The 72089-nt window shown below is 41.0% G+C and overlaps 1 protein-coding gene across 1 annotated transcript; it reads left to right on the top strand.

The window, feature by feature from the left end:
* Positions 1-59330: 59330 nt before the first annotated feature.
* On the top strand, positions 59331-62164 carry FZD8 (frizzled class receptor 8). The gene has a single exon (XM_089668719.1). It carries the CDS (start codon positions 59498-59500, stop codon positions 61250-61252), a length of 1755 nt encoding a protein of 584 aa, XP_089524845.1. The 5' UTR covers positions 59331-59497; the 3' UTR covers positions 61253-62164.
* The last annotated feature ends 9925 nt before the right edge of the window (positions 62165-72089 follow it).

Here is a 72089-nt window from a genome sequence, read left to right as displayed (position 1 = left end):
AACCCTATTTAGTTAGGGTTTACATCCACTCGGTTCACACTGCTGCGATCCCAAAGTTGTGTGACTCACTTGTGACTTCCTTGCGACTTGCTTGTGACTTTTGAGATTTAACATCGCAGTTTAGGGCACTCAAGTCGCACCAGAGTCACAGAAAAGTACAGCAGGAACCTGTTTTCTTTGTCCCTGTGACTTAATTTGCATTGATTAAGACGACCCCCATTGAAATTAATGTGTTTTTACTTGTCATGCAACTTTATTTACTAAAACTGGAGAGTGAACAATCTGGATCTGGCATAGAAACCAATCAGCTTCCAGTTTTTTTTTCAAAGCTTAATTGAACAAGCTGAAGTTGGACAGCTGCACCGGTTTCTGAGTGCTTCAGTTTTAGTTACTCTTCCCCTCAAGTTGCATGATAAGTCGCAGCAGTGTTAGGGACAATTTTATGTAAAACTTCTTATTTTTGAGTGTACAGAGAATACAGACAGTTTAGAACTTTTCAGGTTTTTTTCTGTCTGTCTCCATTGGGAAGATTTCCTCTCACTTTCTATGTCAGTAAAAGGGTGTTGCAGGGAGAGGAATGATAGGAAATCTCTCCAATGGGGAAAGAAGCAGCAATGAAAGTACCTTTTTGTTAGTATAGGGCAGAAGTGTTAGAACGTTTGGACTATTTTTATTGTTTTCTGTGTATATTGTTCCCTGGTGACCCATGTTACGCTCATTTCTTGTTTTGGTATCAGAGGTCTTATATTGCTGTGGCTTACGACACATAGGGGGAGAGTTACCAAAACTGATGCACTCAGAATGTCTCCTATTTAAATTGCAGTCTCTGTAGTATAAAATTGCACAGAGATAGGACCTGCCCTGCATTGTCCCTAGAACAGATGCAGGATAGTTACTTTATCTAATAATAAACATGATCATATAATAAATAGAATGTCAGGTTTCAATATCAATAAATCTATCATGCGTAGTCTAGAATGATCAAATTATAATAGCAAGCAACCTCTAATGCAAGAAAACATCCCAAGGTAATGGTAAATATAGCCTGCAAGCCTATAAAATCTGTAATCAGATAATACAATCCTCTTTATACTTAGAAATATCTAACACAGATATTATATCTGTGACATCAATTATATGCACACCTCTTACATATGTGAGTTGTTCGGGAGAGAAATGAGCAAATATATTATTCGGAGTACAGAATGGTGTGGCTACATTGATCTACAGTATGGTCACAGAATGAAGTGGATATATTGATCTATGGTCACAGAATGAAGTGGATATATTGATCTATGGGCACAGAATGAAGTGGATATATTGTATTATATCTATGGTCACAGAATGCTGTGATTGCTGGGATCCATGGTCATGTTATGGTCAGGATGTGTTTATCTATGGTCATGGAATTGTGGAGATGCTGTGATCTATGGTCAAAGAACAGTGTGAATTAATTGATCTATGGTCAAGTGTGGATGCAATGATATATGGTGACAAACTGGTGAGAAAGCAGTGATCAATGATGACAGGATGGTGGGAATGCATTTTTCTATGGTCACAGAATGGTGTGGATGCATTGATCTATGGTCATGGAATAGTGTGGATGCATTGATCTATGGTCAAGTGTGGATGCAGTGATATATGGTGACAAACTGGTGAGAAAGCAGTGATCAATGATGACAGGATGGTGTGAATGCAGTTTTTTATGGTCATGGAATGGTGTGGATGTAGCGATCTGTGGTCACAGAATGGTGTGGATGCATTGATTTATGGTCATGGAATGGTATGGATGTAGTGATCTGTGGTCACAGAATGACATGGATGCATTGATCTGTGGTCACAGAATTGTGTGGATGCATTGATTTATGATCATGGAATGGTGTGTATACATTGATCTATGGTCACAGATTGGTGTGGATGCATTGATCTATGGTAACAGAATGATGTAGATGCATTGATACATGGTCACAGAATGATGTGGATGCATTGATCTATGGTCACGGAATGATGTGGATGCATTGATCTATGGTCACAGAATGATGTGGATGTATTGCTCTATGGTCACGGAATGATGTGGATGCCTTGATCTATGGTCACAGAATGATTTAGATTCATTGATCTATGGTCACAGAATGATGTTGATGCATTAATCTATAGTCACAGAATGATGTGGATGCATTGATCTATGGTCACAGAATGATGTAGATGTATTGCTCTATGGTCACAGAATGATGTGGATATATTGCTCTATGGTCACAGAATGATGTGGATGTATTGATCTATGGTCATGGAATGGTGTCGATGTATTGCTCTATGGTCATGGAATGATGTGGATGCCTTGATCTATGGTCACAGAATGATGTGGATGCATTGATCTATGGTCATGGAATGGTGTCGATGTATTGCTCTATGGTCATGGAATGATGTGGATGCCTTGATCTATGGTTACAGAATGATGTGGATGCATTGATCTATGGTCATGGAATGATGTGGATGCATTGATTTATGGTCATGGAATGGTGTCGATGTAGCGATCTGTGGTCACAAAATGGTGTGAATGCACTAAGACAGCCTTATAATTGACAGTAAGTAATGATTAAAGTACTGAACCTGGATCACATTCATGAATTACCTAAGAAATTAAATTCATGGGAATATAAAAGAAAATTCAACAAATGCAGTTATGTAATAATTTGCAAAGAAACAAAATGTGTTTTTAAAACAACAAGTGTACCACTTAAATTTATCTTGCTATCAGCCTCCAAAAATTGCCTACAGACATAAAATAGAAACGCAATAACGGCAATCAGACACTGCTGACAAGATGAGGGCAGAGTGAGCAGAGTGATGACTTTATTAGTGAGCTACTGCTTTGTTCACTGGCCAATCAGCACACCAGGGGTGTGTTCTTGACCAAGCTATGTTGTCCTTGCATTGGAAACTGGGGATCTAGTTGTAGGGTGCCTGGATCCCGAAACTGGATAACCAGAATTCCAAATTATTTGACAGGTAAAACAGTTCCACTTTACAATACATATTTCACCTGCTCATTCAACTACTTCCATGAAGTTCAACATTAAATAGAAATAGGATCTCTGGAAGGTGCTGGTGATTGGTAACCTTCATTGCAAGGCACTACTGAATCTCATATCCAGCCATAAAGTTAGGTACCTTGCTTCTCTGAAAGATAATTATTGATTTTTTTCCTAATTGGAGTACTCACCAACCCCCCCTCCCCGCACATTCTCACTTTAGCTTCCATATGTCACCCGGAATATTTTCTAAAGAATGTAGCAGTGATAGGTTCTAATGTCATGTAATGTATATCTTCAAATGAGCAGAAAGATGGCTATCCAAACTTTGGTTCATCTGTTCCCTCCACTACTGTTCAAAGTTCCAGAACTTCAGACATCTGTTGCCAAATCTCAAAGGAGAATCTTGTACTTTTTAATTTACTAAGATGTTATATTCTAGTAACAGCAAGCCCAGGCTTCATATCATAAGTGATACCATAACCAGGAAGCCGCTTTCTTTTCCTTCCACTAATTGTTCTTCTCCGGTTTCTACTATTTCACCTCTGTTTACAATAAGATTAATCCTCAGTGCTTCGCTCATGGATATTCCCAGATGGTCGTTTGCCTTTTTGTGTCATCATAAAGAAACTTCAACTGTTTTTTTTTTGTTTATATAAATTTCCCTTTAATATCGTATTAAACAAAACAGTTTCCACATCCCAAATAAGAAAGACTAATTTGTTCCTAAAAAATAAAACTGCCTAATAATATTAATAATCTGGGGATCCCAAATGCTGCAAGAATGTGTTCCTTGTTCCTGCACAGTGCTTGAGCACATTCCTGTAGCAACCTCAGCTTCTCCAGGATAGTGCAAAGTGCGACGTCTCCCTCGCCTAAGAAGTCTGAATATTTTCTGCTATTTATGTATCTTATCCCAAAAGCAAAAATGTAATATATTGCAGGCTTCACATGTGCTGGCTGCATTTAGTTTTCTTTTTATAAGACCTTTTATTTATTTATTTTCACCTGGTGAGTTTACCAGTAACACATTTCCATTCCTAGAATAAAAACGTTCAGTCAGCATACTGCATCAGGACAACAGAAACAGTATAGGACTACAAGACTCTGTTTCTCTCTTTTTCTCCATAACAAAGAGGGACATGGCTCTGTAGTCTACAAAGAAAGCTAAGAACAATGTAACTGATAGCAATCAGCACAGAGAGCACAGGAAGTTATCAGCTCATAAAATTTCAGGTAAATTCAACAGCTATTTATTTATTTATTTATTTGCATTTATCAGATAGAAAAAATACTTTAAACTGTATATTTAACAAACCAAATGAGAGAAGTTTGTTATCAGGGTTTAAATACTTTTCATTGTATTTTTTTTTCAGGTTAGATTTGTATTTCTATTTCGGTGGGTAAAAATCTAAGAAATTGAAGGCCCTGGACTGGTGATCTGGCCAGTAAATCAATTGTTTTTCAACAGAACAAGCTGTCCTGCAAATGTAGCAGTTAGGAGGTTGAAGCAAATCATTTACCACTGACAGGGGTGTTTGCAATGGTCAGCTTTTATTTATGTACTTAAAACCTTCATCCCCCCCAAAAAAACTGTTTGCTGTAACCACTTATAAAGTGTTAGCTGGAGTTTGGCTTCAATTTGTTACTGTTTTTAAAGTGATACTAAAGTCTTGTTTTTTTCTTAAAAATAACAAACATGCTATACTTACCTGCTGTGTGCAGTGGTTTTGCATAGAGCAGCCCGGATCCTCCTCTTCTCGGGTCCCCACTGGTGCTCCTGGCCCCTCCCTCCTGTTGGGTGTCCCCATAGCAAACATTCACACACAGAGCCATGGCTCGGCCCTGCCCCCTCCGTCTCCTGATTGGCTCACTGGTTGTGATTGACAGCAGTGGGAGCCAATCAGGAGTGAGAGTCCCGAGAACCAAGGCTCTCGTGGACAACACTGGATCAAGAGGGGGCTCAGGTATGTTAGGGGGAGCTGGGGGGGGGGGGAGCTGCAACTCACAGAAGGTCTTTTACCTTCATGCATAGAATGAGACTTTAGAACCACTTTCAATCTACTAGTATATATAACACTCCCACCCACCTAGACTGACAATGCTGCTGTCAAAAGGTGCCCCTGTGCTCATTTCTCCAGATCACAGGGAAAACAGAGGGGAAAAAAAGCCTAAAAAAGAAAACTAATGCAGACACCACATCTAAGGACTGACAAGCTGCAATATATGAAAATTTTGTTTTTGGATTTAATACTGCTTTAAAGTGGTATTTAATCCAATAAATTAGTATATTACAGCTTACCAAAACTAAATGTAGTGGCTGCATTCGTTTTCTTTTTTAGCCCCCCCCCCCCCCTTATTTTCACCAGGTGATCATGTCAGTAACACACTTCCTGTCTTAAGGTGTTTCCACTCAGGATGGAGGAGCAATGGAGACACTTTTGAAGAGCACCATTGTCAATCTGGGGAGAGGTTAGTGTTAGATGCACCTGACTAACAAACTAAATCTGAACTCCAGCTAACACTTTTTAAAGTATAACAAAATGCAAAACCTTTTTTTTGTTTAGAACAGAATGCAGAAGGATTAGAACACCTGATGGGTTTTTTTTTCTGCTGTGACCCCATTAGGGAGATTCACCCTATTTATCTTATTTACCATTATCACCGAAGGTAATAGTGAAAAGAAAATGCCAACTGAAGAGACACTCATTCTGGTCACAACCAGGTATCACTTCATTTTGAAGGTATTTCTTCTCAATTCTTGTGTTGGTTAGGGTACAGGAAGTTAAGGAAATTCTATTCAATGGGACCCACATGACAAACAACCCTCCCTTACTCCCAGCTAGAAAAGCTAAGGTACCAGTACCAGTACTTATCATGTTCCAGAAGATTTAAACAAATTCTTGCATCACCAGCCACTGCGCCCAATGCGTGGCTCAAGCTTATAATTTTGAACAGTAGCATGTAAGAGGAACTCCGTGTACACTTATATTGGAATATTTCCATTGCAATTCATTGAACAGCTGATTAAGACCAGTTCCGCTCTTATCAGTGAGAGAGTTGTGCAAACCCAGTCAGAAAGATGAGGAACAGACAAATACATGCTTATTTTAGTTTATTCCAACATTTTAGTGTCCAGTATTAAAATTTAATGCAAATGTCTTGACCTAATGGACTAAAATGATTGTTGTAAAAACAAATTCTTCCTCCTAAACCAGGAACAGTAAATAGGCTAAGTCTGTCTCAGTCATGGGAATGTGGCCAATGAAGCATTAAAATACTTAGCTGGGCTTGTGTCATTAGATAAGACATTTCATGGCACTTGCCTATTCATTTTCTACTTGATTATACGTGACCCACAAAAGGTAATTCTGCTGAACACGAGACAATAAGCCTGACTGACATCTTCTCAATACCTTGTGACCTTATACTAATGGTGACCTTGTGTTTCAGGACTACAACCACACCTGAAATTCCATTCACTTGGCTGAAAAAGATGGATGTGTAGTTCTGCTACTCCGAGGCCTCAAGGACTGATTGACCTTGTAACTAAATAATTTAGATACCTGTCATTTCAAAGCCATTGTTTCTAATTTTTAGGGACTCTTTAATGACTGGCATAGTACCACTGGATTGGCGTAAGGCCAGTGTGGTGCCAATATTTAAAAAGGGGTCAAAATCTTTACCAAGCAATTATAGACCTGTTAGTTTAACTTCTATAGTTGGGAAGATACTGGAGAGTTTAATAAAAGACCACATAGATGAGTTCTTGCTGGAAAAAAATATTTTAAGTAACAGACAGCAAGGATTTATGAAAGACAGAAGTTGTCAAACAAATCTGATTTCTTTTTATGAGGAGGTGAGCAAAACCTTGAAAAGAGGGGTGGTGGTGGACGTGGTATACTTGGACAGAGGGGTGGCGGTGGACGTGGTATACTTGGATTTTTCAAAAGCATTTGACACAGTTCCCCACACATGGCTAATGTGTAAGGTAAAGTCTACGGGCTTGGAAAAATCTGTATGTAAATAGATAGAAAACTGGCTAAAAGATCGTATTCAGAGAGTAGTGGTTAATGTACCCCAAGGTTCAGTGTTGGGACCCTTACTTTTTAATATATTTATAAACAATATATGGCCTGGGATTAAAAATCCCATTTCAGTCTTTGCAGAGGACACCAAGCTGTGCAGTGGAATAACGTCCTTACAGGATGTCTTTACTTTACAAGCTGACCTCAATGCACTGTTTAATTGGGCAACTATGTGGCAAATAAGGTTTAATGTTGATAAATGTAAGGTTATGCATTTGGGGGCTAAGAATATGCATGCATCATACATACTAGGGGGCAGTACAACTGGGGGAATCAATGGTGGAGAAGGATCTGGGAGTTCTGGTACATCACAAACAATAATGGCATGCAATGCCAAGCTGCAGTTTCTAAAGCGAGCAAAATCCTCTCTTGTATTAAAAGAGGTATAGACTCCAGAGAGAGAGATATCATTTTATTCCTGTACAAATAATTAGTTACACCTCATCTGGAATATGCAGTTCAGTTTTGGGCACCAATTCACAAAGAGAACATTGGGGAACTGGAGAAAGTACAGAGAAGGGCAACCAAACTGATAAGGGGCATGGAGGAGGTCAGCTATGAGGAAAGATTAGAGGAACTGAATTTATTCCCTCTTGAGAAGAGGAGATTAAGGGGGATATGATCTCCATGTATAAATACATCAGTCCTTCCTATAGTGAACTAGATGTAGAGTTATTCACCCTGAGGTCATCTCAGAGGACAAAGGGGCACTCTTTACATCTGGAGGAAAATAAATTTAATCTCCAAACACAAAAAGGTTTCTTCACAGTAAGAGCTGTGAAAATGTAGAATAGACTCCCTCAAGAGTTGGTTCTGGCCAGCTCAGTGGATTGCTTTAAAAAAGGCCTGGATTCTTTCTTAGATACACAGAATATAACTGGATACTAACATTTATAGGTAAAGTTGATCCAGGGAATATCCAATAGCCGCTCTGGGGATCAGGAAGGATTTTTTTTCCCTGCAGGAGCAAATTGGATAATGCTTTGCTGGGTTATTTTGCCTTCCTCTGGATCAACTGTGGGCATAGGATTATAACGTTTATTTATTTATTTTTAATGGTTGAACTGGATGGACTTTTGTCTTTTTTCTGCCAGACTAACTGTAACTATGTAAAAAAAATTTCCATTACATGCCAGGAATACACAGGAATACTAATGAATGCTATTGTGTATTACATTACATATAATTACATTTATAATATATGCAACTAGTTAAAGAATGTATCTTGAAAGCAGGCACTTGTGGCTGCACTCATGGTAAAAGTCAGGGGCTGATGCAATGCGTTTGTGCAGACAGGTAACATGCTGTTAGGTACAGAGAGCACAGGGATAACACCATCATAGTGTTAGAGCTTGTGGGTAGGTGTAGCATTGTGCAACAGCAGTAATGACACAGAAGGGATGATTTACTAAAACTGGAGAGCAGTGGTGTCGCTATTTGAGTGCGGGGGTGCGGACCACACCCGGGTGACACCCGCCAGAGGGGTGACACCAGGACAATACTGGGGGTGGGAGAAGGACAAGGTGAGAGTGTGAGTGGGGGGGGGGAGTGACACCATGTTTTAACGCACTAGGTGACACCTAGGGACGCCATTGCTGGAGAGTGTAAATCTAATGCAACTGTGCATGGTAGCCAATCAGCTTCTAACTTCAGCTTGTTCAGTTAAGCTTTGACAAAAAAAAAGAAAACTGGAAGCTGATTGGTTTCTATGCAGAGGTGCACCATATTTTTCACTCTCCAGTTTTAGTAAATCAACCCCATTGCCTGGTTGCAGATATCACAAACTTATATTGCAGAGAATTTCCAATTACAAACAACCCTGACGGGGGAGCACCGTTCAGGATAAACACTCAAAGTTCTGTTCAATATGGAGAAGCAGCAGGTAAAGATGCACCGACAGTATCTGTCTTAAAAAGTCCAGTCCCAATGGGGAGGCTTCTGGGCAGGATTGCCTGTCCCTAGCCTATCTCTAATTATCAGAAACCTTTCTTTGCCGCTAATAACGTTCCCTGACAGACATGTGCTCTTTCCCTACACTGACCACTTTGCAAATGTGCACCAAAACCCAATGGCAGGGACTAATAAAGGCTCTGCTGACCCAAAATGGCCACCAGGAGGTCACCTGGCAGCATAGCCAATCAGAACGCTCCCTTCAGGGCAGGAAACCATAGAGAACCATTGTTTTTTCCTGACTTTGTTCAATTGCAGTGGAGAAGGCAGACTGCACGTGTCTACAAGCTTCTTTATTGCCAATCAGCAGGCTGGAGGTATTTCATTCTTGATCAAGTCATCCAGTGATTTGATCTCAGAGCAAGGATAGGTTGCTGTCATTTACTGCACTTTGCATAGGAACTATGCTTTGTGTACTGATCTATTGAATAGTGTGAGCTCTAGTCTTCAGAGAATCATTAATGCTGCATAAGGACAAATCAGGAGACAATATCATGTCTATGATTAGGTTGCCATTTGTCCCTATTTCCCAGGGACAGTCCCCACTATGGGGACTCTGTTCACCTGGCCTGACAATTACTGGTCACCGCCATCAACTACTGAGCACAGAGCCTGAGGAGAAGGAACTACATTTGCTACATACTGGCATGGCCTTATGCACTGTATGACATTTTCTGACCCCCGTGCCATTACTTCTGAACCCAAAACTCTGCCATACTTAATCTAACCCCTGAGCTCTACATTACCTAATTCTGACCCTGGAACTCTGCATTACTTATTTTGACTCCTCATCTCTGCATCACTTACCAAGTCCTGGAGTCTACATCACTTAATCCTGACTTCTAAATGTTGTATTACTTAAAGTGGTAGTAAACCACTGCTGAAAAAAAATAAACTGGTCCCCCCACAAGGTAAAGTCATAATGTACTAGTATGCACCGCATAGTAGCACATACTAGCACATTATGACAGACTTACCTGTGAAAGGATTACTCCAGTGGTACCCTGTCACCGATGACAGGGAATCCATCTTCACTCAGTCTTCTTCCAGGGTTCACTGGCTTTGGCTGCTTGATTAGCCGAGACGCAATTATGTCAATCCCGCATATGCTCCGGAGTCACTGTTTTCGGCACAGAGCTCTGAAGGAACAGCACGGGTACGCCGTTCCTTCAGAACGCATGAGCTGGTGACATCATCGGAGGCTACACAGGTAAATATTTCCTAAATGGTGCACGTTTAGGTGATATTTATGGTACCTACAGGTAAACTTTATTATAGGCTTACCTGTAGGTACAAAGTAAAAAAGGGAGTTTACGCTCACTTTAATATTGAACCCTGAATGCTACTTTACTTACTGTTGACCCCTGAACTTTGCATCATTAAATTCTGACCCATTAACTCTGTAATACCCACTCTTGACCCATGAACTCTGTAACATTTACAGTATTCCTGACCGTTCAACTCTCCATTACCTAATCCTGACCCCTGAACTCTGCCTTACCAAATCCTGACCCCCTGAACTCTGCATCAGTTACTCCTGACCCCTGAACCCTGCATTACTTAATTCTGACCCCATGAACTCTGCATCACTTACTCTTGACCCTAGAACTCTGCATTACCTAATCCTGACCCCTGAAGTCTGCAGTACTTGAAGTGATATTAAATACAAGTTTTAAAAAAAGAAATAACAAAATAAACATGTCATACTTACCTGCTCTATGCAATAGTTTTGCACAGAGCAGCCCCGATCCTCCACTTCTTGGGTCCCCCATCAGAACTCCTGGCCCCCCCTTCCTACCAAGTGCCCCCCATAGCAAGCAGCTTGTTATGGGGGCACCCTAGCAGGCTCAACTCTGAGCCTCTGCTCTGCGTGTTCATTCACACACAGAGCCACAGCTCAGCCAAACCCCTCTTTCTTCTCATTGACTCACTGGCTGTAATTGACAACATTGGGAGCCAATGGCTCCTGCTTCTGTCTCAGCCAATAAAGAGGGAGAGTCCCTGGAGAGCCGAGGCTCTCGTCCATATCACCGGATCGCTATTGGGCTCAGGTGAGTATTAAGGAGGGCTGCTGTATACAAAAGGTTTTTTACCTGCATGCATAGAATGCATGAAGGTAAAAAAAAACTTGAGCCTTTACAACCACTTTAATCCTGGCCCCTGAATTCTGCATTAGCTACTCCTTACCCCTGCAGTCTGTGCTACATTCATGACTTCTGAACTCTGAATTACCACTGTCCCCTGAACTCTGCTGCTTTCTTTACTCCTGACCCCTGCACTCTGTGGTACATACTACTATTCTCTGACCTCTGCATTACATAATACTAACCCATGAAATCTGCATTATTTACTCCTGACCCCTGCACTGTAAATGAAAATTCCTGAATGTCAACACCATGCTTGTATATATTGATGTCCAGCCACAGCTCAGCCACCTACTCCTGGGCTGCCAAATAACAATAATAGTACTCCAACAGCTGCGCTTTCAATTACATACTAATTCCAATTAGATTCAGCCCTCACTGGAATTATCAGACCCACATTTCTGAAGGTCTATTAACGCTTGTGCTACAGCTCCCTGATCATCAGTTCTACAGCCATAGCAACAGCTATCGCCCCTTGCTGTTTCTCATCCTCCTAGCTCTTTGATCATTCTCAAGTAGGGATGAGCTTAGGTGTATTCAGACATGACTAAGAAAAAAGCATCAGGTTAATTAATAAAATATTGTTTTACAAGTTTTCCCCCACCTATTAATCTGGTTTTGTCTTCGTAACCCTTTAAACGCTACTGAACAGAAAGAAAACCCCTTAGAGGGGGCATATTGGTTACCTTTAAAGACAAAAATGGAGACTGTTATGCTACAAAGCACACATTTTATTATTATTCAAATCTTATACAAAGTATTTAATATCAAAAAAGTAGAAATACATTTAGAAATCCCCAGTGTGAAAAACAAGCATCGATGGGCTTCTGACATGTGAGAAAAGACACTTGACTACAGACAAAAAAATAAGACACAGACAAATGACATAGAATACAGACAAAAAAATCCATCCGGACACCAAAATCAAAACCATACAGAGGATTATACCGCAATTGCCACATACAATGATTAATAAACTATTCAGCTAAGTATTTCCAATGTATGTGCTATTGGAAATTAGTTGTGGCCACTATATCAATATTAGGTCCAAAATTACAACATGTGGAACCAATGTTCAGTCAGCTCTGTAGATCAATGACCTTATCAAAGATATGTAGCTCAGGAGGGATGAATGTGTTGATCCTGATCAGGTGTTAAATGGAATCCATTCCTCCTTATGCTGGCAATTAATTTCCCAAAGGATAACTTTTCTAATGTAAAATCATTATATATAGATTTCTATCGGGAATAGTGGAAATGGTGAAATGCAGGTGACCTCAAGTCCTCTACCTGTACACAGCTAAAGTAGATGCTTAAGGGCACAGTGGGAGAAAGGCCTCTTTCACATGGACTTCCGATCAGGTCTGCCTGCTCGTTTTTCAGGCAGACCTGATCGGAACCTCCATTCTCCTCTATGGAGTGGCGGTGTAAACGGGCATGTGTCCATTTACACCCACCGACATTCAATCCGATCCGACCTGCAAAAAAGGGATGGATGGGGATCCAATTCCCCTTCCCTCCAACAGATATGATCGGGTTGGATGGAAAGGGACTGGTTATCATTGAGGAGAACGAGCTGCTCTGTATCCGCTCTGCAGAAGCGGAGCGGACACAGACATGTCATCTGCTTGCTCAGCGGGAATCAGCAGAGAAATCCCCCTCTGAGCAAGCGGATCCACTAAACGGGTCCACCCCATGTGAAAGGACCCAAAGTATGCAGTGTGTAGCACTATTGCAAGCATAGTAGACAGTACATGCATAGCAGCAGCAGAGCAGTAAGCAATAGATTGGCAAAAGAGACTGTCATTATATGAATGGTGGAATCAGTTAATTTACCTTATACCTTTATCTTAGTAATAGGTTTATTCATAGGATCAAAACAGGTCCTTTCTTTTGTGGTTGTGTTTATAGACTCCCCAGTGTTGATACAAGCATTGGTAGTATTTTGTCATAGTTACCTTATTAGGAAGTGATGGCCTTTGTGTTGGGGGAAGAAATTGATTTGGAAATTAGAACAGCAATCCAGGACATGGCCCAATCCCTGAGTCAAGAGGAAGATATATCTAGTAGATTTAAAGAACATAAAAAAATTACTGGTCAAACACCTGAACAGGAAATGAGACATGTCATTCTTGGAATCCTATATTCAACATAAAAAGCTGTCTCAGCAGAACATCTTCATAATGAAAGGTTTCTTACAAAGTGGAAAACACTCTGTATAGAACATGGCTTAGCTGTGATGGGAATGAGATTAATAGTAGAAGAAGAAAAAAATCAACTAAGTGAATTAGCAAAATTAATAGAGGAGAGTTCCCAAGGTTTGGAGCCTTTTAAAGATACTGATGAATTTCAGAAACAGAATAGAAACTTACAAAAAGAAATAGAGAAAATTCAGTGTAATCTAAAAACTACGAAACAATCTAAATTTAGAAGAGGTTTGACAGATTGGGAGAAGGGGGAGAAGTAGGTCAAGGAGAAGAGGTCATCATTCTCAATCACGATCAGGAGGTGAAAGACACCCAAGTGACACAGATGAGGAAACAATCCCTAAGTCAGTAACATTTTTAGATCAGGATCAGGGGGAGCTTGTGGAAAGCCACCCCACAGAACTCAAATCCACTTTAAACAAGAAAACACAGGGAAAAGGGAATGATGGAGTAAAAACTGGCAAATTAGGAGATGTAAAAACACAGACAAGAGTCAGAACTAGTTAGGAAGGAATTAGATTTAAAAGAATATAAAGATAAAATATGATCAATTTATCACACTTTCCCCTATCCCCAAGACATATTAAATTATTACAACGTGGTCTGTCTTTCTCACGGTAGTGAATATGGATGAATTCACTGTGTATAAAGATATAGTCCTGTTTTTGAGAAAGGTCTTCTTTAGACCGCTCTATGAGAATAAAAATACGGATGAGGATAAAGAAACTTTAAATATACTTACCTCATTACTAGATGATAATGAAGAGGATGAACAAGTCAACATTATAGTAAAGAGAAAAGCAAAGTTAAAAATTAGATTTACAAAAATGCCTCCCTTATGTAAAAATAAGAAACTTGACCTCTTTTTCGAGATGGTACAGAAGGACCTAAAAAGTATTGATTGGGCTTGGAAGGGACTTAATAATTTATCTTGCATTAACACAAGGCCCTAAAAGTATTAAAAGAAGCTAAACAAATTGTTATAAAAAGAAGTGACAAAGGAGGCAATGTTGTCCTGATGTATGCAACCTCTTATGAGAAAGAGGTCAAACATCATTTAGATGATTTAACAACGTATTTACTTTTAGAGCATAACCCTTTTCCAGAATTGGTTCTGTTACTCAATGAAAAACTAAGGTGGGCAAAAGAAGAAGCACTCTTGAGTAAACATGAATTTGAATATCTCCAGGTCAATGAATTCAATATATCCACCTTTTATATAATACCAAATGAATACACCCCTTTTGAAAAGTAAGATTTGAATCAATGTCTCAATGAACACAAGAACAATTTCCACAATTTTTACAAAACTGTTATATAGAACATTTGTTGAGCTCATTACATGAAAGTAAGGTTAATAATATAATTTAGATTACAAAATCTTCAGTTTTACTCAAATTAGTTGATGCAAAAATGAATACACCCCACAACAAAAACTACTACATCTTGTATTTTGTCTGACCTCCATGATTTGTAAGGACAGCACCAAGTCTTCTAGGCATGGAATTAACAAGTTGGCGACATATTGCAAGATCTATCTTTTTCCATTCTTCAAGAACGACCTCTTTCAGAGCCTGGATGCTGGATAGAGATTGATGTTCAATTTGTCTCTTTAGAATTCCCCAAAGGTGTTCAATTGGGTTCAGGTCAGGAGACATACTTGGCCACTGAATCACTTTCACCCTGTTCTTCTTCAGAAATGCAACAGTGGCCTTTGATGTGTGTTTTGGATCATTGTCATGTTGGAAAAATGCATGACTACCAAGGGAATGGAGTGATGATAGCATCTTCTCTTTCAATATAGAGCAGCACATCTGTGAATTTATGATACCATCAATTAAATGCAGCTCCCCGACACCAGCAGAACTCATGCAGCCCCACAGACAGACACTGCCACCACCATGTTTCACTGTAGGAACCATGCATTTTTCTTGGTACTCCTCACCTTTGCGATGCCATACAGTTTTGAAGACATCAGTTCCAAAAGCATTTATCTTGGTCTCATCACTCCAGAGTTCAGTAGCCTTATTCTTTTTCAGCATGGGCCCTGGCAAATTCTAGGTGGGCTTTTTTGTGCATGGGCTTTAGGAGAGGCTTCCTTCGTGGACGACACCCATGCATGCCATTCTTTTGCAGTGTACGCCGTATTGTGTCACGGGAAACAATCACCCCAGTTTGGCTTTCTACTTCTTTAGCTAACTGCAGTGAACCCTTTTCATCAGAAGATGCTCCTGTCAAGGTGTTAACTTCCATGGACGGACTGGACGTCTCTGTGAGATGGTTGTAGTTTCATCTTTGTTAAATTTCTGTATCACTTATGCCACAGTATTCTGACTAAGTAAAGTTTTGCTGATCTTCTTGTAGCCTTCACCTTTCTTGTGTAAAGAAATTGTTTTCTTTATCAGACCTTGTGACATTTCCCTTCCATGTGGTGCCATTGTTGACAGCATGAAAAGAGAGGGGTTTTCTTTGTTAAGTAATGGCCTTTCATAATCAACTGTCTGCTGGACACCTGTTTAATGAATAATTAGACTCACCTGTAGTTGAATTCTTGTTAATTAGGATTTGTTGTCTAAAATTCAGTTTTGCTCCTAAGACTTTCATTGGGGTGTATTCATTTTTACTACAATGTCTTAAATGAACTTGTTAGGAAAAATACTTTTTTTGTGTGTGCAAATTAACAAATCTTGTTTGCAATCAATAGCCTGCATTTGTGGGAGTATTTTTTATATATATATAATCCTACAAGCCAAGTCTTTGTGTATGTCAGTAAGGACATATTTTTTCAAATAAAATACTTGTTTGACTGTTTTTTCATCCTTTGTTGTATTTTAGGCTGGCCTTTTGTTTTTAAAAGCCCCAGAAATTCATAAAAGCACCTCAAATTGAAATACAGTTTTGGTTAAAATTATTTTTTTTCATGAGAACAAGTAGATTGTTATGAGTGAGAAGTAGATTGGGACCTTGATTTAGTCCCTTAGACAAGTAGTTCTTAAACAAATAGTCCACATGCCTGATAAGGTTCGAATCTCTGCTGGTTCCTCCTGAAACAGCCAAGAATCAAACCGTCTGTGACCAGTTTTAGGCTACATTCACATGGCTGTAAAACTATTACTAATACAAAAGTTTTGGCATAAATGATACTTGCTTTCCTTTAAATCTTAAATGCGTAAAATTGTAATGTTGTTTTTTTTTTCATACCAGAAAGCATATGCATGTCCTCAGAAGAAAATGTTTGGATTTTATGTTAAGGATCTGAATGCAGTACATGTTTATGCACCTGTGTGAATGTCTCCATTGAAAACAATGTAGCTGCATTCAGATCCGTAAAATAAAAAAAACACTTGTAAATGTGTTTTTTTATGGCCATATGATCAGCCTTAATGTGGCTGATCTCCTGCAGCCTTTTTGCAGCCACTTGCTGTCTAAATGCTTGCATTCCAGAAACTTCTAAACCTTTTCTGATGATGACAACAGTGGACCAAAGTCCCCATTAGGAGAGTGTGTCACTGGGTGACAATGCAACACAATTTGGTTGACGGGCAAAGTGTTTTTACCCCATAACAATAAGTGCCTCAACAAGGTAATTCCTGGAAGGATCACTAGGTATTTTTTAAAGAAAAGTTGCAGATCTAATTTATTGAAAATGACTTTTGAAATAATTTCAACATGTTGATTATGATGTTTTCGTGATTTGGTTTACATCTACTCTAAGCCAAATACATTATTTTGTTTGTGCATAACAATGAAAAAAGTGGCAAGGATTTAACCAGAGCCTCCAGATAAAGCAGGAATGGAACTTATTTTTAAAAAATATCTAGAAGGCTGCCGTACAAGAAAGAGTAGCGTCCTTATTCTAAGCACACCTGGCAAAACATTAACCTGGCATGGGAAAGAACCTGAGGGTCATCAGATCAATCACTGACTTTTTTTCCTTCTACTTCTTTAGCTTTCTCCCAGAAAATTAAGTGCTGTGAATTTTATACAGTTATTCATTAATCTAATGGCTAATCTCAGAAACCAGATTGTTTCAGGCAAGAAAACAAAGGAGAGCTTGAGAACTGATTGCACTCCAGACTGCACTGCATCGAATATCAACTCCACATTTATACAATCATTCGGCTTAGAGCCCAACTCTAACCAAAACTTTGTACTTTGTTTTGGATAGAGCAGGGAAGTGTCAGAACCTTTTTCAGAAATGGTATTACTGTTTGTATCCGTCTTGGTGAGACTCCTGAAGCCTGACAGCCAGGCAACTAGTATTTTTAGATGGAGGTCAGGAATGGCAGCACAGAACAATGCCTTCAAACAGCAGATCATTGAAACCAATTTGATGGAATGGTCAGTCTAAAGAAAACTCAGAGCATGTATAGCCAGAATTACATGCTAAAACTAACTTGTTTGTAAATACTAGTCATGCACGGTGCACAATAAAAGCTCCCCAGGAGAGCAGTTATTGCATTAAAGTGCATATATATATATATATATATATATATATATATATATACAATATATACTCTGCCAAAAGTAATGGGACACCCCTCAAAATGATTGGATTCAGGTGTTCCAATCACCTCCATGGCCATAGGGGTATAAAAGCAAGCACCTAGGCATGCAGACTGTTTCTACAAACATTTGTGAAAGAATGGGTCACTCTCAGGAGCACAGTGAATTCAAGCGTGGTACCCTGATAGGTTGCCACCTGTGCAATAAGTCCATCCGTGAAATCTCCTTGCTACTAAATATTCCACGGTCAACTGTTAGTGGTATTATAACAAAGTGGAAGCAACTGGGAACAACAGCAACTCAGCCATCAAGTGGTAGGCCATGTAAAATGAGAGGGGTCAGTGCATGCTGAAGCGCACAGTGCGTAGAAGTCGCCAACTGTCTGCAGAGTCAATAGCTATAGACCTCCAAACTTTGTGTGACCTTCATATTAGCACAACAACAGTGTGTAGAGAACTTCATGGAATGGGTTGCCATGGCTGAGCAGCTGCATCCAAGCCTTACATCACCAAGTGCAATGCAAAGCGTCGGATGCAGTAGTGTAAAGCACACCGGCACTGGACTCTAGAGCAGTGAAGACGTGTTTTCTGGAGTGATGAATCACGCTTCTCTGTCTGGCAATCCGCTGGACATGTCTGATTTTGGCGGTTACCAGGAGAACAGTACTTGCCTGGCTGTATTGTGCCAAGTGTAAAGTTTGGTGGAGGGTAGATTATGGTGTGGGGTTTGTATTTCAGGGGTTGGGCTTGGCCCTTAGTTCCAGAGAAGGGAACTCTTAAGGCCTCAGCAAAACAAGACATTTTGGACTATTTCATACTCCCAACTTTGTGGGAACAGTTTGGGGATGGCCCCTTTCTGTTCCAACATGACTGAGCATTAGTGCACAAAGCAAGGTCCATAAAGACATGGATGAGTGAGTTTGGGGTGGAGGAACTTGATTGTCCTGCACACAGCCCTGACCTCAACCCAACAGAACACCTTTGGGATGAATTATAGCGGAGACTGCGAGCCAGGCCTTCTCGTTTGACATCAGTGCCTGACCTCACAAATGCACTTCTGGAAGAATGGTCAAACATTCTCATAGACAGACTCCTAAACCTTGTGGACAGCCTTCCCAGAAGAGTTGAAGCTGTTATAGCTGCAAATGGTGGGCCAACTCAATATTGAACCCTACAGACTAAAACTGGGATGCCATTAAAGTTCATGTGCGTGTAAATACTTTTTGCTATATATATATATATGGGGGTTGGACAAAATTATGGAAACACCAGGTAAAAGACCAAAATTGTTACCTAATTTGGTGTTGGACTGCCTTTGGCATCCAAGATGGCCTGAGTTCTCCTGGGAATTGACAAATATAAGTCTTGGATGGTGAATAATGGAATCAAACACTACTCCTCATGAAAAAATCATTCCAGTTCTCACAGAGATGCCTGGAGAAGAAAACAAGCCCAAACCTTGTTCTCCAGAATTGACCATAGGGTCTCTGTGATGTTGAGATCCAATGACTGCGGCTTCCAGGGAAGGTGTATGACTTCATCTGCATGCTCGCAAACCACGATTTGACAACAGCTGTGTTAATCAGAGCATTATCATCTTGGTTTTCAGGAAACAATGTCTGCACCATGGGGTGCACATTATTGGCCAAAATTTGTATATAGTCGCTGGCAGTGACTCTACCTTTCACGGTGATGATGGGGCCTGCGGAATACCAAGATATGGCTATCCAAACCATTGCACCCCCATCAAGCTTTACTATTGGCACAAGACAGTCTTGGTTGTAAGCTTGGGACAGTGTTTTCAATGCATAAACATGTCTGGTGGTTGGGAACAGTATCAAGCTCAATTCATCGGACCATATTGCAGTCTTCCATTGATCAATAGGCCAGGATTTATGAGTATTGCACTACTCTCACCAATTCTGAACATTAATATTGGTCACTAGTGGTTTGGCAATTGCAGCTCGCCCGTGAATGTTTTGCTTATGGAGTTCCCTCTGCACAGTTTTTGTGGGCACGGGCTTTGGAAGAGTGAGATTCAGCTCTGCAGTCACTTTTGCAGCAGTTGTTTTCTTATTCCACGCCACAATCCTGCGCAATGATCTTTTGTCTCTTTCAGTCAGCTGACCATGTCGACCACGCTTATGCTCATCAGACAACATTTTTCCTTAAACTGTATATAGTGTCATAACCTTTGATACTGTACCTCACGACACAGCAAATAAATTGGCCATTTCAGTCACAGAGGCACAAGCTATGTGGGCACCAGCTTATTTCTATATTGATTTCTATATTGTCAGCAACTGTTAATCAATATGGGTGAGTTCAGTTACAAACTACAGGAGAATCACAAACTTGGAATGCAATTATTTCTTACAATTTTGAGAAGGTAAAGATTATATAGATTAAAGGTTATTGATTAGAATTTTGAGAAGGCGCCAATAAGTTTGTCTAGTCCACTTTTGGGTTTGCGTGTTAGATTTGGCTTTTTATTTCTCCACTTTTTTGTGTCATACCAATACAAACATAAGAAATAAACATGAGAATGCCTAAACATTAGTAGTTGCAACAATTTTCTGGGCAAAGTGGTGCAATATCTGACAGAAATGCGGTCGTGCCAATATTTTTGGCCAAGACTGTATATATATATATACAATGATTATCTTGTTACAATGGCATCTGAAAGTTGGTGGGATAGTGGGATATATTAGACAACAAGGAAAGATGTCTCTGAAGTTGATGTATTCAATGTAGAAAAAAATGGGCGTCAGATTTTGCTTTGCATGGGGCTGCATAGCAACAAACCAGTCAGGAAGCCCCTTGCCAACCCGTGCTCAAAGCCAAAAGTGCCTAAAATTAGCAAGTGAGCATCAGAACTGGACTACTGAGCAATCAAAGAAGGTGGCCTGGTCTGATAAATCATGTTTTTTTTTTTACATTATGTGGATGGCTAGGTGCGCAAGAGTTGCTTACCTGGGGAAGAGATGGTGCCAGAATGCAGTGTGGGAGGAAGGCAAGCTGGCGCACTTTGATGCTTTGGGCAATATTCTGCTGGGAAACTTTACTCCTGCCATTCATGTGGATGGTACTTTGGCATGTACCACTTACCTAAACATTGTGGTTGCCCAGGTACACCCCTTATTCTCTGTTATTCCCTGATGTCAGTAGCCTCTTTCAGCAGGATAATGCATCCTGCCACACTGCAAGAAGAATGGTTTGAGGTTTCAAGAATGGTTTCAGGAACACAAAAACGAGTTTGAGGTGTTGACGTGGCATCCAAATTCTCCAGATCTTAATCCAATTGACCATCTGTGGGATGTGCTGGAAAAAGTCTTATCCATGGAGGCCCCACCTTGCAACTTACAGAACTTAAATGATCTGCTACTGATGGCTTGGTGCCAGATACCACAGCATACCTTCAGAGGTCTAGTGGAGTCCATGCCCCGATGGGTCAGGGCTGTTTTGGTGGCAAAAAGGGACCTACTCCCTACTTTTAGGTAGGTGGTCAAAAAGTTATGGCTGATTGGTGTATATATGCAATCCACAGTACTCCTTACAGCCACAGGCAATATGTTCCTGGGTGCTGCAGTGAAGTGACAAAACAAAATCCAAAGTACACACCCAGCAAACAGTTTATTACCAATGAACCCCTTCCTCGTGCAGGTAATTCTAAGTGGCCCCAAAACATTTCCCTGTCCTTTGGCAGCGCATAAATGGTTTGTTTATAATTTCTGCTAATGGTGTGCCAGTGACATCTCTATGTATGGAAAGTGCTAGAGTGAACTCCTTCCCCATCAACATATTCTCAGCTATCCTTGCTCCGTCACTGCCTTAGGCAACTATTAGTACCAGAAAAAAACCGTAAGCTTCAAACTGTCATGTCGGAGCTTACACAGGGCTATGGACTCCGTCCCCAGCTATTACTTAACAGCCAAAGGGTAACGGGGCAGCACAGTGGGTAAATCGTTAGCACTTCTGCCTGGCAGTACTAGGGTCATTGGCTCAAATCCCAACCACAGCACTACCTGCCTGGAGTTTGTATGTTCTCCCTGTGCCTGCGTGGGTTTCCTCTGGGTACTCAGGTTTCCTCCCACACTCCAAAGACATGCTGGTAGGTTAATTGGATCTGGTCTAAATTGGCCCTAGTATGTGTATGTATGAATGTAAGTTAAGGACCTTAGACTGTACGCCCCTTGAGGGTTAGGGACTGATGTGAATGCATGATATATACATGTAAAGCGCTGCATAAATTGACAGCACTATATAAGTACCTTAAATAAATAAATAATGTAGATATGCCAGATGCACATCCATACCACTGAGAGTCTTAGGAATATCACTTGGGGGATATCACTTGTGGGAGTTAAGGAAAAGAGAGTATGTACTGCTGAAGAAGGGAAAGGTATGTGAACATTTCATTTCATTTTTCAAGAAAAAGTTTACTTTAATATTTTTGCCAATCCTTCCCATGTGTCTGTGAAGGTTCTCATTTATCCAGGTCATGGTATATCTAGTAGTTAGTTCCATTCAACTGGACTTGTTCTGTGATGTTGAAGCTGTTTTGTAGCTTCTGGCTTGGAGAAGCTCCAAAATGTTTTTACCATTTCAGAACAAGTCCAGTTGAATGTGACATACTGCTACTAGCTAAACCCAATTCAGTACCACACATACAGAGTACAATAAAAATTATAAAAGTCAATGCTAATTTAAACATATTATACAGTATATCACATTTACATAAACAAACACATGGGCCCAATTGCCTAAGGTTATTGTGTCTACTGGAAGTTTTATTTACAGTGCCTTGAAAAAGTATTTGTACCCCTTGAAATGTTCCACATTTTTCATGTGACAACCAAAAACCTAAATGTATTTTATTGGGATTTTATGTGATAGACCAACACAAAGTGGCACATAATTGTAAAGTGGAAGGAAAATGATAAATGGTTTTCAAATTTTTTACAAATAAATATCTGAAAAGGTGTGCATTTGTATTCAGCCCCCTTTACTCTGATACCCCTAACTAAAATCAAGTGGAACCAATTGCCTTCAAAAGTCACCCAATATGTAAATGGAGTCCACCTGTGTGTAATTTATTCTCAGTATACTGTAAATGCAGCTGTTCTGTGAAGCCCTCAGAGGTTTGTCAGACAGCATCATGAAGGCCAAGGAACACACCAGACAGGTCAGGGATAAAGTTGTGGAAAAGTTTAAAACAGGGCTAGGTTATTAAAAAAAATTCCAAGCTTTGAACATCTCATGGAGCACTGTTCAGTCCATCATCAGAAAATGGAAAGAGTATGGCACAACTACAAACGTACCAAGACATGGCCGTCCACCTAAACTGACAGGCCAGGCAAGGAGAGCATTAATCAGAGAATCAGCCAAAAGGCCCAGAGAGATGGTAGAGAGATGCAGAGATCCACAGCTCATGTAGGAGAATCTGTTTACAGGACAACTTTTAGTCGTGCACTTCAGAAAACTAGCCTTTATGGAAGAGTGGCAAGAAGAAAGCCATTGTTGAAAGAAAACCATAAGAAGTCCCATTTGCAGTTTGCGAGAAGCCATGTGGGGGACACAGCAAACATGTGAAAGAAGATGCTCTGGTCAGGTGAGACCAAAATTGAACTTTATGGCCTAAAAGCAAAACACTATGTGTGGCAGAAAACTAACACCGCACATCACCCTGAGCACACCATCCCCACTGTGAAACATGGTGGTGGCAGCATCATGTTGTGGGGATGCTTTTCTGCAGTGACAGTTTTTTCAGCAGTAGCAGGGAAGCTACTTAGAGTTGATGGGAAGATGGATGGAGCCAAATACAGGGCAATCTTAGAAGAAAACCTGTTCGAGTCCGCAAAAGCAGGACAACGACCTTAAACATACAGCCAGAGCTACAATGGAATGGTTTAGATCAAAGCATATTCATGTGTTAGAATGGCCCAGTCAAAGTTCAGACCTAAATCCAATTGAGAATCTGTGGTAAGACTTGACAATTGCTGTTCACAGACGCTCTCCATCCAATCTGACAGAGCTTGAGTTATTTTGCAAAGAAGAATGGCCAAAAATTTCACCCTCTGGATGTGCAAAGCTGGTAGAGACATACCCATAAAGACTTGCAGCTGTAAAAGGTGGTTCTGCAAAGTGTTGACTCGGGGGGCTGAATACAAATGCACTCCACACTTTTCACATATTTAGTTGTAAAAAATTTTGAAAACCATTTATCATTTTCCTTCCACTTCACAATTATGTGCCACTTTGTGTTGGTCTATCACATAAAATCCCAATAAAATACATTTACGTTTCTGCTTGTAACATGACAAAATGTGGAAAATTCAAGGGGTAGGAATACTTTTTCAAGGCACTGTAAGCACCTATAGTGGATTAGTTCTATAGTAATTACAAATGAGAATACACAATAACAGAGATTAGTAATTAGTAGTGCTATACATGAGAAGGAAAAAAAAATAGTGTTGGAGGATGTGGAAATGAATACAACAAATATACTGGCAAGTCATATATTACATTTCACTTCATTAGAAGCTGCAAATGTGTGTGACATGGAATGACCCTTCAACCCAGGATAAAGTAAGTCCAGCACTGCTGGAATGCCATAATGAACTGGGCTACATGTTGCATTGTGAGCCGGGTGCTGGAGGGCGGAGGGGTAGAAATTCACCTGCAGGGAAATTTCATTCATTCTCATGATCTGCAGTCTAACTTGATACTATTTGTCACTTCCTGTGTTGTTTGACCAAAAAGGCTGTAAATGACCAGCCTGACCTGTTGCCGTACAATCTGAAACATTTCCTATTGTGTTCCGCTGCTGAGCATCATGTTTCAGCATACAGTATATATGTGTAGATTATATGGCTCTATTTGGAAAGTAATCATAGTGCTTTGCTCATTTTTAAAGCGTTCTAGTATAATGAGGATTTAATTTAAATACCTGCACCGTTTATAGGAAATTAAAATTAAAACACATAACATCTTAAATTAAAATGATTATTTTAAGTAAACTAGTCACCTAAACCAGTCTACAAACTCAGTGAATTTACTCACTCTTTGGGCTTGTCCTCATTGGCATGACATATTTAATGATCAAAAATGCTTTGAAAATAAGTCTTGCATTTTTAAAACATTTGCAAGAGATTTTTTAACATTTGCAACAGTTCTTGCTTTGAGAAGTTGGAACATGTAGCTGCTCTTATATAAAAGGCATGATTGGGTGGTTCAACAAATGCCCAGAAAGGATTTGTTGGCCACCAGTGGAGAAAAGCTCTTATTTACTCTCATTTCAGGCTACTATATACACACTATATATATAACTTCCAAAACCAAATGAGAATGCAAAAATTGTTTCTTTACTTCAAGTGCATCTTCATACAAAAATTATATATACACAGTGAAGGAGATAAGTATTTGATCCCCTGCTGATTTTGAATGTTTGCCCACTTACAAAGAAATGATCAGTCTAAAAATCTCATGGTAGGTGTAGTGTAACACTGAGACAGAATAGCAACAAAAATATTCAAAAGAAATGCATGTCTAACAAATTATGCACTGATTTTCATGTTCATGAGGGAAATAAGTATTTGATCCCCTATCATTCAGAAGAATATCTGGCTTCCAGGTCTTTTATACAGGTAACAAGCTGAGATTAGAAGCAGTCTCTTAAAGGGAGTGATGTTAATCTTATTTTGTTACCTGTATAAAAGACACCTGTTCACAGGAGCAAAAAACAATCAGATTCCAAACTCTCCACCATGGCAAAGACCAAAGAGCTGTCCAAGGATGTCAGGGACAAGATTATAGACCTACACAAGTCTGGACTGGGCTACCAAACTATCGCCAAGCAGCTTGGTGAGAAGGTGACAACAGTTGGTGCAATAATTTGCAAATGTAAGAAACACAAAACAACTGACAGCCTCCCCCGAGGCCTGGTGCACCATTCAAGATCTCACCTTGTGGAGTGTCAATGATCATGAGAACAGTGAGGAACAGGGGTGGACTGACAACTCATGGGGCCACTGGGCAATAGGGGATCATGGGGCCCTTGTGTCCTCACCCACACTCAAACCACACCCAAAAAAGCCTCTGAAAAGGTACCAGGGGCATCTCATGGGGCCCCCTACTGACCCTGGGCCCTCGGACAGTGCCCGAGTGCTCTAATGGTCAGTCCGCCCCTGGTGAGGAATCATCCCAGAAATACACGTGAGGACCTGGTCAATGATCTCCAGGCAGCTGGGACCACAGTCTCCAAGAAAACAATTGGTAACACACTATGCCGACAAGGATTGAAATCCTGCAGTGCCCACAAGATCCCTCTGCTCAAGAAAGCACATGTCTAGGCCCGTCTAAAGTTTACCACTGAACATCTGAATGATGCAGAGGAAGACTGGTTGAAAGTGTTGTGGTCAGATGAGACCAAAATCGAGCTCTTTGGAATCAACTCGCTGTGTTTGGAGGAGGAGGAGGAGGAATGCTGCCTATGACCCCAAGAACACCATCCCAACTGTCAAACATGGTGGTGGAAACATTCTGCTTTGGGGGTGTTTTTCTGCTAAGGGGACAAGACAACTGCACCACATCAAAGGGATGATGGATAGGGCAATGTACCATCAAATCTTGGGTGAGAACCTTCTTCCCTCAGCCAGGGCATTGAAAATGGGTCATGGATGGGTGTTCCAGCATGACAATGACCCAAAACACACGGCCAAGGCAACAAAGGAGCGGCTCAAGAAGAAGCACATTAAGGTCCTGGAGTGGCCTAGCCAGTCTCCAGACTTTAATCCAATTGAAAATCTGTGGAGGGAGCTAAAAGTTTGAGTTGCCAAATGTCAGCCCCCAAACCTTAATGACTTGGAGAGGATCTGCCAAGAGGAGTGGGCCGAAATCCCTCCTGAGCAAACCTGGTGGCCAACTACAGGAAACATCTGACCTCTGTGATTTCCAACAAGGGATTTGCCACCAAGTACTAAGTCATGTTTTGTGAAGGGGATCAAATACTTATTTCCCTCATGAACATGCAAATCAGTGCATAATTTGTTAGACATGCATTTCTTTAGAATTTTTTGTTGCTATTCTCTCAGTGTTACAATACACCTACCATTCAATTTTTAGACTGATCATTTCTTTGTGAGTGGGCAAACATTAAAAATCAGCAGGGGATCAAATACTTATTTTCTTTCACAGTATATCAGTATATATATATATATATATATATATATATATATATATATATACACACACACACAATATATATATATATATATATATATAATTTATATATATATATATATATATATATATATATATATTACTTTTGTTAATATTTTCAAATATTTTTTTCTCTTTGTACTTCTATCAGAATTTAGTAGCATCAAAACCCTAAAGGCCCCAGCCACACTACAGTGTTTTGAATCACGGACAGAATTGCATGTGTCGCCCAAAGGAAGTTCCTGGTTTGCCACGATTGCAGCATGATTTAACGTGCGACAATGCAGAACTGCACCACATTTTCAGATGCCATTAAAATTAATTAAAATTAATGGCACCTGAACACGCGGTTCCACAATTTGGCATTTTAACAGTGCATTTTGAAATCTCGAGCAGAATTGTGGCAATTCTGCCCGCAATTCAAAACGCCCTAGTGTGAACGGGACCTTAAGTAAAAATTGAGAAACATCAGTTTAGAAATGTAGAAATATTGAGTAGTGACTTTTTTTTTTTGGTGGTAGGCAACACAGAAAACTCTTCATACAGCAGCGATGTGTTGTTTTTTTTTTCTTTGCAGGGAGTAAAAACTGGCACATTGCTTAGTAAAACACCACACAGTAAACACACTAAACATTGTTAGGCACATATGTAACCCCTTGAGCGCCCTAGATTTTAACCCCTTCCCAACCAGGGTCATTAGTACAGTGACGGTGTATATTTTTAGCACTGATCACTGTGTTACATATATATACATAGTTAGTCTGGCTGAAAAAAGACAAAAGTCCATCCATTTCAACCACAGACAAAAAAAAAAGTTATAATCCTATACCCACAGTTGAACCAGAGGAAGGCAAAAAAATCCAGCAAAGCATGGTCCAATTTGCACATGCTGGGAAAAAATTCCTTCCTGAGGCAATCGGATGTTCCCTGGATCACCTTTACCTATAAATGTAAGTATCCAGTTATATTCTGTGTATCTAAGAAATAATCCAGGCCTTTTTTAAAGCAATCCACTGAGCTGGCCAGAACCAACTCTTGAGGGAGTCTATTCCACATTTTCACAGCTGTCACTGTGAAGAAACCTTTCCATGTTTGGAGATTACATTTCTTTTCCTCCAGATGTAAAGAGTGCCCCCTTGTCCTCTGTGATGACCTCAGGGTGAATAACTCTACACCGAGTTCACTATATGAACCACTTATGTATTATACATGTTGATCATATCCCCCCTTAATCTCCTCTTCTCAAGAGGGAATAAATTCAGTTCCTCTAATCTTTCCTCATAGCTGAGCTCCTCCATGCCTCATCAGTTTGGTTGCCCTTCTCTGTACTTTCTCCAGTTCCCCAATGTTCTTTTTATGAATTGGTGCCCAAAACTGAACTGCATATTCCAGATGAGGTGTAACTAATGATTTGTACCGGGGTAATATGATATCTCTCTCTCTCTGGAGTCTATACCTCTTTTAATACAAGAGAGGATTTTGCTTGCTTTAGAAACCGCAGCTTGGCATTGCATGCCATTATTAAGCTTGTGATCTACCAGAACTCCCAGATCCTTCTCCACCATTGATTCCCCCAGTTGTACCCCCCATAGTATGTATGATACATGCATATTCTTAGCCCCCAAGTGCATAACCTTACATTTATCAACATTAAATCTCATTTGCCACATAGTTGCCCAATTAAACAGAGCATTGAGGTCAGCTTGTAAATTGAAGACATCCTGTAAGGACGTTATTCCACTGCACAGCTTGGTGTCATCTGCAAAGACTGAAATGGTATTTCTAATATATAATATCGTTTATAAATATATTAAAAAGTAATGGTCCCAACACTGAACATTGGGGTACACCACTGACAACCCTAGACCATTCAGAGTATGAATCATTAACCACTACTCTCTGAATACGATCTTTTAGCCAGTTTTCTATCCATTTACATACAGATTTTTCCAAGCCCGTAGACTTTACCTTACACATTAGCCATGTGTGGGGAACTGTGTCAAAAGTTTTTGCAAAATCCAAGTATACCACGTCCACCGCCACCCCTCTGTCCAAGGTTTTGCTCACCCCCTCATAAAAAGAAATCAGATTTGTTTGACAACTTCTGTCAATCATGAATCCATGCTGTCTGTTGCTTAAAATATTTTTTCCCAGCAAGAACCCATTTATGTGGTATTTTATTAAACTCTCCAGTATCTTCCCAACTATAGAAGTTAAACTCACCACAGTAAATCAAAGACAAATTCTCCTGTGCTCTAGGGCTCAGACAGGTGGCGAACAGATGGAACCAGGCCTGGAGGGATCGTCCACCAATGCATAAAGGGCTGTGCGGCTCCAAAACAAGGCTGGGGAAGCCCAATCAACACTGCAGAATGAAATGAAAACGAGAAGCGCACCAACCTTGCGCATTACCTCAGTAACCAAAATTTATTAATTGTAAAAAATATACTCACAAACAGCAAATAAAATCAGGCATGTAAGTCCTCACAGGGACTTGAAGATAACATGAGTCCCATCAGGGGAGTGGGTGTTCAGTACAGCTGACGCGTTTCGAAGGGGGTCCCTTCTTCCTCAGAGCTAACTGAACTGTGAGTGCTGATAGATAATACATGATGAAACATAATATATAGTAAATACTTAGTCTTATTCCATGATTCATCATTACAAGCCCTCTGGATGAATTGTCCACTTGATACATCGCTCACTAATGAATCATGGAATAAGACTAAGTATTTACTATATATTATGTTTCATCATGTATTATCTATCATCATCATTTCCATTGGTGTCATCGCTAAGTTGATATATTACATGCATACTAAGTGGTGTATGCAAAATGTGGTTTTATATATTTTATATTTTACGTTTGTCTATATCATTTCTCTCTGATGGCATTACAAATAGTGATTGTCTGATGACGATATCTTGGCCCCTCCTACTAACCTGAGACTGCCCAACCCAGTGGGGAGGGCCTAGGTTCAGTCCAGGAGTATATATAGGAGAGAGCACTCACAGTTCAGTTAGCTCTGAGGAAGAAGGGACCCCCTTCGAAACGCGTCAGCTGTACTGAACACCCACTCCCCTGATGGGACTCATGTTATCTTCAAGTCCCTGTGAGGACTTACATGCCTGATTTTATTCGCTGTTTGTGAGTATATTTTTTACAATTAATAAATTTTGGTTACTGAGGTAATGCGCAAGGTTGGTGCGCTTCTCGTTTTCATTTCATTCTGCATAGAAGTTAAACTAACAGGTCTGTAATTACTTGGTAATTTGGTATTAGGGCCACTGGGGATGTCAGTGGCAGTTAGTCAGTTCCCCTCAGCTTCAGTTAGTGTCAGATTGTCCACCACCACACAGTCCCACTATAAATTGCAGATCGCTGCCATTACTAGTATAAAAAAATAAATAATAAATAAAAAATCCAGTATCTATACCATAGTTTGTAGACACTATAATGTTCACGCAAACCAATACACTGCTCAAAAAAATTAAAGGAACACTTTGAAAGCACATCAGATCTCAATGGGGAAAAATATCATGCTGGATATCTATACTGATATGGAGTGGGTAATGTTTCAGGAACGTAAGGATGCCCCATCGTTTGCTGGAAATGAAAATTATCAATCTACAGAGGACTAAATTCAAAGACACCCCGAAAATCAAAGTGAAAAAAATGATGCAGCAGGCGAGTCCATTTTGCTGAAATTTCATTGCAGCAACTCAGAATGGTACTCAGTAGTTTTTATGGCCCCGCGTGCTTGTATACAGGCCTGACAACATCAGGACATGCTCCTAATGAGACGATGGATTGTGTCCTGGGGTATTTCCGCTCAGATCTGGACCAAGGTATCACTGAGCTCCTGGACAGTCTGAGGTGCAACCTGGCGGCGTTGGATGAACCAAAACATGATATCCCAGTGGTGTTCTATTGGATTTAGGTCAGGCTAATGTGGGGGCCATTCAATGATATCAATTCCTTCATCCTCCAAGAACTGCCTGCATACTATTGCCAAATGAGGCTGGGCATTGTCGTGCAGGGTCTGACAATGGGTCCAAGGATTTGATCATGTTACCTAATGGCAGTCAGTTTGGCATTGTCTAGCCTGTAGAAGTCCCTCCATAGATATGCCTCCCCAGACCATCACTCACCCACCACCAAAACGGTCATGCTGAACAATGTTACAGGCAGTATAACGTTCTCCACGGCTTCTCCTTTTACGCCTGTTCTCAGGATGAACCTGCTCTCATCTGTGAAAAGCACAGGGTGTCAATGGCGGACCTGACAATTCTGGTGTTCAATGGCAAATGCCAATTGAGCTCTATGGTGCCGAAAGCAAGCACAGGGCCCACTAGAGGACTTTGGGCCCTTAGACCACCCTCATGCACAAAGGAGCAGATACCGGTCCTGCTGATGGGTGAAGGACCTTCTACAGCCCTGTCCAGCTCTCCTACAGTAACTGCCTGTCTCCTGGAATCTCCTCCATGCTCTTGAGGCTGTGCTGGGGGACACAGCAAACCTTCTGGCAATAGCACGTATTGATGTGCCATCCTGGAGGAGTTGGACTGCCTGTGCAACCTCTGTAGGGTCCAGGTATCGCCTCATGCTACCAGTAGTGACCCTAGCCAAACGCAAAACTAGTGAAAACAGTCAGAAAAGAAGAGTAGGGAAAAAAATGTCAGTGGCCTCCACCTGTAAAACTATTCCTGTTTTGGGGTCATCTCATTGTTGTCCATCCACTTTACCTGTTGTTAATTTGCAAAGCAGCTTAACTGACTGGGCCAATATCCCAGGAGTTTAATTGACTTGATGCTATACTCCGATTAAAAAGTGTTTCTTTAATTTCTTTGAGCAGTGTACATTTTGGTCAAAATTTATGAAGATATTAGATTTTTTAAAATCTTTTATATGATATGTTTTATAGCAGAAAGAAGAAAATATTGTTTAGAATTATTGGGCTTTTTTCCATTTATATCGAAAAAAAAATAAAACAGTGGTGATTAAATACCACCAAAAGAAAGCTCTATTTGTGTGAAAAAATAATATGAATTTTGTTTTGTACAGCACTGCATGACCATGCAATCTCCAATTAAAGTAGCACAGTGCCGATCTGCAAAAAACTGCCTGGTCATGAAGGGGGTAAGATCTTTCGGAGCCTAAGTGGTAAATCCACTTGCTGTTGACTGACTCACTACCTCTGTTGGAAGTCTATTCCAAGTATCAACCAGTGGTGGACTGACCATTCGAGCACTCGGGCACTGCCCGAGGGCCCAGGGTCAGTAGGGGGCCCCATGAGAAGCCCCTGGTACCTTTCATTGGCTGTTTCATAGGATTTTTTGGGTGTGAGCGAGGACACAGGGGCCCCATGATCCCCTATTGCTCGGGGGCCCCATGAGTTGTCAGTCTGCCCCTGGTATCAACTACTCTTTTTGAAAAATTATACTTTTTAGGATTAGTCTGAACTTAGCTTCTGCTAGTCTGAGGTCAAGTTTATTTTCAATTTAGCCTTAATAAATAATTATATATTAATTAATAATTATAATTTCCTTTCGGTGCACCAAACCCATTGGTGTCATTGATTAGTGCTGTGATGACACATACAGAAAGTTCTATGGAGTGCAGCAGGTTAGTGTGCATTGTGTAGTGAGAGTGGTGAATCAGGTTAATGTGACCCTCTCCCCCCTTTCCTCCACCAGCTGCAGGAAATGCAGAGAAACAGACATAATTCATGGTGTGCTGTGCTGGCGAGGATTTTCCACTTCTGTTTGCAGTGTGAGGAGAAAGGACATGACTTCATCTGACACTCAATGACTTTTTAGGAAAGTGACGCATGTGACAAGGCATCCTGTCAGTATAGTAAAATAAAGTCTCTATCCCCTTGCACTGGATATTCAGGGGAAAACCATTCCGGAAAAGTAACACCGTTTTTACTGTTTTATTAAATAAGAAAGAAGAGATGTGAAGAAAAAGGTCTTATGTTACATTTCGCTCAGTGGGTCCATACAATGAAAAAAGCAAGGCTTTCAACAGCAATATTTCAAGAAGTAGCACACTTTGGGAGGAGATTTACTAAAACTGCATGGTGCAAAATCTGGTGCAGCTCTGCACAGAAACCAATAATCTTCCAGGTTTTATTGGCAAATCTTAAAGTGTTTTACTAAACCCACAACAGTAAAATCAGTCTGTATATACAGTAAAGCATGCTTGTTATACTCACTGTGGAACCTAAGGGGTTAATCCTCTGCGTTATGTAAAAAAGATGTTTGATCCTGTCTTCTCGGATCCTCCCCTTCTTCCACTGTCCCCAATCCATTTGCTGATAGAAAAGAGCCTTGGGCACAAGCTGCACATGCTCAGTTTGGTGTATATTCTGGTGCCCATTTGGCCCATTGTGTTTTCTTGGGAGAGTGCATGTGATCAGCCCAGGGCCAATCAACAATGTCCAGACAGAGTGTCAGTGTCCTGCAGCCTCATAGGACAATCGGGGGAGAATGAAAACTCCTCCTACAAGCTTTGACCAGTACTCTGCTGGACACTGACAGAATTCACAAGACTACCCTAACTGCTGATGGGAAAAGGTATTTAGCAGTTTATATTTACTAAAATAATTGCATTTCCATGTTCCTGTGTACAGTGGGAGACCAGATATAGTGAATTCAGGGTCTGGGTTTAGTAACACTTTATTTGAACAAGCTGAAGTTAGAAGCTGATTGGCTACAATACACAGCTGCGCCAGATTCTGTGTGCTCCAGTTTTAGTAACTCTTCCTCTTTTCTTTATCTCGCTGAATTTGTTTCCTACCAAAGTTTAAAGTGGTTGTAAGCATCTGACATGAAAAATTAACAAAGTATACCCATTTATAGTGTATATTCGAATTCAAAACACCTAGTAATTTCTGTCTGCTGTCTCCTTTCTCTGCTATCTGCATGAGTTATATCTGACAGGATCTGTGGATTCCAAGCAATCCTGGGTGACAGGGACAGGGCCTCCAACACAGAGCGTGAGATTGACAGCCTTAGCTGTGCATGTTTCTGTATGAGACTCTGTAGAGAGAGTGGTGTCCATTCCACTCATGTCTCAGATTACACTCAGCTCTCCTCTCTGAGCTGTGTAGTGTGTGGCGTCAGGTGCCTGCCCTGTCACTGGAAGCTCAGAAATACTGTGTAAATGCTGCACTTTAAATGTTTGTTGAGGATAGATGGCTGTAGATAAACAGGTACAACATATGTAGGAGGATTTGTTTCATCTCTGTGTATCACCTGAGGCTAGTTGCTTTATTGGGTATATGTAAGGGCTTACAACCATTAAAAAAACTAACTAGTAGTTAATATTTATAATCGGACACTTGCTCTCAGAATTTAAACAATAAGAATAAATAAAAGCAGCTTGCACATTTGAAGGCAATAATATGATATAAATAGACAAATGCAGCGCTAATTATATAATGGTCTTATAGCACTTTACATGTAATAAAGTCCATATAAATTCCCAAATGAATGGAAGTAGGTGCATAAGAGGAAAAGTTTGATCCGAAAGCCGTCACCAATCACCCAAACAAATTGGCCTCTTAGCAGACAGTTTGACCGCACAAAAGGTCGGTCAACATGAGCAGTGTGTTGTAACATCAAATGCAGCAATCAATAAAGATCCCCTCCAGAATAATAACTAACTTCTCTAACTTCAATAAACCTCCAAATGGCAGAAACTCCCATCAGATGGTAAAGGAATGCATAGAGAAGAAAGGCAACTCATAGTGTAGTATTTAAAATTCTAATCAATAAATGTATTTAGGTTCCACGCACATGATGAATAAAACAACCAGCATGGTAGAAAAGAGAATGTTTCTAACTGACAAGATGGTTAATATTTCACTTACATTTTTGGAGATTTAAAGACCAACTTCACTATTTTCAGTTCTTGATAGAGTAGGTAAGTGTCAGATCCTCTGTAATGTTTCTATTATTGTCACTGTCCTCAGTGAGGAGTCCTCACTTCCTGTTTCAGTGACAACAAGACAAGAAATGAGAGGGTGTTGGTGTCACTTGGCCAGTAAGACAGAGAGCAATAAAAACCTGACAATGTTCTAATCACTCTCCGCTCAAAATGTGATTTGGCTTGCGGTCTCTGTCCTCAACAGAGTGTTATCCCATTATATCCTGTCTTGGCTGACACCTCGTCATTAGGACAGTAACCGGGAATATATTTCTCCAATGGGAACACAGATAGCAATAAAACTTGATAAAGGTTCTACCCCATCCCCACTCTATACAAAACTAAAAAAAAGGAAACGGTTGTGGCTGGAGTTGGGTTTAGCTATACAAAAATCTGTGTTCTTAGGGGCCGGCATGATAAAAGTGCCTTGTTCGGCCATATCAGTGAACCTTGGACCTGTCTGTGTAGTGCAGCCTTCTCATCCAGTGACCTGTGAGACAATTAGGGCTTTCAGTTCGCTCTGATGCTGCTCACAGTACCTGTCCATAGGAAAATATTTACCATAAAGACATTGTGGGCCAATGAGTGGGAAGGCACGATAGATGGTGAGCACCAAGACATAAGATGCACAGTGCTGATGAGTATCAATTAAAAAAACTTACAAACTGGAGTCAAAAATATATCACAATCCAATTAAACGAAAAATATTAGGATAAAAAAAAATTACGGAGTGATATAACTATCTATTCCCAACAGTGGTACTCTATGAAAGCAGAACAAAGAAAGCAGATCATCATCATGATCAGGAACAGCAATGCAAAGACCAGCAGGAGGTCAACTGCAGGTCAAATACACCCTTCAATGAATTATAAATGATCTCAGAAGAATTTCAAACTGATGCCGCTGAGTCCAAAGTCAATGCACACAGGCTCTTGGACTCTATTACATTCCTGGACATTTTTTTATGTCAAAGCTAAACTCCAGGCTAGAGAAAAACTAACCCCTGCCATGGAGAGATGTCACCTTGATACATGGTCTCTCAAGCTACTCCACCACTTCTGGTAATGATGACCATTCCCCAAAGCCGCATCTCTTCTTTCCATTCATGTCACCGCTCCTCCCACCAACATCATCACATACAATGCAGGACCAATGGCCACCGCTGATCCATCATTGTATGGGATAACATCTGGTGCTCATGAACATTCTGGGAAGACTGAAATGCTTAAATATCTAAACAACTGGTAACCTTATAACTAACACACTATGTGTAAATCCCTAGACGCAAAGATATCACTTTTCCCCCAGAAAGTCCAAAACAAAGCAAAAGTCTCTCTCATCGTCTGTACAGTGAAATGTCCCTACTATCACATGAAAAATTATTCTCCTTCTTCTTATTCAGTGTTCAACCACACGTGATTCTTATTCCATCTTCTACTTGGTATCCTCAAAAGATATTAAATAAACACGCATAGTGCATTATCCTCAGTATGAACACAACTATACTAAAAGAATCGCACTCACAAAAATGTGTGGCAAATCCGTGCTTAGTCACTCCACCATTTGATCACTTGTATACGCCTGTAATTCCTACCCTTACCCTCTGTATATATATATATATATATATATATATATATATATAAATGCCTTATCACAGATCTCAACAGTACAGCTCTTCCAATCACACCTTCTTCTTTTCCGTGCTCCCTTCCATGGAAGATATACCGTCCAGAAAAAAAAAAATTCTATAGTGTAATACTGTCAATGACTTAAAGGTGTGCTCCACTCTAAATCAATGGTGACTACCAGTGACACCAGGGGCAGACTGACAACTCATGGGGCCCTCGGGCAATAGGGGATCATGGGGCCCCTGTGTCTTTGCCCAAACTCAAAAAAGCCTATAAAAAAGGTACCAGGGGCATCTCATGGGGCCCCCTACTGACCCCGGGCCCTCGGGCAGTGCCTGAGTTTCCAAATGGTCAGTCCACCCCTGCTCCACACCTCACAGACCATGCACCTTACCGGACTATGGCAAACAAAAAGCATATAGAAGAAACCGCACATCCCGATCCACAGTATTCCCAGTCTTCCAATAGACTTGTATGGATCAAAATGGATAGGCATACATAGTGTATTACTTTTGTAAAAATCTATTCCAATAAAAGCGCTTACAAACAATGAAGAGTACAATAGCATGTATTCATCATCAATATGGAGCAGTTTTGGCTTCAAAACCTTATCCAAGATGGTCGCTATGCAGCTTCCGGTGTACGTCTGACATCACTTTCTGACGCATTTCATCATTTCCGACTTTGTCAAAGGACTGAAATGCTAGCAGATGTGAAACTGTGGTTTGAGGCTAAGTGTTTCTCTTCATTAGATTCCCCTTTATAAAATGAGCATTATACCCTGCATATGTAAATTGACGGCGCTATATAAGTATCTGTAATAAAAATAATAATAATAATGTTGGAGTACAGACAGATTTTATTTTTTTTTGGGGGGGGGGGGCATTCCAATGTTCATATTTAAGACAGAAGAATTACTTCTGAAAATACACTAAATTTGCCCTTTATCAAGAGCAAATTGATAAATTATATTAAAAAACAGTGAATGATAAGAATTGACAGATGTCTAACCAGGGATCTTAGCACCACTGCACTCTCTCTCTCTCTCTCTCTCTCTCTCTCTCTCTCTCTCTCTCTCTCTCTCTCTCTCTCTCTCTCTCTCTCTCTCTCTCTCTCTCTCTCTCTCTCTCTCTCTCTCTCAGCACAAAAACAACATACCACTGCCCCTTCATACACCTCTGATAACTGGGTACAACATCAAGATAAACAGGGATTATATTAATCAATACTAAAAATGAGAAATATTTTCTGGGACACATTTTCAGGAAAAAAAGATGTGTTCCTGGAAGTCAGGTAAGAATGAAAATTATACTGTAAAGTTAATTTAAATGCTCAGTCTCTCCAAAATACAATTAAATAATGATGAAATATGGTGGATTGCATTAGCAACCAGCTTCTTACATGTTTCTAAAGCTGGCCATACACAAGTAGAATTTCATTCAAACTTTTATATGGAAAAAAAGAATTTTCAAAAAACTTTCATATAGAAATTCTGAAAAATTGTTCACCAGAGCATTCCATCTTGCCATTATTAGGTAAAATAGTTTTGTTCGAAAGCCCTTAAAATTTCATCCAGACCTGCTACTTGAATGGAATCTCAGACATATTATACAGGTCCTTTCTGCCTAAAACGTATCATTACAATATGTGAGATTTTGCCTGAACGAATAAATCATATTCACAGTAAGTAATTTAGTTTGTTTGAGAAAAATTTCCTATCCTCCCCTTTGAAGTTTCTCATTTACTACAGTCCAAATTGACATCAGTTTGTCCCCACTAACCATTAGAAAATCAAAAAAACATTCTGAAAATAAAAATGTATTAACAATATTCTGCTGGTGTATGGCCAGCCAAGGAGGTGGTGGTTATGCTTATGCATTTGAGGTCCCAACCCCACCCATGACTACAGTCCAAATTGACATCAGTTTGTCCCCACTAACCATTAGAAAATCAAAAAAACATTCTGAAAATAAAAATGTATTAACAATATTCTGCTGGTGTATGGCCAGCCAAGGAGGTGGTGGTTATGCTTATGCATTTGAGGTCCCAACCCCACCCATGACCTACATTTTAACCTGACTAAATCGCATTTCGTTTTCTGAAGTCGTTTTTTTTCATCAGTACTAAGCGAGTATTGTCCCGCTATGAGTGAATATTGTCTATTGAGTCGGACACATTTTTTTACGTGGGTATTTTATGCCCTCATCTTTAATACCTGGATCTTTTTATTGACCACATGTATTTTTCACAATTTGTCAGCTATCAGTCTGCCAAAGGGGTTCTCATTCTTACTGCCCTTACCCCTGCTGTGTCTTTCTCTTGCCCTGCTATGACTGTGAACTTTAAGCAATGATGTAATAGTACACCAGTGGTGTCATAATGAGTATACAGTGAGTACACAATCCCTGTTTTGCAATATATACATGGTTTTGACAGTATATAATTTCTGAGGTTCTTATTAAATACTAACTGCAATTTACACCTTTGGAATTATAGGGTCCCCTGAAGAAGCAACTGTATGGCGAAACGCATTTGGATTTCTCTTTATTTCTCTTCATAGTGTCCTCCATTATTTACTACATGTTGGAATGTTTACGTGGATGATATTTTATATTTTGTATCATATATATGTACTGGAGGACAAAGCAGGGCTTATTCTATCTGGGGCACCTTATACGTAGTAGCATACTTGCTATACTTTTTAATGAATTTTAATTATGTTGATCAATAAAATTTGGTGAATTTTATCAGAGTATATGTCTACCTTTTGTGGAATGTGTTTGGCACTGGAAAGTCCTTTTCTTTGTTTTTTTTTTTGTTCTTTCTTAATTTGTAACATATTACAAATAATTGCCATTTGTTTTTAAATAAAATACTGTACTCTTTTTACTTATTCTTTTTACTTATTTTTCATTGTTTGTTCAATCTCAGCGCAGACTGATCTGCAGCCCCTTTGCAGTCACTTTCTGTATACATGCACTCCAGTGATGGCTGCATGACATTTTTCAGGGCGCGTTTTCTAATGGTCACAATAGTGGCCTATGTCTGCACAATGTCTATTAAAATGGTGACTTGTAGGTCCACTGTAAGCCTGTGTGAAACACAATAGGGAGACATGGACAGAGCGTTGTCACCCTATAACAGGAAGTATCTGAAAAAGGACCTTCTCAGCAGGATCCACGGGTACTATTTTAAGAAAAGCTGCCGTCCTGAAAATATTGAAAATTACTTTTGAAATTACATTAAGGTCTCTTTCGCATGGGCAGTGTATGAGGTCTGTCCATAAAGTATCTAGCCATGAAATATGAAAAATAGATACATTTATTGAAGACGATACAAGATATGCCTCTTCAAAGTAGGCACCTTGGGACCTCACACATAATCTCAGACAGAGTATTTTTTGGATTCAAAGAACCAGCAAACACAAATGCTCCTGCGCTTGGGGATGGACTTGATGCAGGCTACAACCATATTAAGAATGTTTCTTGGAACATGCACACCTTGCTGCCCTCAATCGACCAGGGAAATCCAAATATACTGACTGAGGAAAGAACAAACAGAGGGCGCGCTGGCCTAGTGCATTACAATAAAAATGTTTAATAAGAAATAAAGTAGGTGTTGCACAAACGACAATAAAGTCAAGGCACATCATAAGAGAACAGCTGGGTCAACACCAATATGTTGACGCGTTTCGAGGACTTGAGTAAGAGACAAGTCCTTGAAACGCGTCAGCCTATTGGATGTCTACCCTCCCTATTGCGGACTGTTACTCAGCGCGGTATTGACCAAGCTGTTCTTTTATGACATAATAAAAGATAATTTCACCTTTTGGAAACATGTTACATGTTCCATCCATTTTTAGGGTGGAACATGTAACATGTTCCCATAGCTGCAGCCAAAGTCAAATTTGAAAACAGCGCAACCGTGCGGATAAGTATATGCATTTATTTGCATTTAGAAATAAGCTATACTTGCATATAATCACAGGTTTGTCAGTGTCAGTGTGAATAAGGCCCAAGCTTATAGTCGATTTTAGTGATTAGATTTACATAGGTTTTAAGGCCTCCTTTAAAACATTGGTGGGAGACTTTAGTGCCCTCTATAAAGTGATCCGTGGTGGATCACTTTTCAGACTGTGATTGTTCGCTAGTTTACAGGCATTAAGAAGGAAATACTACCACCTCCTGCATGCCTGTTTGTAGGGCCAGAGTTAGACCTCGGAGGGCCCAGGGAACTTTAGGTTCAGGGGCCCCTTCATACATTCTCATTGACAGTCACATTTTCAAAATGCATGACACAACGTCATTCTGAGGTCACGCATGCACATATACACGCAGTCAAGGGCCACCTTCATTTTTATTTTCTTTGCACCTGATTGGGTAATCTTTCCAAAGTGAAGCTTCAACATTTTACATTTACATGAGCTGCCAAGATTTATTTTTTAAAAAATACAATATACTAGTCCAGAGTAAAAACATTTACAGATGATGACAGGCAAAATATTACTTCCCAAGATACATTTAATGAAGAAAGAATTTTTTATTAATAAATATTTTATATTGTTATTTTTATTATTGTATATAATTTTATTATATTGTTTTATATATTTTTTTGTATAGAGGGGACCCAGGGCAGTTGTCCCTTTTGCCCCCTTATAAATTCAGCACAGACTGTTTGATAGATCCCCAGGGTGATTTTTCTATTCTAATGGGGACTGAACTACTGTGCCACATCCATCATATCTGTTTTTAGCATGAGTCCCATTGACTGCAATGGGTAAGTTTGATAGGCTATGCCACTTGTCAAACTTGACATGCTGAATTAAAGGATAAGTTCACCTTTTAGACAAAAAATAATAAATGCACATTTTTTTGCAGGTGAAAAAAATGTGCATTTATTATTTTTACCTACAGGAGCCTGGAAAGAATTGCACCAGCAATCAGTAGATCACTGATGCCATGCAGGTCTCCTGCAGATCTGTCAGAATATCTGCTTGCCGTATGGGATGTATGAGCAAGATGATATTCTGACAGGAAGCTTCAATGAACTGCCACGGCACTCCACAGCGCCATGGTAGTTCATTGAAAACTACAAGCAGGCAGCCACTAAGGCTGTCAGGACTTGCAGTTCATTCATTCACGGAAGCCCCGCACGGCCGCGCTGTTTTCAAATTTGACTTTGGCTGCAGCTATGAGAACATGTTACATGTTCCACCCTAAAAATGGATGGAACATGTAACATGTTTCCAAAGGTAAAATTATCCTTTATTATATAAATATAAAATGTATATACTGTAAATTGCTGCACTGCAAGGCATTAGAGCTGCCGTAGTGTGTACTACTTCCTCTGACTGTCATGTAAATTTGGAAGTGGATGGTCGGCGGTTGATAAAAATGAAAATCAACTGTGTGTTTTTACTGCCCCTCCATCACCAATGTGAACTAAGCCTAAGGCTAGGTTCACACTTATGTAGGTTGTGTTTGATCCGTTTCTGCATTGCGTTTTGCGTTGCAATTTGCATTTTTGATGCTTTTTGCGTTTCTGTTTTTTTTTTTTAATTGCTAGCCAGATTTAAAACACAAAAAGCAGCAAAAACACAGTAAAAACACACTACATGCTTTTCTGCACCGTTTCCATTGAAGTCAATAGAACCAGAAACACAACGTTCAAAAAAGTCCCTGACCCTTTCCAAAAAACGCACAGAGGAAATGCGGAGATGTGAACATGTTAAATGGTCTGTAGTGCGTTTCTGCAAAACGCTGCAGAAAACGCTTAGGTGTGAACCTAGGGTTAATGAGGAGAATTTATTTTAGAAGATCTAAGAATCTGGTGACTTCCTCGGAACACCAATAACCAATAAAATATTCATTTTAGGTGGAAGGACCCCTTAATAAAGCTTGTGCTCCATCACCTAATACAAGAGGAAATAAATCACTAACCTCTTTCCAATTAAGAGAAACTTGTCAAACAAGAACAAATAAATGCAATCATTGTCATGGAGTAAGGAGCGGTCTCCTATAACCTCCTTTATTGATTACAACATCCTCAGCACCTCGCAGATCTGATACCAGACCTCAAGTCAAGAGAAGAGTGATGCAAATGAGGATGATTTTATTTCACTTATAAAATGATTAGCTGTAGCAGATAATTAGCACGACTAATGATTGTTGTTCTTCAATCATGTCATCATAATGATGGGGTCTTGTAAGCAAACTAATACAAAACAGACAATGGCGCTCTTACACAATGGTTATTTGCCATTCCTCTCTGACCCTCCTCGGAGTTGGGACCATTGGGCTGGGGGGGGCGGGTGGACAATTCCAAATTGTTTGCTGAGCCTCAAAATGGATGGATCTCTGAAAGTTGTAAAAAAAAAAAAAAAGTGCTCCCACCCTGCATGATTCTCAAATACTTGTTCCTGAGATTACAGTAATTACATCCTCAGCATGGGTGCCATACAAGTTAAATGAAACATCAGCACATCAATTAAAAAGTAAACAGTCCATTCTTAGGGTAAGACAGACCCCTGGGATGTCCTAACAAGCGTGAATGGAACTGCCAAGCTCCTTGTTTATCTGCCTGGCCTAAACACATTGGAGGTGGTGTAGGCAATTAATGGAGTGTATTATCACCAATCTGCTTTCCGTTCAATCAAGAACCGAAATGATGATTACTAACATGTATGGGGGGGAGAGAGGAGTGATCATTACAAGTCCCAAAAATATTAAAGAAGAATCTTCAAGGGGAATTCTTACAACCAAATGTGCTGACAGTTTATGTTGTACTTATCATGCCTTAGCAGAAATCCCATACAACGCAGGCAAAGCACAAAATTCAGACTTAAATATGCAAAGCGAATAGCCGTTTACTTTGTGTAGGCTCTCTGTTTTCATTTTTTCTGTTTGGAACAAAAAAATAAAGCCTGAATAATTTTGGAATCTTCAGCAGGAAACGAGGCCTGTCTTCAATGACATCCTGTTTCTATACCAGCCATTACACACAATGCAGATTAATCCAGCTGTCTAACACACTGTTTTGAGCTTCGTTCACATGTGCTGCCGGGGATGGGGTGGTAGTAAAACCAGACGGTTGAGCCGTCTGCCCACATGAACACTAACACACAGCCGCTCATGGCTGTACACATGCTGTGCTTCACGGCCCTGGCAAAAATTTAACAGAGTGTCGCTTTTGGTGGGCAGTGCTGCCATTGAACACAAGTAATTCAGTTCTGTTGGACCTGCGTTGCAACTGCATACAATGCACGCGATTGTGGTGTGGTTGTATGGCAATTATAGCATTAAACTCCTCGCTGCCTGTCAAACACATCTGAAAAGAGATCCAAGGATGAATTGCTTTTTTTTTAAGAGGTGCTGCAGTCCCTGCCACACACATAAACAAGCCCCTAGATTTGGTCTGTAAGATTAACAACCAATGTACTAAGGTAATGCACCTATGTTGGAGTGTGATCCAATGTACATTAGTGCATTGTGTTGCATTAGAAAAAAAGTGTCATTAGGATACATTGGCGTTTCAGTCAAGTATTGGACTAGACCAGGGACGGACTGACCATTTGGAAACTCTGACACAGCCCGAGGGCGCGGGTCAGTAGGGGGCCCCATGAGATGCCCCTGGTACCTTTTCATAGGCTTTTTTGAGTTTGGGCAAGGACACAGGGGCCCCATGATCCCCTATTGCCCAGGGGCCCCATGAGTTGTCAGTCCGCCCCTGGACTAGACTGGAGATAAAGCCTGATAGACACTGCAAGTTTTTTCTTTTCTCATTCAAACCAGCAGGCTGAGCAAAGAAAAACTGACAGATAACTCTACCAATACAAGAGATGTTGGTGCAGCGATCTCCCCTGCTGCGATCTCTCCATTGACTGCAAGCACTGATCAGATGCTGGTGTTCCAGCGTGTCCCTTCTACAAAAGCTGGTCATCAGAAAGCTGTACACACTGACCGAAAGTCGAACATTGGCTGATGGCCCAGCAGATTTTTGCCCAGTGTGTACCCAGCTTAAGGCTGAAGGGCCCATTCATCTCTATGACATTAAATAATCAGCCAATTCATTTTAAATAGGCTTTCAATGCACCTCAATGTACAAACAATAGTTTCAGTGTTATTTGTTTTAAAACCTTAAACCTGGTGTTTTAACCCTTGTTAACATGCACTGCTTTAAGTTAGCCCATCCACTGGGATGGGCTTCTGACAAGAAAAAGTAATGGCAACATTTTTGTGCAGCCCAACATGTTTCTGTGAATTGGGTTGTTTTAGGTGCCATCCAAAATGACAAGTTACCAGAAAACATAGGCATAATGTCATTTCAAAAGTCCTTTTCAATATTTTTAAGTCCAAGGCTTTAATTAAAATAATACCTGGAGATCCTGCCATGAAAGTCCTGGTTTGGGCACTTCCTGTTATATGGTGACAATAATCTGTTCCTGTCTCCCAGTTGTGCATTGCCATCAAGAAGACATTTCAACACACATTATGATGCTATAGTCCGCTTTCCTAAGGAATGCTATGCAGCCATCACTAGAGGGGTGGAAGGGGCTGCAAACAAAAATGGCAGTTGTTTATTTCTGTCTGATGCTGTTGGAGAGTTCCCCTTACTTCCTGTTTGGTAAAATTTTGTCACAAGACAGGAAGTGAGGGTAAGACCCCTTTCACATAGGGAGGATCAAAGCAGAGGGGCGATTGACAGGTTCGTGTCAGAACGGACAAGAACAGTGCGCTTCTGCTCTGTGGGCAGTCACTTGTAAATGGATTTTGCTGTCCATTTACACCCAACTGCCCTCCAATCTGATCTGCCAAGACGAAGGGAAACGAATCCTCTTATGTTTTTTTTTCAGCGGACCGGATCAGATTGGAAGTAGGTGGGTATAAACGGACACAAGTCCGTTCACACCTGCCAGTCCATAGGAAGGTCCGATCAGGTCCACCTGAAAAAGTGACAGGCAGACCTGATTGGACCCTTCATGTGAAAGGGGTCTAAATTTATTTAATGGAACTTCCCGATAGTAATAAAAAAAACAACAGGGGCGCTAACTTCTGCCCATTCTGTCTAAAACTAAGAAAAAAGTTTTGGCTAGAGATACACATTAACATCATTTCCAGGCTACATCATTCTATAAGTACTACAACTTTTGTAGCAAAATAATATTTTTCTAGGTGAATACTATTTTTTTTTATTTTTATTTTTGTATTACATTTTTATGTTATTACGTTCTGAAAACATGCTGCAGTGTATACATACATAAAAATACCTAAAATACCATTTCCACTTGATCATGAATAAACAAGACTCAATACATCTCAATACACAACATGGCACTGTCAATACTTCTCTGTGATTGATTTCCTTGTAAAGTATTGACAACCTGCAAGAAAATAAAATCTGACCTTGTGTATAGGAGATTAATTTATCACAGCTTATTAGCTTATCTGTCAATGATTGATTGATTAGGTTAATGATTAATCGGGTGATTAGGCCAGAAATGTCAGTACCTCTTATCATGGGAGTGTTTTGCCTCAGGCAAGGTCTCCAAGTAGCAGCTAAAAAATAACGTAAAAACAAAAAAATGCATCTTATATTCCCTAATTAACTCAAGCTCTTAGCAGGTATAAGATATGTGCTGTAGGTGCCAAAGCCAAGCAGATGTCTTATTGATTACAGCGTAAAGTATCCAATCAATCCAATATACATAGTGTGTTGTTTATGTATATATATTTTTCTACATACCAATAAGGTGATTAAGAAAAAAAATGGCTTACAAAAGACAATCACATAAGCTGGCTTCAGAGCAATGTTCTAAAACAGCCTTTCTCAACCTTTTGTCATTTAGCAACCCTTGGAATAATTTTAAGGTCTCAGGGAACCTCTACTAGGTTGCATGCTTACGGGCTTAGCAGGAAAATGCTCTTTACATTGGTGGTCAGTAGGAAGAATGTCCCCCATGCTGTGGTGGGTAGAATGCCACCTTTACAGACTGCTAAAGAGAACATTGGCTTTATGTTGCTGACTCTGCCAAGTAGTGTTGAACCTGGAACTACGCAAGCACCATCAATTGGGAGGTCAATTAGCCACAGCTCAAAGAACCCCTAGCCACCTCTTGAGGAACCCTGGCTGAGAATGGTTGTTCTAAAAAAGTCCACCCAAATATAGACATTGTATGGAAGTCAAAGGTTGACTCACACCCTGGTGATCAGATTTGGATTATACTTATACTTGAGTTTTGGATGGAGTGACCACCCTAGCCCATCTCCTGGCTGTTCTAAACAGTCCACCCAAGTATAGACATTGTATGAATTTCGAAGGTTGATTCATACCCTGGAAGTCAGATTTGGATTATACTTATACTTGAGTTTTGGATGAATTGATCACCTTAACCCACCCAACTGTATATTTCTCTTGAAGACACCAGTGATGGGATTTCCCTGTAGTTCTCAGCTCTGCTTTCTTCCATAGCTATTACAAATCAAGTTAAAGGAATCTCACTTCACTTATTGACATTTCTATACAGTATATCAAATTAAAAGTGCAGTGAGGGTGAAACCCCTTTGTAATGTTTCCAGGCAAAACCAAGAGACGACAAGTTAGGTGCCAGGTCATGATTAAGACTGATGACCTCCATGCAATGTCTTCAATATCAATTGGGTGGACATTTTAGAACATCACATCAGCCAGCAAAGCTGTCTCTTGCAATTGTATTGTTTGTCTCTATTTTTCTAACTCACCATAATGCACACTTCCTGCGCGGGTGTTATTTTCATAGACCGGGGTTTTGAAAGACTTGTGGTGTATTGTAAGGAACTAGGGTATTCGGTTACAATTCCAGCTGTTTTCCAAAACCACATAAATCTCCTTGCTGCCTGCCTCTTTGAGGGAATGCTTTAAAAACACACACAGAAAAGATTATAAATAAATGCTAAATATATATTTTGAAGACACAAATGTTATCACTGGAAGACTTTCAGCTATCAGAAAATAATTCATTGCTTTGCACATGTGGCATGCAAAAGCTGGCCTAAAGTATATGAAAACCCAATGACTAAAATCTCTAACATGCTAATATTTCAGAAAGTCACTTTAATATAATACATCTTCTGCTTTTTGTAAAAATTAGATCTGGGGATCCTGCCATGAAATTCCTTGTTCAGGTACTTCCTTTTATAGAATGACAACATTCTGTTCTACTCTTCAAACTGTGCTATTGCGTTGTCACCCTGTCATATCTTCCAATAAAGACTACAAATGGCCAATTCAGCACTATATAGGAAAGGTCCACTATTGTCACCAGGAAAGCCTCCCTGAGATACCATGAAGCCATTTGTGGAGTGGATGCAGAAAATGGCTGTAAAGAAGCTGGGGGAAAATAATAACACTGAGATACATCAAAGGATGAGAAGATGGCAAAAAGTACCTTATTTTAAAAAATTACAGCTATTGTTTATGATATATTTTAGCAAATTAAATGTCAGTGTTTACATCTGCTTCAAATGGGCTATTTATTGATGCTGCAGGTGGCTGTGTTTTAACCACCTCCCATCTTTACACCGTTTATAAATGGCCTAATGTTTAAGTGGTCATTGAAGAATCATGGTTGAGGCTACAACCATGATCCCAGTATTGTTTTTAACAGCAGATGACTCTCTGTCAGGTAAAAGTGATCTGAGAGGCTTTACATCCACTGGATCATTGTACAGGCGGTGCAAGGAGTCCATGCCCCCCCCCCCCCCCCAAGACACCACCTTTACCAGGCTCTCCCGTCCGATCAGGGTGCCCAGTATGCATACGATCAACGGTTTCCCCGGACACAGTTAGAGGAACTAATGTTGTTCATCCCACTGTGTGACATCAGAATCTGGATATCGAGCATGCCGTCATTTCCAGTTTCGGTTTCATGTAAACAAGCCATTACCGGCTTGTTAAAGCATCTGATCAAACCGATCTGGGATTGATCAGATGCTTTGAAGGCCAGTGGAGAGATCTGTGGTCTAATAGACCCCCAGATCTCAGCAAAAAAATGGACCTTTCACGGCCATGCTATCACAAGGGATGGTGTCATCCTTTGTAATAGAAATAAAATTGATCCAAAAAAATTAACAGTGCGGTGTAAAAAAAATGTAAGTAAAATAAATAGTAACATTTTAAAAATGTAAAGCGCCCCTTCCCCCCAAGCTCATGTGCGAATGCAAACACACGCATAGGTCCCACGCACATATGTAAACGGTAATCACACCACACATGTGAGGAATTGCCACGAACGTCAGAGTTCATGTTTACCAGAGATCATGTTTAACTCTAAACTGGTAACGCGTAAAGGCTTTTAAAGGGTTGCCTATGTACATTTTTTAGGTAAGGTGATTTGGTACAGTTCCATGGGCGTACATAATTTTAAAGCGTAATATATTAGGTATCTTATTACTTGGCATAACATCATCTTTCATGCTTTCCCAAAAAAATTGGGTATTAAATTATGTGTTCAATACTTCAAAACTCATTAACCTTTATTTTTCCTTGAACCTTAAACCACTGCGCAATTATCGTGCAACATAAAAAAAATGAGGTAACAACCATTTTATTCTGCAGGATCTCTGCTTAAAACAATATATGTTTGTGGGTTCTAAGTAATTTTCTAGCACACAAAAAAATGCTGATTTTTACATGTATGACAGAAATGTCAAAATCAGCCCAGACTGGAACTGAGAACCCATCCTGCGAAATGCCATGCAGCCATCCCTAGGGCAAATGCATGTAGACCTGGGGGTCATGCTGCAGGAGATCAGCAGTAATGAGATACAACAAAGGATGAAAAAAAGGGTGAAAAGTACTTTAATTTAAAACAATTGCAATTCTTTATGACACAGTGATTTGGACACAGTAGATTTACATCTACTTTAAAATGTGCAGTAGTGTATTGGAAGCAATATAGTCCATGTACCCATAATGGACAATACACACTGTACACAGCACCTCTTTTTCACCTGATTTACATATGATTAGATCACCATCTTTAATTACTCCACCAGTTATCTAACAATCCAAATGCTAAATGTTCATGAATAGACCTGTAATAAACACAAGAACTGTCTAGTGCAATATATATATATATATATATATATATATATATATATATATATATATTGGATAAGCATTATCTTAGCAGTTTCCTACATAAGTGCAATGCTGATTTGTTTATAAAAAAAGAGTTTACCTCCTACTGAGTTATTTCAGCTCAACACAGGCAGGCCACAGACAGACAAATGTACCAAGAACAATGGGTTGGTAGACACCTGTTCCTTGTCCAATACTAAAGATGTATGCAGGCTGTCATTGTTGACTGCTCACCCCATCCCCCAGATGATCCCACTATTCCAGTCTCTCTAAAACTGGTCATACACTGGTAGAATTTTATTTGAAAACATTTGTTTTGAAAATGTTCAATTTTCATAGTTAAGGGGGTCAAATGTGTGATCCTTTTTGACCATACAGATGAGGAAAATCAAAGGCAAAGGGTGATTTTTTTGTTCCTCAAATGAAAAAATTGTAACTGGGAATGCAGTTTTTGTTTTGGAAAAAATCATTCTTATTGTCTATCCCAAAATCGAATATATAGAATTCAAAATACTGGCATAGCAATTGACCAAAATCTTTCAGGTTTTCAAAACAAAATTTGCTGAAATTGTTGAATGCTCTGACCAATGATTGTTCTAAATGATTGTTCAGTACGAACATTGAAATGAAATTCTACTGGAGTATGGCCAGCTTTAAGCTGGGTACACGCTATTTGAATTTTTTGGTTCCTTAGGAAATTCGTTATATGGGTGATCCTGTTGGCCACCTCCTGCCCACATCCTTTGATTGAAATTTTGAAGGAGCCAGGTGGAAAATTGGCATCCAATCAGATGCAGTTGCCTTTCACGTATTCTACCAGCTGTCAGCTGCGGCTGTCAGAACACAATAGCTGCAGTAAGAGATTCCCCGCTGTATTATTTTCATTTAGTCCACAGGTTTAACCCATAAGGGGGGAGGGGGGGAGTACCTTTAGCTTTAGTCACTGACCTGGAACGCTGGAACAATTAAGAAGATTAGGATGTAAATTTGCTCTGATGTTCTAATATGCCTTTGTTCCATATTAGTGTTTCAGACGGTATCAACTTAGAGACAGCCAGGCAGCCAGCATTTTCAGAGGAGGTCTGAGCCTGTTAGTGTTCCAACTACAAGGTATTTTACCCCAAAAGTGACCAGCAGGGCGATCGCCCATTCTGTCCCTCTCCACCTGGAGGTTCCCCATGTGCGCACACAGCTTGGCTTGTTTCAGTTTCTTATCTTTGTATCATAAATCATATAAAATAAATCTAGGAATGAGAGTATAGAGTCCTCATAACCCTTCATAATGGCCACAACAGGGCTGAGACAAGGGAGGGGGCAGGAGGGCAGTCACCCTGGGTTCAGTGGTGTCACACGGGAGGGTGGCAACACGCGTTCGAGCCACGCTCCCTTTACTGTACGCATGCTTCAGATCAGTGGCCTGCAGCTTCATGTCTCCTTTGACAGCTACTGCTGTCACACCGTGCTCCAACACGCCCATTCTCTGCCCCAGCTACCCACACCTTACAGTAAAATCACACCATGCATGCGCAACCACCTTCCAGCTGTTAAAAAGAAAGCGTTTGCACATCCCATGCTAAGCATGGGCAGATGAAGCAAGAAGACAGAGAACAGATGCAAAGCACCCACCCATTCTACACCATGTGTTTGATGTTAGGGATTGGTGCAGTTCCACATCCTCGTCCTGGATGCTGCATGAACCTTTTTTCAGTGCTGATCTCATCAACAGAGTCTCAGGCAAATATAAGAATTTGTTATGTGGCTTAACTCTCCAGGATCAAGCAAAACTTAAAGGCTCAAGGTTTTTTACCTTCATGCATGTAAAAAAACCTTCTGTGTGCTGCAGCCCTTCCCCCACCCACCCCCAATACTCACCTGAGCCCCCTCTCAATCCAGCAATGTGCACTGGAGTCTCGGCTATCCTGGAACTCCATCTTCTCATTGGCTGAGACATAAGCAGGAGCCATTGGCTCCCACTGCTCTCAATCACAGCCAGTAAGCCAATAAGAAAAGAGGGGCGAGCCACGCACACGGAGCAACGGGTGCCCCCACAGCCAGCTGCTTGCTGTGGGTGCACTTGACAGGAAGGAGTGGCCAGGAGAGCCTGCGGGGGACCGGAAAAGAGGGGGATCCAGGCTGCTCTATTCAAAACCACTGCACACAGCAGGTAAGTATAGACGTATGTTTGATATTTTTTCTTTTTCTTCAAAAAAAATGACCCTTTAGAATCACTTTAATTATCACTGTTGATTGAACTGACCCTTTAAGAAGTGTAAACTTTCACATGACGCTTGTCCTGACTTTCTAAAAATAAGCGAGCTTTACTACAGAAATAGTTTTATAGGTAACGTTCCTTGGGCTGGTATGGTGCAAACAGCAATAGCATTGTGCAGCTCAGAAATTCCTCCCTAACAAATGCATAATGGATAGAAGTAACTCGGAATGACTGCAAGTGGCATCTGCGTCCCCGGGATCTTGGCACCCTCGGCTTGTTGCATTCATATTTCAGTATATATTTTCTTGAACACATGCAAGTTCTGCATACAGCTTCTTGACATACCAATCCACGTATCAATTTCCTGAGCTCCCAGACTGTCTACACTGACAGAGTCTCAATGGTCATAAATAAACACAAACTGCACTCCGCATCCTCCAGAGGAGAAGAAGCAAAAAAAAAATCTAGTATCCAGTGTTAGGAGGAACGAGGGCACACATATTCTAACTTGGAATCTGGCTATAAAAAAACCTGAATTCAAAGTGAATATAAACAGCAATAAGCTTTATTAGCTCCCTTCTGGTCTGTTGACTATACCATTGAAAGTGTTCTATTATATCTGCTCAATGAGGGCAAAAAAATACCTGTTGATCCTGCCAGAAATCTTGTGAGCTAAATTCCTGTGCTCTCTGCCTGTGCTGCACTCTTATCAGTTACATTGTTCCCTGCTATCTATGTGGACTACAAATCATGTACCTCCGGAGTTCAGCTTTAAGGCTCAAGGCATGCACGGCTTGAACATCAAGTCGCAGGCCAGTCTTTTCAAAAGCACCTGTTCAAATCTTGAAAAGGTGCCTGCACTACTTTGGTGCGACCTTGGATACGATTTTGGTCCAGAGAATGTAAAGTCGCACCAAAGGTCACATAAAAGTCGCGCTGGAAATCACGCTAACGTGAATGGAGCCTACAGGAATAGTTCACCTTTCCAAAAGAGATAAAAAGGTGAACTAATACCCTACACCCTCCCCACCCCTTGGTCCTTACTACATACCTCTGTGGGTGATACAGTCTCACTGTCCTGATGCAATGGTCCTAGGGTTTGAAAACTGAGCTGTTTTACCTCTTCTTTGCCTAGGGATGTCGGGACGGATCAGATCAGTTCTGATTGTTCAGCATGATTACATCCCTGTAATTGACTGAAATGAACTGCTCTGATCCCTCCCGGCATCCCTAGGCCAAGAAGAGGAAGAACAGCATGGTTTTCAAACCCCAGGACCGCTGCGCCAGGCTGTGTGGATAGTGAAATGGTATCACCCATGGAGGTAAGTGCAGCAGGGACTGGGGGTGGGGAGAGTGTAGGGTATTAGTTTACCTTCATTTTTCACTTTCATTTTTTAAATGGTTAACACTTCCGCCTGGCAGTACTCGGGTCGCTGGTTCAAATCCCAGCCACGGCACTTCTTGCCTGGAGTTTGCATGTTCTCCCTGTGCCTGCGTGGGTTTCCTCCGGGTGCTCCGGTTTCCTCCCTCACTCCAAAGACATGCTGGTAGTTGAATTGGATCCTGTCTAAATTGGCCCTAGTATGTGTATGTATGAATGTAAGTTAGGGACCTTAGATTGTACACCCCTTGAGGGTTAGGGACTGATGTGAATGTACAATATATATGTAAAGCGCTGCGTAAATTGATGGCGCTATATAAGTACCCAAAATAAATAAATACATTTTTCCTGAAAAGATGAATTACATCTTAAAACAACTTTGTTATTTCCCCCAAAAAATGAAAGCATTGTTCCTGCAATAGAAACAGAGAATACATTCCTCTCCTGCAGGGTATGAGTCCGAACTCTGCTGTATTCAATAAGTACTGGCCGTGAGAGAGTCTTCTGCATTGGACACTTCCGGAAGTAATGAATGCCTGTGCCCCCCGCTGAACACTGGGGTCCCTCCGCTCACCACCAGTACATGGAGCCTAGCAGGAGAAGCCATTGAGCACAGATGGGAACATAGGCATCCAACACTCCTGAAAGTGTCAAATGCTGAAGACTTTGCCGGAGGCTGTACAAACTGAAGACAGCGGAGTACCTTCCACAGAGGGAAGTCTTCATCGTCCTCCACTGCAGGAGCAATCAGTGCTTTTTATGGGGGGAAGCGACAGAGTCATTTTATAAGAAGCATTTAATAATCTGCCTATATTGGGCAAAAATGTATTCACCAATTTGGAATTTTATGGCTGGTTCTCCGTTGTTTTTTACTACACAACAGAGAAGATTTTTTTAATTCTTTAACAAAACTCAGGTACAGAGACAAGCAATGTTCTACATCTCCCATACAGAGACAGGCAGCATTCTACATCTCCCATATCGTGACAGGCAGTATTCTACATCTCCCATACAGTGACAGGCAGCATTCTACATCTCCCATACAGAGACAGGCAGCATTCTACATCTCCCATACAGTGACAGGCAGCACTCTATGTCTCCCATACAGAGATAGGCAGCATTCTACATCTCCCATACAGTGACAGGCAGCATTCTATATCTCCCATACAGAGACAGGCAGCATTCTACATCTCCCATACAGAGATAGGCAGCATTCTACGTCTTCCATACAGAGATAGGCAGCATTCTACATCTCCCATACAGAGATAGGCGGCATTCTACATCTCCCATACAGTGACAGGCGGTATTCTGCATCTCCCATACAGAGACAGGTGGCATTCTGCATCTCCCATACAGTGACAGGCAGCATTCTACATCTCCCATACAGTGACAGGCAGCATTCTACATCTCCCATACAGTGACAGGCAGCATTCTATGTCTCCCATACAGAGACAGGCAGCATTCTACATCTCCCATACAGAGATAGGCAGCATTCTACATCTCCCATACAGAGATAGGCAGCATTCTACATCTCCCATACAGTGACAGGCGGCATTCTGCATCTCCCATACAGAGACAGGCAGCATTCTACATCTCCCATACAGTGACAGGCGGCATTCTGCATCTCCCATACAGTGACAGGCGGCATTCTACATCTCCCATACAGTGACAGGCAACATTCTACATCTCCCATACAGTGACAGGCAGCATTCTACATCTCCCATACAGTGACAGGCAGCATTCTACGTCTCCCATACAGAGACAGGCAGCATTCTACATCTCCCATACAGAGATAGGCAGCATTCTACATCTCCCATACAGAGATAGGCGGCATTCTACATCTCCCATACAGTGACAGGCGGCATTCTGCATCTCCCATACAGTGACAGGCGGCATTCTGCATCTCCCATACAGTGACAGGCGGCATTCTGCATCTCCCATACAGTGACAGGCAGCATTCTACATCTCCCATACAGTGACAGGCAGCATTCTACATCTCCCATACAGAGACAGGCAGCATTCTACATCTCCCATACAGAGACAGGCAGCATTCTACATCTCCCATACAGTGACAGGCAGCATTCTACGTCTCCCATACAGAGACAGGCAGAATTCTACATCTCCCATACAGAGACAGGCAGCATTCTGCATCTCCCATACAGTGACAGGCAGCATTCTACATCTCCCCTACAGAGACAAGCAGCATTCTACATCTCCCATACAGTGACAGGCAGCATTCTACATCTCCCATACAGTGACAGGCAGCATTCTACATCTCCCATACAGAGACAGGCAGCATTCTACATCTCCCATACAGTGACAGGCAGCATTCTACATCTCCCCTACAGAGACAGGCAGCATTCTACATCTCCCATACAGTGACAGGCAGCATTCTACATCTCCCATACAGAGACAGGCAGCATTCTACATCTCCCATACAGTGACAGGCAGCATTCTACATCTCCCATACAGTGACAGGCAGCATTCTACATCTCCCCTACAGAGACAAGCAGCATTCTACATCTCCCATACAGTGACAGGCAGCATTCTACATCTACCAATTTGTGAGATTCAATGATATGAAATGAGTTATGATACATTATTAGAGCCTGCTGGATAGTGAACTGACTCTAGTGCCCTGTCACATATCACTCCTGTGCTGGTTGATGTCTGTGCACTATAGGACTCCATGCACACAGGTGCCCCATCCAACTCCACCGCTGGCAGACTGTCAAACCCCATGAGAGGCTGGGAGCTGCTGTGGCTGTAATGGGCCGGGTGGTGCACTGAACTGTACTTACATTTACGGCAGTATGTGCCCCCGGGGCGAATGCCCAGAACACAGACTTCTAGTCCCGGGGCACATACTGTCCTAAAAGGGGCAGTGCACCGCCCAACCTCATCCGGCCACAGAAACTGTCAGCCTCTCATGCAGTTTTACAATCTGCCAGCAGCGCAACTTGATTGTGCATTGGGACTAAAGATGACCATACAATCTGATTGTACAATCTCTGTATAATCTCCTTTAGATTTACCAAAACTATGTAACGGGGACAACTCTAAGCAATCTGTTCAATTGCTATTAGCAGACAGGCTCTTACACTACATAACTGATGATAGACCTAAAGGAAATTCTACAATCAGATTGTTTAGTGTGTAGTCAGCCTTAACTATCATTCCCTGTCTTTGGCTTATCATGAAATACATGTTTTCAGCCTGATTACATGGTTTCCATAATGCCCAGTGATTCCTATAACTAACACCAAAAAGCTTAGGCTGACCATACATTATACAATTTTCTTGTACAACTTTCCTTTAGATTTACTAAAACCATATAATATGAGGTCATATTTCAGTTTGTTTGCAATCAGGCAGGCCCTTGCTCTACAAAGTCGACGGTAAATCTAAAGGAAATTGAACAAGAAGAATGTATAATGTATTGCCAACCTTTTCATATCTTTGTCAAATTTGTTTGTCATACCTGGTAATGTCAGAATATTTACAGCAGCATTCTTAATCAATTAATTAATTAAAATGAAATATATATACACACACCACACACATATACACAGTATATTTATTTATTTCAGGTACTTATATAGCGCCGTCAATTTACGCAGCGTTTTACATATATATTGTACATTCACAGCAGTCCCTAACCCTCAAGGGGTGTACAATCTAAGGTCCCTAACTCACATTCATACATACATGGGCCAATTTAGACAGGATCCAATTAACCTACCAGCATGTCTTTGGAGTGTGGGAGGAAACTGGAGTGCCCGGAGGAAACCCATGTAGGCACAGGGAGAACATGCAAACTCCAGGCAGGTGGTGCCATCGTTGGGATTCAAACCAATGACCCTAGTGCTACCAGGCGGAAGTGCTAACCATGTAGCCACTGCAGTGTATATATATATATATATATATATATATATATATATATATTTATATACACATATATACACACACACATATACATACATATATTTATATACACATATATACACACACACATATACATACATATATTTATATACACATATATACACACACATATACATACATATATTTATATACACACACATATACATACATATATTTATATACACATATATACACACACATATACATACATATATTTATATACACATATATACACACACATATACATACATATATTATATACACATATATACACACACATATACATACATATATTTATATACACACACATATACATACATATATTTATATACACATATATACACACACATATTTATATACACATATATACACACACATATACATACATATATTTATATACACACACATATACATACATATATTTATATACACATATATACACACACATATTTATATACACATATATACACACACATATACATACATATATTATATACACATATATACACACACATATACATACATATATTATATACACATATATACACACACATATACATACATATATTATATACACATATATACACACACATATACATACATATATTATATACACATATATACACACACATATACATACATATATACACATATATACACACACATATACATACATATATTATATACACATATATACACACACATATACATACATATATACACATATATACACACACATATACATACATATATTATATACACATATATACACACACATATACATACATATATTTATATACACATATATACACACACATATACATACATATATTTATATACACATATATACACACACATATACATACATATATTATATACACATATATACACACACATATACATACATATATTTATATACACACACATATACATACATATATTTATATACACATATATACACACACATATTTATATACACATATATACACACACATATACATACATATATTTATATACACACACATATACATACATATATTTATATACACATATATACACACACATATTTATATACACATATATACACACACATATACATACATATATTATATACACATATATACACACACATATACATACATATATTATATACACATATATACACACACATATACATACATATATTATATACACATATATACACACACATATACATACATATATTATATACACATATATACACACACATATACATACATATATACACATATATACACACACATATACATACATATATTATATACACATATATACACACACATATACATACATATATTTATATACACATATAGATTTGTATATACTTATTGTATATTACCTGTATTACCTGGAATGATGAACAGCTGTGACAAAGATAATAATAGAATAATAATAGAATATGTTAACAGTCCATCAAGAAATAATAATAGTTAATTTGCATCAGAAAGTAAAAAAAAAAGGTAATAATAATAATAATAAAATTATATATATGACGGTCCATCATGAAATAAGAATACTTCATCTGCATGAAGAAGTTAAAAAGTTTAAAAGCCTTTTTTTCTTGTCCAAAAATAATGATAATAATAATGCTGCTAATAATAAATAGAAAGGTTTTCTATCTATGTATACGTTTTGCAGTCGCTGAGGATGACGCTGCGATGATGGAGTGTAATACACATGGTGTCGGTGATGAGGTGTGATGAATGGGGGGTGCTGTGTACATAGATGGGGGTGATGAATGGACGATGATGAGGAGGGAGGTGTCGGTGTCGCTCTTCGCTCCTGACAATAGTCGGCTCCTCCACAAGCTCCTAGGAATAATCCCGGGTTGCTGGTTTCAGGCAGCCGAGCCCCGCCTCCGTCCAGGGGCGCTAATAGGATTGGCCGGGGGGCGGGTCTCGGGCGGCCGTGTATAAATATTCATGAGGTCGGCGTGTATCCCGGCAGAGAGCAGCACAAGGAGTGCGGTGTGGACGGTGCAGGTGCGGGCGGTGTTCGGTGTGCTCGGTGCCCGGAGCTGTCAGCGTGGATCTATAAGTGTGTGAGAAGTTCAGCTGGACTCGGGTTACTTTTGCTGGAACTTATGGCGGAGGGGAGGTGATCGGAGAGACCGGGCGCGATGATGTACCTGCTGCTGCTTCTTTCGCTGGCTGCATGCTGGCTCTCGGGGGCGCTGGGTGCTGCCGCCAAGGACCTGACGTGCCAGGAGATCACCGTGCCCCTGTGTAAGGGGATCGGCTACAACTACACGTACATGCCCAACCAGTTCAACCACGACACGCAGGACGAGGCCGGGCTGGAGGTGCACCAGTTCTGGCCGCTGGTGGAGATCCATTGCTCGGCCGACCTGAAGTTCTTCCTGTGCAGCATGTACACCCCGATCTGCCTGGAGGACTACAAGAAGCCGCTGCCTCCGTGCCGGAGTGTGTGTGAGCGGGCCCGGGCTGGCTGCGCCCCTCTCATGCGGCAATACGGCTTCGCCTGGCCGGATCGGATGCGCTGTGACCGGTTGCCGGAGCTGGGGAACCCGGACACCCTGTGTATGGACTACAACCGCACCGACCTGACCACTGCAGCGCCCAGCCTGCCCGAGCAACGGCCGCCTAAGGCGCCCAGCCACCCGCACAAGGGCGGCAGCAACAGTAAAGCCCGCGCGGAGCCCCCGCGGAGCAAGCCCAGGGTCCCTGCAGGGTGCGAGCCTGGCTGTCAGTGCAGGGAGCCCATGGTGCTGGTGTCCAATGAGAGGCACCCACTCTACAACAGGGTGAGGACCGGCCAGATCCCCAACTGTGCCATGCCCTGCCACAACCCCTACTTCACCCCAGAGGAGAGGACCTTCACCAGCTTCTGGATCGGCCTGTGGTCTGTACTCTGCTTCGCCTCCACCTTCGCCACCGTCTCCACCTTCCTCATTGACATGGAGAGGTTCAAGTACCCTGAGAGGCCCATCATCTTCCTGTCCGCCTGTTACCTACTGGTGTCCGCTGGCTACCTGGTCAGACTGATCGCCGGCCACGAGAAGGTAGCGTGTAGCCGGGAGCATGACCTGGAGCACATCCACTACGAGACCACCGGGCCGGCCCTCTGCACCCTGGTCTTCCTGCTCATCTACTTCTTTGGCATGGCCAGCTCCATCTGGTGGGTCATCCTATCCCTCACCTGGTTCCTGGCGGCCGGCATGAAATGGGGCAACGAGGCCATCGCCGGCTACTCACAGTACTTCCACTTGGCCGCCTGGTTGGTACCCAGCATCAAGTCCATCGCCGTGCTGGCCCTCAGCTCGGTGGACGGGGACCCGGTGGCTGGCATCTGCTATGTGGGCAACCAGAACTTGGACAACCTGAGGGGCTTTGTGCTGGCCCCCTTGGTCATCTACCTCTTCATTGGCAGCATGTTCCTGCTAGCCGGCTTTGTGTCCCTTTTCAGGATCCGCAGTGTCATCAAGCAAGGTGGCACCAAAACTGACAAACTGGAGAAACTAATGATCCGGATTGGGATATTCAGCGTACTTTACACCGTGCCGGCTACCATAGTGGTGGCTTGCTTTTTCTATGAGCAGCACAACCGCCAGGGTTGGGAAATGGCCCATAACTGTAACTCTTGCCTCCCCGAGATGGCACAGCCTCGCAGGCCGGACTATGCCGTCTTCATGCTAAAGTACTTTATGTGCCTGGTGGTTGGCATCACCTCCGGGGTATGGATTTGGTCAGGGAAGACCTTGGAGTCCTGGAGGGCTTTCTGCACACGCTGCTGTTGGGGCAGCAAAGCAACTGGTGGCTCCATGTACAGTGATGTCAGCACCGGCTTGACATGGAGGTCTGGCACTGCCAGTTCGGTGTCTTACCCAAAACAGATGCCCTTATCTCAGGTCTAACAAATCAGGAAAAAGAAAGGGGACTGGGGGAAGGGACCTGAGACATTTGAGGGTTTGAGATCTGCCAACCTAACCCAAAAGCAAGCCCCTTTCCATTCTTTTAGTTTCTTGCTATTAGCATGATAATGAACTCTTAATGGTATCCATTAGTAGGGACTTGAATGACTGGTCAGAACAATGTACCTGGTATTGAAGCCTCCCTGATTTGTCTCCATTTATATGCAAGGAGCTTTGCTAAGACCTTCTATTAACTGGTCCAGGCAGGGGATTGTCCCTGTGCTTCCGCAACTGGAGGCAATAACTGCATTTGCGTGTTGGAGCAATCTTAATATTATGTGTTTTATGTATGTTGTATGTCAGTCCTCAACATTTCTTTCCTACAGTTGCTGGAGTGACCCCCGTCAGTGTCCGTTCACCCTACCTTACCACAATCTGAAATATGCCTTCCTGTGGCACTCCAGGGTCAGGTGACAACAATAGGGGGATTGGATCTGTTAATTAGCCAAGCAAATGCCTTCCAGGTATGGACAACGGAACGGGGGCATTTAGCTGCAGAGCCACTACAGGTCTCAGCATGTCTTGTCAACTTCTGGTCAGTAAGGTATGCTGAGACTTCTAGTTTTTCTGCAGCTAGAGTGCCATCAGTTGCCTATTCCTGCCTTAAACTCTTGTCTTAAGATATATATATATATATATATAAAACAAATCACCCCAAAAAATACGGGTTCTTTACACTAGAGATGTATTTATATAAATATTTTTTTCCTTTCAATTTGTAATATGTGTAAAATATGTACATATGCAAAGTTATAACATCTTGTAAATAGATGTATAAAGTTTAGAGGATTCTTCATAAGAACAAAAATTAATGGATTATTTTATTTTGTCAATAAAATTAATTTTTATAAATTATACTCACAGTTGCTGGTTTTTTATTTTCTTTTTTTTCTTCTAAAGCTTATAGTTTATGTAATGAGAAATTGCACAAAGTAAAGGAAGAGGTCAGGTGGCCATGAATGTGTTAATGAGGCTTATTTTGAAGGTAAAGGGTAGTAATTTAAGCAAACAAGTTCCTATTTTTGTTGCATTAATTAGACTTCAGGGTTCATTTACTAAAGGCAAATAGACTGTGCACTTTGCTCCGGAGTTTAGTAAATGAGGGGAAGCTCTGCTGACTTCCCTCATGCAATTATGTGCAAGAAAAATGCTGGGGTTTTTCCTTTTTCTCTTTTTTTTTTTTTGCTTGCATGTGATTTGGATATTGTTTTTGCAAAGTAAAGCGTCACCTCCATTTACTAAGCTCTGGAACAACTGCACTTGCAAAGTGCACAGTATATTTGCCTTTAGCAAACCAACCCCTAGCACTTTGCCTTTAGTAAATCAACTCCATAATGTGCAAATAGACTATGCAGTTGCTTCAGAGCTTAGCAAATGTGGTAAAGCTTTGCAAACTTCCATCATCCTATCGTGCAAGAAAAATTTTTGTTTTTTTTTTTTTTGTTTGTTTGTTTTTTTTTCTTTGCATGTGATTGGGTATTTTCTGCAAAGTGAAGCTTCACTTCATTTACTACACTCTGGAGCAAAGTGCAGTCTTTTTTGCCTTTAGTAAATTACCCCCCATCAGTATAAATTGCACTGTTGTTAAACAAATATAAATTATTTAGATTTACTGAGGCAATAATCCTAATTTCTAAAACCATGTGAAATGTTTGTGTAGAAACTTTTGGCTACCAATCAGAAGTTCTGACTGCTATAAACTACTGCAATTTGATTGATCCGGCAATTGCAGGTCCTTTTGCTGTATATCATTTTGGAAAATATGCTTTTTTTGTTTTTGCATGTGGAGTTTAGAGGGTAATATTGATTTTCCGAAAAAAAAAAAAAAAAACCCTTTTAATTCTGCCTATACAGTTAAATTCTTTTTTTCAGCATAGATGTCATCTTGTTCCATTTGCTGAACTAATTTAACAGGTTAACATCATAGTAACCTTTTATACTTAACTTGTGCCTATAAAACATGCTTCTTTTGTCAGCATGGAGCGCATTATGTGTCTGTCAAGTCACATTCCATTTATTGAGTGGAAGGGGTGCTGAATTAGTTGCAATATGCTTTTTGCAAGAGGGTGAACTTTTTACCTGTCTGTCTAGTGGAACAGCACGAGTCCCCCCTTAAAGAGGGGCTGAGTGAATGGGGTTAATCTGTAGGGAACTTGGCCCTTTCAGCCTCCCATTCTTTGATCTTTTCTATTCTCCATACGTGATCTATAGTCTAAAGTCTGTTCCCAGCTCCCTGTTCCCCTTTATTTTCTTTTCCAACTCCAATTGACCACCGCAGTGCCTTAAATGGTTTTCAGTTGAAGACGTGGGATTTTTTTTTTTTTTGCATCTTTTATTTCATTTTTAGCTCTACTTGTAACAGTTAGTGGACACCAGAGGGAAAAGAGGAGAGAGCGAGGGAAGGAGAGAGCTGCTCCTATTAGCCTTCCCTACATTGTTAGCCAGGCTGCAGGCAGTAATGCCTAAGCTGTAGACTAAGAATGCCCTACAGGTGGTCTGCTGACATAATCCCCCAATTTGCAGAGTTTTCCTTTTGCAAGACAATTTCATTACGAAAACTCCCCTCTCTCCTCCTTTTTCCCTAATTGAACCAATTGCACAGCCATTATCAAACAGGGCTTCTTTACAAAGGCTGTACCGCCAGGCCCTGGGACTTCAATAAATTGGAGGGGACCTGGGGAAAAAGTCCAGGAGAGCAGTGCTGGGTTTTTCTACAGACTTTGTAAGTTCCTGGTACTCGTTCCCTGGTGGTTTGGCCACGCTTTAAGAAGAATGGCAGGGAGGATATGTGCTGGAGTGTATATATGCCCCGGGGACCCCTATTAGCCTGTCATTCAGGATCAGACATGGCAGCTAGCTCGTTAATGACATCCGTCATTCGTGGTGCCGGAGTCCTTTACTGGTATAAGGGATTCTAGAATGTGACTCTTTCCACCCTGTAACACTGCCTTATCAACTGCATTCCAAATATATAAGTACCCCCCCTTTTTTTTTTTTTTACATCTGAATTCATTTTAATTAATTTAAACGTTATATAAGAAAAATGGCAATCCTTTGTGTTGAGAAATACTGAATTATATTTTTTCTGTAACTGGAAGATAGAAATGTGATCATTTTAGTGGCTAACTCAGGTAGTTAAAGATTACTTTTAAACCTAAGCATTTCTGTTCTTGTAGGTGGCTAAGACCGTATATATTTTGCAGCATATATGCTTATTGAACATTCAAAATAAAAGGAACATTTGTCTAATAAGCCCTGGTTCACATATATGCAGCCGTGCGGGCTGCGTTTTGCGCGGGCATGAGAGCCCATTCATTTGAATGGACTCTTATGCCCCATGACACACAGGGAAGAAGTCCCTGCACTTCTTCCGAAAATGCAGTTGGTTCCCAGTATGGTTGCATTTTCCAGCGTGGGTGGTGTGCCGCATTCCTCTGTGCGGGTGGTGCGGCTGTACGGATTTTCGTGCAGATCCGTAACGGCACCACCCGCACAGATGTGAACCTAGCCTTATGGAGATTTACTAAAACTGGAGCACCCAGAATATGGTGCAGCTGCGCATGGTAGCCAATCAGCTTCTAACTTCAGCTTGTTCAGTTATGCTTTGGCAATAAAACCTGAAATCTGATTGGTTTCTATGCTGAGTTGCACCAGATTTTGCACTCTCCAGTTTTAGCAAAAAAACCCCTATACATTGATGCAACATATACTCATATAGAAAATTCAAATAAAAAAAAAAAGGTTTATTGAGTACATTTTGACTTTAATCATAGATATTTATTAAAACTTGAGCACCCAGAATCTGGTGGAGCTGCGAATGGTAGCCAATCAGCTTCTAACTTCAGCTTGTTCAGTTAAGCTTTGGCAATGAAACCTGGAAGCTGACTGGTTTCTATGCAGAAGTGCACCAGATTTTGCACTCTCCAGTTTCAGTAAATAAACCCCAGTATATTGATGAAACATATACTTATATAAAACATTCAAAATAAAAGGAAATTTATTAACCACTTAAGGACCGCCCTATAGCAAATATACTGCTACAGGGTGGCACCTATGCGCAAAATCACATATATACGTGATTTTACATTTCTGGGTAGGAGGCGCGCGCAGCCGCGGATGTCATTCACTGGGTCCCGGCCGGTAATTACCAGCCGACGCACGGAGATTACACAGCATCCCTGATGGGGAGGAAGATTGTTTTGTTTACAAACAATCTTCCTCCCTGTCAGCTCAAGCACACTGCTTGGGATGGCTGTGCACAGTACAGCCATCCCGATCAGTGTGCTTACAGTGAAGAACACACCTCCGCCCCCTAGTAAAACACACAGTTAACCCTGTGATCGCCCCTCACATTAACCCCTTCCTGCCCAGTGCCATTAGTACAGTGTCAGTGCTTTTTTTAGCACTGATCACTGTATTGGTGTCACTGGAGATGTCAGTGACACCAAGTTAGTTCCCCCCCCAGTGTCACAATGTCGCCGCAGTCCTGCTAAAAGTCCCTGATCACCATTACTAGTAGAAAGAAAAAAGACAAGTTTAATAGCAAAAAGTCCGAAATATTGTTTTTTTTCTCAAAATTGTTGGTCTTTTTTTTGCTTATAGCACAACAAATAACGCACAGGCGATCAAATACCACCGAAAGAAAGCTCAATTCGTGGGAAAAAAAGGACGTAAATTTAATCTGGGTGCAGCGCTGCATGACCGTGCAATTGTCAGTTAAAGTGATGCACCGCTGTAACGCAAAAAAATGGCCTGGTCATGAAGGGGGGGTAAATCCTCAGGAGGGCAAGTGGTTAATTGAGAAAAATTTGCCTTCTAATGAAGATTTACTAAAACTGTAGCACTCAGAATCTGGGGCAGCGCTTGTTCAATTAAGCTTTGGCAATAAAACCTGGAAGCTGATTGGTTTCTATAGAGTTGCACTAGATTTTGCATTCTCCGGATTTAGTAAATGATCCCCAATGTGTCCAGTCCTTTGCTTATACAGAGACAAATCCCCACCATCTTTCCTTTTTCCTGGCATTTTCAGGTATGGATGAGCATACAATACCCCTTCCCACATCTGGTGCTTCATGATTGGCCCAGCACTGTCACATGGGGGGTGGTGCTGGGGTCCATAGCCTTGTCATATGGAGCCCTCACAGATATTATTTCTCTAGTCTTGGCAGCTGAATTGCAGGGGAGAGGGAAATATGTAAAATTGTTATCCATACTTACCGTCATTTTTTTTTTCCTGGTTGCTAATTATATCAGCCTACTATGGACCTATGATGGCATGATGAGTACCAGGAATATAGGAAATTGTTATCCATACTAAAGCCAGCCATACATGGAATTAAATTTGGCTGGTTCAGCAGGGACTGGCTGAATTTCGATGCATAAATGGGCACCCTGGTTGTACATAAGTCGATCAACTTGTGTACAACCAGCTTGTCAGGTTTTTCCTGAACAATTAGTTCCTGCAATACTAATTGTGTTCTGCTGGCAAAGAAGGCTCCTAGCACTCCCTGCCGGCAGAACTCAATAGCCCTGCAGGAAGGATACTCCCATCGACACTGACTGTGTTCATGGGTGAATCGAGCAATTTTCCTTCCTTTAACCCTTGTTTGACAGAAAGAACATTGCTTAACATAGGGCCTGCTTTACCATGATCTTCCTTTCCTGGTTGTTTGTCATGTTAGCCTGGGTCCATAGTAGGCTGACACCAGCACTGGGGAAGGTTAGTATTAGTTGCTGTGGAGCAAGATGTGTGGTTGGGGTGGGAGGGAGGGACTGTGATTTTTTTTTTTTTAATTTTGACCCTGCAGCTGCAAGGAAAGGGTCACTTTAAAGTATAGCTGTCGGTAAGTAAACATGGGGGGGTTGCTGTTGCTGAATTTTCCTTAGGCTAGGCTTAGATATGTGTCTAAACTGCTGCTCCTCCAAAAAGCAATCTGTATTTGGACCACTTTTCAGAGGTGATTGACAGGGAGTGAGAAGGCCATGTGGTGTATCCTCACCATCAGTGTTAACCCCATTTTTGCTGAAAAACTCACTGCAAGCGCATGCATTGGTCGGTATTGCCAGGCATTAGCAGCGCTTCTGAATTTGCTTGAATAGGTCTTGCGCTCAGCAGGTTTGCAACCCGTTGCTCGTAGCATGTCAGATCATTTTCACCGCAGGTGTGAAGCATTGCAACTGCGACATATGCACACCCCATTCACTGCCATTGCAGCTTAACCTTTCCGCTGCCAGAGCCTTTTTTGCCCACATGTTTAAAAAAAATAATTTTAGGCCTGAAGATTGCATAAACCCCCACCTAGAGAATAAAATAGTGGTAGGTGCATTTTTTATGTCATGCAATATTGCGAGAACATTTCAGTAAAAAATCAGTTCATTTTAGGACACACAAAATGATGTTTTACACATTGCTTCTGGGTCCGCAACCCCTATGCTGTTCCCGAGCCTGGGAAACATGGCGGGGATGCGTGCATGCCGGCGGGTGCTGTTACCGGGGGGAGTGGAAGCAAACAGGCGGTAGCGCAGCCACTATAATGCTTCCATCTAAAAGCCAGGAGTCTGCTTGTCAGATGTACATACTGCTACAGCCACCAGAAGGATGTGTAAAACCCCCCTCTGTCAGGTCCATATGACGTGGACCTGGCAGCTAAAGTTAAAGGGGGTGTTTGGAGGCGTAAAAAACACAGCTCAACTACGCATTTTAACTCCTCCCCCTTCAGCACTAATCTAAATGAGGCCTTAAAGGATAAGTTCACCTTTTAATAAAAAATAATAAATGCACATTTTTTTGCAGGTAAAAAAATGTGCATTAATTATTTTTTTTTCCGGAGCCTCTAAGGCATTGCACCAGCGATCAGAAGATTGCTGGTGCCATGCAGGTCTCCCCCTGACCTGTCAGTATATCTGCATGCTTGTACTTCCCATATGGGCAAGCAGATACTTACTGACAGGAAGGCTCAATGAACTACCATGGCCCTGAGGAGCACTGTGGTAGTTCATTGACAAATAAAAGCCGACCGCAAAGGATTTCAAAACTTGTAGTTTTCTCATTCAGAGAATACTGTGAATGAGTGATGCGGCCAGGCAGGCAGTGCTGGGGCCGCTCTGATCAAAACATGTTACCCCCTGAATATGGGTGTAACATGTTACAAAAGGTGAACTTATCCTTTAACCGCCTCGCGCCTGCCATATAAGGTAATGACGGGTGCAAAGCGGTTTCTCTAGTTCTGGGAGGACGTCATATGATGTCTTACAACTCTAACCGCACATGCGTGGCTCTGGGAGCGTGCAGCGCGGCGATAAGTGGTGCTCTGTGTTCCTCGGACACAGCAGATCACTGATCAGCGGAAAGAACTGTCATGCTAACAGCTCGTGAGGAGAGGAGAGCTGTAATTGGCATTCCTCGGAGGGGACACGTGTGCCCCGATGATCAGTGTAGCCCCAGCAGTGCCACCTGTCAGTGTCCATCAATGCGATCTGCCAGTGCCCATCAGTGCCTCATCAATGCCACATATCAGTGCCCATCTGAGCTGCCTATCAGTGCCAGTCAGTTCCACCTATCAGTGTGCATCAGTGCTGCCTAACAGTGCCAGTCAGTGCCACTTAACAGTGCCAGTTAGTTCCATTCAGTGCCAGTCAGTGCCACCTATCAGTGCCATATATGAGTGCTGCCTTTCAGTGCCCATCAGTGATGCCTGTCAATGCCCATCAGTGCCACCTACCAGTGCCTCCTCATCAGTGCCCATCAGTGCCACCTATCAGTGCAGCCTATCAGTGCCCATCACTGCAGCCTCATTAACGCACATCTGTGAAGGAGAAACATCACTTATTTACCAAATTTTATAACAAAAACTAAGAAAAAATGTTTTTTTTTAAATTTCAGTTGTTTTTGGTTTGTTTAGCAAAACATTAAAAACCCAGAGGTGATTAAATACCACCAAAAGACAGCTCTATCTGTCTCAAAAAAATGATAAAAATTTCATATGGGTACAGTGTTTCATGACCGCGCAACTGTCATTCAAAGTGTGACAGCGCTGAAAGCTGAAAATTGGCCTGGGCAGGAAGGGGGTATAAGTGCCTGGTAGACGAGTGGTTAAGGAAAATGGTGGTTGCCTGGTTGTCATGCTGGTTTTTTGGCTTTAGTATTTTCATTGTCATTGAGCATAAGGAATTCTGACTTTTCTCCAACTTTCATTTGATGTTTGCTTGTTCCCAAGACAGCCAGGCTGTGTAATCACTACGTAACAAAGGAAGGATAAAGATGACAGCCATGGAGCTTGCACATAAAAAAAAAAAACAGGTCAGCACTGGCAGCTTCCATATTTCTAACTTGATAGGTTCCTTTGACAGCCCTCTGCTACAATTGCATGGTACCATGTACATAATGAGATTGGCACACAATTGTGTTGAAATACTTCCTGACATGTAATAGCTGCTGCCTGTATGGCTGCAAGAACTTTTCATAAAACTCAGGGAAATTGTTTATTTCAAACATCCACTCAGGATTATTCAGACTTTGAATTTGATTAATATCTCCTGCGTGTTTCTTTGAAGTGATCAAATATCCTGACCTTTCCCCAATTCAACCTGTCAGACTGGAAAAAAAATTGTATATCTATGGGCTTTTCTTGACCCATTCTTATTCCCCTGGCCAACCATTCTTCAGGGAAGCAGTGTCTCCGCATGCAAATTTAAAGTATTACTAAACCCAGGACCCTGCATTCACTATATCTGGTCTCCCCGGACCCTGCATACACTATATCTGGTCTCCCACAGTACACAGAAAATGCTATTATTTTACTAAATATAAACTGCTAAATACCTTTTCTCATCAGAAGTTAGAGCAATCCTGTGCCTTCTATCAGGGTTCAGCAGAGCACAGGTTAAACCTTGTAGGAGGAGTTTTCTTTCTTCTCCAGGAGGATGCAAAACCCCTGACCTCTGTCTGGGCAGTGCTGATTGGCCCTGTGCTGATCACATGCACTCTCCCAAGAAAAAAAAAAAACCTCCCTAGCAATACACTCCAAACTTGGCATGTGCAGAATGCCTACAGTTCAGTCTGTCTTATCAGGCGATAATAGGTGGTTGCTTAAACAAGGGTCAGGATCAAACGGCCATTTTACACAATGCAGAGAATTAACCCCTTAGGTTCTACAGTGAGTATAGCAAGCATGCTTTATTGTATATATAGGCTGATTTTCCTGTTGGGGGTTTAGTAACACTTTAAAGAGAGAACCTTGGCTCATACTATGAACCACATAAATTGTGCAGGAACCTCACCACATCCCTGTGCAATTCACATGCAATTCAGTGCAATGTGATTTGAGCAATTCATTTTGAATGGCTCAATTTGCACTGCATCATCACCAAAGTTGTGCCTGCAGCAATTTTGGGAATGCACTTGTAGGGAATTGTTATTTTATACACTAGTTGTGGTTTGTTTACATCCATATACAGCCACAACCATAGAGGTCCCATTACAGACAAGTCCCTGGGTGTGCTTCCTGCCCCTACAAAGAGGTCAAGAAACCCAAGGATGTTATATAGTTGTTTTCCAGGAAGTATCAGGCAGAGGGTTCCAGGCTGCCATGTGCTATGTATCTGGGGAGAACTGTATGGGAATTCTGTGAGTAATGATCCAGATTAACAAGGCTGTTATCTATGTAGTTGTTACTGAAGCAGATTTGGTCTGCCTCTGTTATATTTCAACTTCTGTATAGGAACCCTAATAACTCTGTAAAAGAGAGATTTGTGGTTCATTATCATTATTCTATTTACACACTGCAGAATCCTTATAGTTGTCTAAATATATATATAGATCAGTGTTTTCACCTGCATAAGACTGTCAGGTGAACTTTCTGTTAATTGCAGTGTATCTTTGCAGCCTCTTTGCTTAAATAGCCTTATTGGTCTGGATCTCTCTTTAGCTAGGATTAGCATAGGGAGTGTTGGATAAGATTAGGCTAGAGGTAGGTTAGGCATCCGACGGCCACTTAGACAGATAGAGGCCCGGTTGCAGTGACAGCCCAGTTTAGGTATAGGGACTAAGAGTAAGGCCAGATAGGGCATTTTATCCTTTTAGGTGATGCATCGCTGATCTTCAGACAAGCAGTGCAATCATCCGCATGTTACTTGGACGCCATCACAGCATCTAAAGTGGAAGCGTGCATCTTATTGACTCTCACCTCTCCAGGGGCCCCTGCAACCGGACAGCGCTATAACCCATGGTTGGAGGTATTCTGTATACTACATGCACATATACCCGGGTATAATTGCAACCTCCCAATTTATGCTAAATTGTAATTCCTGAATGTTATTCTTATGCATCCTGTTTTATGTGGCTGCTTTATATAAACTTTGCATTAATCTCATACAGGTGTGGTGACATGTTTTCATGTTAGAAATATAAGTTGGGTGCATTAATACTGCTATGTATAGTTACTTTAAGTTGTCTACCTGTTACATTCCTAGAAAGGGGGGAGTCTCCTCAATTGCAGGATCCCTATTCTAGGTGGAGGCACTGCCATTTGTATTATCACAACCCCCTTCTTCCATATAGCGAAGGCTCAGGATTGCCTACTCATATACAGGTTAGCGCCATAGCTTGTTTGGTGTGGGCCATTTCACATAACCCCCACCAAAACAGGGCTACACACTGAAACCAGATTGCATTTTACTGTTGTGGGTTTAGTAACACTTTAGGGCTCCATGTGCATTGGCTTAAAAACACTGCTCCACGAGGAGTTTAGCATTTTGCCTGTAGAAGCAACTGTTATCTTAT

Source organism: Staurois parvus, unplaced genomic scaffold (genome assembly GCF_062004578.1).
Source record: "Staurois parvus isolate SC_StPar_1 unplaced genomic scaffold, SC_StPar_1.0 ptg000061l, whole genome shotgun sequence".
Taxonomy (NCBI): Eukaryota; Metazoa; Chordata; class Amphibia; order Anura; family Ranidae; genus Staurois; species Staurois parvus.
The sequence above is the reverse complement of the archived record's forward strand: the minus strand, read 5'-3'. Positions and strand labels throughout refer to the sequence as shown.

Coding starts and splice junctions, on each gene's coding strand:
- FZD8 (XM_089668719.1), top strand. CDS start 59,498: ATGATGTACCTGCTGCTGCTTCTTTCGCTGGCTGCATGCTGGCTCTCG.